This window comes from Vigna unguiculata, chromosome 2 (assembly GCF_004118075.2).
Source record: "Vigna unguiculata cultivar IT97K-499-35 chromosome 2, ASM411807v1, whole genome shotgun sequence".
NCBI lineage: Eukaryota > Viridiplantae > Streptophyta > Magnoliopsida > Fabales > Fabaceae > Vigna > Vigna unguiculata.
In genome coordinates, this window is record NC_040280.1 from 19716491 (window position 1) to 19783178 (window position 66688).

The window sequence follows — 66688 nt, forward strand, 5'->3', positions numbered from 1 at the left end:
ACCTGATAATTTCGCCTAGGCGAGTGACTCTCGCTTAAGCGAAAGTATCAGGAGGTCATCTCTGAGTGTTGCGCGAGGTCTCGCCTAGGCGAGCTGGGGTCGCCTGAGCGAGACATCTTCTCGTCTAGGCGAACCAGCCTAACCTGAGCGAGAACTTGCTCTGGTATTCGAGTTGCCACTGTAAAGGGTCTCGTCCAGGCGAGAGTAGTTCGCCTAAGCGAGACTACTTCCTAGCCCAGGCGAGATTCGCTAGCTTAGGCGAGTTCCACTGCAGGGTTATACTTTCTTTTCTGTTTTGAATGAATGATAGTTGTATTAATTGAAAAGAAATGATGTTTGCTTTCAGTATGTTGGATGACGATGAGGTGTAGTATATGTATATAATTGTATGAGGAAAATTGATAAAATGAGAATTGTGAAGAGATGAGATGAACTAGGATTTCATGGGAATTCCTAGGGAAAGTACTTAGTGTGTGTAAACATTTAAGGACTCAGTTTTGGTTAGCATCCTGACGCTCCAATAATCCATTGAGACTCATGTAGAGTGTGATGGGTCATGTCGTGAGGAGTAGCAGGAGGTCCTAGTCTATGGACCCGATCAGTCATAGACGCAAAGGAGACTTACCTTGGGAGTGGTTGGGTGATAACCCCTTGAGCCTAAACTCTGCAGAGTTTAGGAACCTTCACAGGTGCAAGCTACCAAGAGCTCCAATTTGTTTACATAATCCGGATATTAAGTTAGAGTTGGGTACTTGTGCGTCTTGAAATAGTGATTTGTTTTCATTTTATGATGTGCGTAAAATTGTTTGTATTTTATTTATGAAAATTCACCTCTTACTATATGAGTTGTTAGCTTACCCTTCTTGCCTGTCATGTTTTCCCTTGAACTTCTTCTTTTGCTATGATCACCTGTGACTTGGTGTGAGCAGAGAAGAATTTAGGTGACGGGACTCCTCCTTTGGACGGGACTTGATCTGTGGCTCTAGATGTTCTCTTACTTTCAATCTGTGTTGTTAGAGAAAGCATTTTGGAATGTGTAAAATTTATTCTCCTTAAGTTTGTTTTAGAGAACAGTACAATACAGTACAATAGTTAGAACAGGTTCTTTTGGGATGACTGTATTATACTCCTGGATGGGTTTTCTGACTATCTGCCTACTTTATAATTATATGACATTTTGTTTAATAGTTTAACGGACTATTAATTGGGATGTTATATATATATATATATATATATATATATATATATATATATATATATATATATATATATATATATATATATATATATTAATTTAAATATTTTAAAATTAATTTTAATTTAAATAATTTAAAATTAATTTTAATTTTAATTTTAATAATTTTAAATTATATTTAATTTAAACATTTTAAAATTAATTTTTTAAATATAGTTATATATATTGAAATATAAATGATAAATATAAATATTAATAAATTAATTAAAATATATAATAAAATAAGACCGAATTTTGTCGGTAACTACAAATATAATTTATATTTAAAAAATAAAACTATTCTAAAGAAAATAAATTTATTAAAAAAATTAAAAGGTTATCAATATATTAACAAATTATAAAAATATACTATATTATTATATATAAGTTAATTTTTTATTTATAAATTATATTTGTTATATTTTTTAAATGATAAATAACAATTGACTAATACAATATTTTTTTTTTCATTTAAATATTATAAAAGTATTAAAACAATTCTTACTAATTATACTCAAATGAAATGATTAATTATTTTTTTTAATTATTTATTATCTCTTACGCTGTTTCTTTCATATGTTAACTGATTGAAACAAAATAATTATTAATTAATTTATATTAATACAAATTTATTATATTTAAGGTATAATTTCTTTTATATGTTTATTTATTTTTAAATTTTTAAATATTAAATAAATTATTTACGATACATTATAAAGTAAAAGTAAATTGTATGTAAATATTTTATTTATAAAATATAAATATTTAACTTAATTTAATTATACACTTTAAAATAATCTAATATTTAATTAGTTTTAGTGGTAATTATTCAAATTGTTGTCTAAAATTTTCAGAAGCTTGTGAAATTTCTAAAAGCATTCAGAGAGAGGTGTGTGATACCGAATACTGGTAAGTTTTTCAAATTTTACAGCTTGTGAAGTTTTTTTGAAAGTTTTTCTTTCTCCCCTCTCTTCTTTCTCTACCTCTCTTATTTCTAAACCTTTAATTTAGGTCTCATAGAAACTCCCACTATATCTCAACCCCATCTCCATACATTGCATCGCACTAGACCTACACCGCATCGCTGGACTGTACTGCACCGTTGGAATTGCACCACTTTGCTCCGCTGCAACTGCACTACGTCGTGGCACTTGGAACTTCATCGTTAAGTCCAATCTTTGCGAAGGCAAGAACTTGATTTGGTTTGTTTCAATAAAAAAGTTAGGTTTGGATTTACTTTGATCATTGTATGATTGATTATCTACTTTTCTTTTTCAATGTATTGCAAATATTGGAGATGTTTTGACACTAGAGAATCATTCATTTTTTTTTTCAAATTTTTCTTTGTTTTGACACTCTAGGTTTATGGGCATGATTTATAATAGAGAGGAATAATTGTGAAGCAATTGCAATTAAGAAAATAATATTTCTAAAAGATTAATATAACTGCGACAAATTAGTTGCGGATTAGCAAGAATAAATTGTGACAAATTAGCTACAAATTAACTACAAATTAGCGAGAAAATAATTGCGACAAATTAGCTACGGATTAGTGAGAAAAAATTGCGACAAATTAGCTACAGATTAGCGAGAACATAATTGCAACAAATTAGCTACAAATTAGCGAAAACAAAATTGCGACAGACTAGCTACGGATTAGCGAAAACAAAATTGCGACAGACTAGCTACAGATTAGCGATAACAAAATTACGACAAATTAGCTACATATTAGCTAGAATAAAATTACAATAGATTAGCTACGAATTAGCTACAACAAAATTGTGACAAATTAGCTACGAATTAGCTAGAATAAAATTGCGACAGATTAGCTAGAACTTATAAAACTTTTTTACTTTAATTAGCGAGAGGATTAGCAGCTAATTAGCTACGGAATAGAGAGAGATTATATCCCTCTCTAATTAGCTACCTGGATTTAGCTAGGAAACATTCCTTAACAATTTAGTAGTTAATCTGTCGTAGAACATTTTAGCAACGGATTAGCTAGGAAATTTTCTATAGCTAATTTGTAACTTTTTTGTAGTGTTAGGCAGTCCCTGTTCCAAGATGGGGTTCACTGGGCAAGAAAGAAATTTGCTAAGCGAGTATGAGATGGTTGAACAATATGTTATGATAGAACTATAATATTTTATTGATGATTATGATGTTGATTGATTGTAGTATCGCTTAAATGTTGAATATAGTAATAAATGAAAGGTAGATGTTTTGTTTTAATGATGAATGTATATTACATAGAGAATGAGTTTTTGTGCAATACAATTGTTGTATTAAGTGTTTTATTTTGTGAATGGACATGTTGTATGAATAAGAGGGAAAAAATAATCTTCCAGTGGTGATGGTGATAAGGTCTTATTATCCTTTGAGATTGTGATTGGAAAGTATAGTTGTGGTTTCAAAAGGTTAAAAATATTAAAACAAGGAAATGATTGGTATGAGAATTTTGTGTCTTATGAATATTATATTAATATTGAATGGTAAAGACTCTATGTATTTGAATGTTTGTATTGGTGGGTGTTTCACTATATAACTTGTTAAAATTTCTCTAGCTTACCTTGTTGTCTCTTGTGTTATGGTTTTCCTCCTATGATGATCGTATGATATACGTGAACATAAGATAGTGCAAGTGAGAGAGATGTGTAAAGGTTAAACTGAAGAGAGCTTGTTTAGACTGTAGTTGTCGCTTAGGTATATAACTCTTGTATGGTACAAATTCTCTTAGTCAATCGAGTATTTTATATATTTTAAATGTTTAAAATGTTGATTTCTTATGAAGGATTGTAAATACATTTTATATACTAATAAGTTTGATTATGCTTAATACTTAGTTTATAATACTTTAATTAATAGGGTGATCCTACATAATTGGGGTGTTACATTTATGAGATTAGAGCAAGTTGAATCTTAGGTGTTTTATGGGAAGTAGAGTGTTGTGTTTATGTCGTGGTTGTTGTATGTTTACTTTAGCAAGAGTTGTTTGATAATTGAAATTTGGTTGTCTTTAGGATGATCTGAGGATTGTGGATTTTTGGTGCTCCTTTTGTATGTATAAGTGTTTAAGCGAGGGGACCTTGTCGCCTAAGCAAGACCTCTTAGCTTGAGTGAGAATGAGGAAGATTTGTTTCAACTATGTGATTTCACTTGTGGATTGATTTAATTACTCTTAAAAGCATGAACATGTGACTATGTATGTTTTATGTGATATTGATATGCTTGGTATGAAATGAATTATGAATTGGTTGGTGGGTTGTGCATTGGCATGAGATTATGATGTTTTGAGATAACATGTGGACTTGGTGTGGGAACATGGATATGGTATGAGCTAGACGTAATTCCATGAGTCTCTTGGTGAGATTTCATGGTGGTGTTGTAATGTATATAATCAGATAAGGATTCAAGCAAGGTTGCATCCTGAAACTCTAAAGAATCAATCAGTCTCACATAGAGCAAACTTATTCAAATGGCGAGAGCATGAGGAGGTTGTCTTTGGCAGGATAATGGCCCTAGATGATTATGGACTAACCTTGTGTGTAGTAAGGTGAAATCCATTGGCAATGGCTCTGCAGAGCAGTAGAGGCCACCATAAGTGCAAGCATCCAGTGAATCTAATCTTCTTATATTTATCCGGATAATTGAGTTTGAGGTTCTTACATTGTTTTCCTTCACATGCCTGGTGTACTTATTGAAATGCCGGTTTAAAAATCTGCTTATATACATATATGATGAAAATTATTTTTATCTCTTACTTACACTTTCTCTCTGTGTTTGTGTTTCTGTTTAATTTTTCTTTTTGTGATGATCACCAAACCCTTGGTGTGAGCAAACGTGGAGACTTTTGGTGATCGTGATGTTGGCGAAAATGTTGTTGTTTAGTTAGGCTCCCTGGATTCTTTGTTGCTCATTGTTGAACCTTTCTCCTTGTGAACTGTTATTTTAATTTCATTGCTCTGCGAGCAATCCTTTTGAGACAATTGTCTTATGTTTACTTTCTGCTCATGGCCAATGTTTTGTGCCTTAGCTCCTATTATTCAGTATATTATGGATATTTGTAAAATGTTAATTCTAATATACTTTATCGGTGCTCTATTTTTATATTATAAACATGCGACATTTTATTTATTAGAATTATTCTATTAAATTGGGACGTTACATGATTCGTGTTATATTATGCTCATAATCATACTTAGGGTTAAAAATGTTTTAGTCCCTAAACATGGACGAATTCCACTTGGACATGAAATTGGAATTCGTCCATGTTTGAAACTTTGATACATTTTTGTCTCAAACTTTAAAAATAAATGAATATAGTTCTTTTAACTCAAAAGTATTAACTTTTCTTTCCGTGTTAAGCAGCCTTGGAGACTTATATTTGAGTTAGAACGTGTCAAACAATGTAAACAACTTAAATGTCAATCCAAAACGTCAGTGAGATTACAAAGACTATATACATTCATTTATAAAGTTTGAAGACCAAATTGTGTCAAAATTTGGAACAAAGACGAATTTCAATTTTACATTAAAGTTTAATGGCTAAAAATATATTTAACCCTTATATTTATTATGGTATAATATTTATTACGAGAATAATATGTATATATTGTAAAATATTTTATATATATATATATATATATATATATATATATATATATATTATTTTTCGGTTCGGATGAATGGAAATTAACTTCGTGTTTATTTCGTTGTAATTTTCTCACAATATTTTCTATGTATCAATAAACTAACTTCTCTTTTTGAGCTTTTCAATAATAACTTTTTTTTTATTTCTTTTAAGTAATAACTCTTTTTATGATTTCGTGAATTCAAAACTCTATTTATCTCTTATTGCGTTATAATAGCCATTAGCTTAGTGTTTGCCTCAGTTAATAATCGCATACCTTTATATACGATAAATCAATCCTTATGTGTCTGTTTCACCAAATTTTAATCTCAAATCATTCAAATACCTCAATTCATTTCCTATTTGTCCTTCTGCCCTTAAACAAATGCATGGAATTAGGTTGAAACACACTTCAATATTTTGTTCTTGTCTTTGTTTTCAATCAAATCAATTGAGTATAATGCTACAATTTATGAAAAAGAGAAAGATAGATGCTTCAAATGAGTTATCCAAAAGGCTTGACAAAACCCTAAAAAAGTCATGAAACAGCTGGAGAGAACTATAAAATGATGTTGGGATCTGTGGTCTATCCACCATTTTTCTTCTCAATAATTGGAAACTTCGATCGGAATAAAAATGAATTGGTTTATGATAGTGCCATGGTCGGTGTTATTAGCCTTTTTGAGCTGGAAAATACAAATTTATTGACCCCACCATGTGTTTTCCCACATATTTTTATTATCACAAATTAGCTTCAAATTTACAATTCAGATATTATCATAACATTAATAACATGTCAAACATAAGGGTCAAAAGTGATTGGAAAAACCAATAATTAACTATGAATAAAAAAAAAAACTCATTTTCCCTAATGAAAGGCTACATAAAATATGTTTCTTTTGAATCGTCATACTTTATAGGAAAAAAATATAATGCGGCAAATTAACAACCCATAAATTTTATATTATAATTTTGATGACTTACTTATGTTTGATTAGAAATTATAAACTTATTATGAAAAATACGCACACATAAATTCTAAACATAACAAGGTTAAAAAATGATGAAAATGGTTTCAGAATATTTTTATCATAATTCTCAATTTTTTTATTGTAAATTTAGCAAAAATATATGAATTAAATATGTTATTGGTGATTGAAAATTGAAATTAACTTTTGTATTGTTTAAATTAAAAAAGAAAATGTACCTCTTATATAATTTTTAAAAGGAAAATTACCTCTTGACAAAGAAACTTTTGACAAATTTAACAAAGTTTCTAAAATAGAATTAAAACAGATTAAATTTTTATTTTTTAATTAAAATAAAATAATAAAATAATGTTTTTTTACTTGAATAGGAAATTTTGTCAAAAACTTTGTTAAAAAGTTTGTTAATCTATCATAACTCTTTTTAGAATGGTAACGTATGTATTGGTATGTATTGGAAACGTACATGTAACATGCTCGCAAGGTCAGTAACCGTTTAAGTTAATGTTGTTGTCTCTAGAAACTGAAAACGGATTTTTTTGAAAAAATATAGTGACTAAAATAACCTTTTATTTTTATTTGAGAGACTAAAATTAAATTATTCCGAATTTTAAATACTGAAAATATAATTAATTAAGTTAAATATTATATTACTAATTTTTTGTTTAATTGTGTTTTTATTTTATAAAATTTGGGATAAAAGCGATTTAATTTTGGTTTCTTAAAATTTTAAAAAGAAAACATTTTTTTTCTTTTAAATTTGAAAATAAGTTTTAAATACAAATTTGAAGAGTTAAAATTATTTTTAAAAATTAATTTAATTTTTAAAATAAATCTAAGAAAATAAAATTATATTTTAAATTTTTTTTTTTAAAATTTAGTAAAACTAAATTGATTCAAACTTTTATTTGAACATGTTCAACAAAATAAAATTTCTATTCATCCAGTTAAAAGTATAAGTTCTAATTAAATCAAAATACCATAATGCTTTTTTTTTCAAGTTAAGAAGAAACGTAATTCTCTTGGAAACATACGCTAGACTTAATTTGTGAAATTTTTCCGCAAATGACACTATTGTAAAAATAATCTAAATAGATTCAGTTTAACATTATTTTCTTAACTAAACATTCTTTCCTATTCAAGGCGGAAAGATGATTATTAGTAACTCGAATTTTTACTTCTATTAGAATGTTTCAGTGACAAAAACTCTACTGAAATTTAGTTTTTTAAAAATCAAGATTTGAAAAGTTTAAAAAGAAATTCGTTGTTAATAATGAAAAAGAGATTTTTTGTAGTTGTTCTAATATGAAAAATAAATTTCCAAAAAATCAAATTGAAATTCCTACTTACTGATCAGGTGACAAAAATGCTACCAAAATTCAGTTCCCCGACCAGCCAAACAGAAGTTGGAATTCAACTCTCAAAAAAGTGAATTCTCACTTGAAGAGGGAACTATGTTAATTAAGAAACAATGTTAAATTGGATCGATTTTGATTAATATTTTTTTAGAACAGTACCATTTGTGGAAAATTTTCTTAATTTGTTAAGCAATACAGATAATATAATATATATTTTTTTATTTTTAAATAAACTAAAAAAAAGAACAATTTGTACTTGAAAGAGATAGGTGGGAGCGTAACGCCGCTTTGAGCAGTGTGTTCATCAGCGTACTTTGTCGTATTACCCTTTGCCAGCTCAGCTTGTAATCTGATGCAAAGGTGAAACCTTTATCATCACTTGAGATACCCACTTTCACATACACACACACACACACTACCTTCCCCTCTTCCTTCCTTTGGGGTGTGTTGTGTGTTCCATCCAACTCCAACTAGTCACAGATTCTTCTCCTTGGATGCATTGCACCAGAAAGTGAAGGGAAGGGAAAAGAAGAGAGGCGTAAACAGTTATACACCCCAAAATGGAGAGGGCTCTCACTAAAGTTAGCAGCTTGAAGGTGGGGTTGGGGAACTCATGGATCACCAAGAAGGCCAAGGAGGAGTTCTCTAACATCTCTGGAGACATCTCTGTAAGTATTTTCTTTTTGGGTTTCTCTTGCATTGCATTGTTTTTTATTTTTCTTATTCAGTGTTGTTTGGTTCTAACGTTGTGACCTTTTGGTGTTTGAGAGATCTGAAATAGAAGCTTTGTCAATTGATGTTCTTTGTCTCCATTTTAGGGTTATAGATTCCCATGATGCTTGATTCTTCATTAAAAGTTGTACCTTTGGTTATGTCTGTATGATGGGTATGGTTTTCCTTTTTTACTTCATCTAGAGAAATTTTCTGGGTTTGGGAATGTGGAATTTCTTTTTGAACCTATTTCTTGTTTGCTTTGTTTGAAGAAAGGAAGGGGAAAAATGTGAAAGGGAGTGTATGTTGCAGATGAAGGAATGAATGATTTTTTTTTTAAACCTTTTACAGCGTTTTTAGTCCTTCATCATGATTCTCTTTGGTTTCAGATAGTGAAATGACATGGTTTGCTTTTATCGGAGGAACATATGTTTGCACAAAAGTTTAAAGATTTTGGTGCTTGATTTGTGTTTTAGCCTTGGGATTTACTGTGGATTTTGATGTCACTGCCTTGTTTTTGCTGAAGAAAAAATTGTGATCTTTTGCAGACCTTCTCAAATACGGTAGAAGAAAAGGCAAAGTGGATCTTCAACAAACTGAAAGGTATTAATGTGTTTTGACCCTTAATGTTCATGGATGTTCATGTATGCATACTAAGATTTACTTCACCCAGTTATTTTAGTCAATTTAAACATAAACCAGGAGAGACTGTATACCAGAATGCTTATGCTCACATTTCTAAATCTTGTATTTTCCTACATATAAATCTTCATTGTTTCAATAAGCACTTATACAGCACTATGATAAACTAGGAGGAATGTGTACCAAAACATTGAATCAATCGATTTATGAACAACTTTGATTCTAATAATCACTGATTTTCCTTCCCCTCCTTTTTTCCCAGGGAAGCCGCAAAAGGGCCTACCGGAACTGCTCCGAGAGTACAATTTGCCGGCAGGGCTATTTCCGCAGAACATAATCTGTTATGAGTTTGATGAAACGAAGGGTAAGCTGATAGTGTACTTGCCATCTGCAAGTGAGGTGAGTTTCAAGGACTCTTCTGTGGTGAGATACGCAACCAGAGTGAAAGGGGTGCTTACAAGGGGAAAGCTTTCAGCAATAGATGGAATGAAAACGAAGGTTCTTGTGTGGGTGAAGGTGACAAGTGTTGCAGTTGAAGGTTACAAGTCTGATAAGGTGTGGTTTACTGCTGGTGTAAAGAAGTCAAGGCCAAAAGATGCATATGATACGCCTCGTGATGCTGTCAGAGTAGCAGAATTCTGAGTTTACAAATGTTTGTTATTATTATTATGTCATTACTATTATTGGTATGGAATAGGTAGTCTATATATTCTTGGAAATGTTTACACTCTGTAGGTATACAAGTTAGGAACCTCTTCTCTGTTATTTTCTATTAATGATCTGGTCATTCATTGTCTCATTGAACGTGATTGGTTTTTGCTAGTTTCAATGGACCATACAAGTTCAAACATGTATTTCATGGGTACTGTTAATCTTGTGAAAGTTTGTTATTAAATCGGCGAGTCCGTCGTCTCTTAATTCAAATATTTTTGATGATGAATTTTTAAAAGAATTAACTTGGTAACGTTGAAACGTTGAAAAAGTACACTCAATTTTACAGACGTTCCTAGCGTTAAAACTAGTTCAAATAATTTATACCATAAAGATGGAGTATATGAACAAAAGTTCAATGGGTCTGCATCCTTTTTTTTTTATTAGTTTCCAATAAATATCATAATACAGTTCAATGGGTCTGGAATATTTGGAATTATTTACTAAATGCAAAGGCCAAAATTTTCATTGGTAAAAAATTGCAAGAATTGTTGTTACTACAAACTAATCTAGCTTCAGCTTCTTACTATTTGCTAAGAAACTGTATTTGTAGCTCGAAGAATCTCATACAAGGATAGAACATTTTCAATAGTCAATAAACCAATAATGCACCATTCCAAGAAATCTGATTTCCTGTTCTGCAGAACTTCTTGAAGAAAATGAATATTGTGCTGCAGACAACCAAATCGATGTAATTAGCTTTAATACGACAAACATCATTTGAACATAATAACTACCCTCAAATACTATGTTTAATATACAGGGGGAGATGGTGTTCATAATTTTAAGCACATTATTGTGATCCAACGGCCTCAGATTCTGAACATTTTCAAATGCATTGTTTAGATGAAATGACTAATACTTTATAGAGGGTCAAATGGATATATAATATAATGGGCAGAAATACCTCTACAAATTTCAATTTGAAATCCAGGTTTCCAAATCGTTGTGCAACTTCATACTCCTCCCTAAGATACTCATATATTTGAGCATACTTAGCATCCCTCCAAGCAATTTCGGATCTGATTAATCAAAATCCACAATAAAACATTAACCAAATCTTCTAACTGTTGACTACGATGAAATTAATCCAGAAACCAAATATTTGAAATCTTTTGGGATACTACAACAACAAAAGTCTTTTCCAACTAAGTGAGGTTGGCTAGGGCATACTATAATCAGAAATTTTCAATATATTATTACATCAGCATATACATATTTTTCTAAAGCCTAAAACAGGACGAAAATACCTCTCAAAGAGCCCAACTTTAAGAATCACATCGGCCAAATTTGAGTTAGCCTTCCCAACAAGCTGAAGTAGTTTCTTCTTATCCATAGTGAAGGTTCCAGTTTTCTCCATTCCACGGTTTATGCCGGCGAACTCTTCAACTAAACCATCAACCTGATAATAAGAGAGAACAAATGTCAAATATTCAATGGTGCCATTTTAAGGGTTGTCTTTTTTCTTCAGGGTTAACACATGACAAACAAAGTACAAGGAATAAGATGATGTTTGGCAAATATTAACCTGCGAGACAAAATAATCCAGAGCTATGCTTTGCCCCAGTACACTTCCAATTATACGGATACCATCAGTATCCAACGATTTCAGAACTATGTAATCTGGACCTCCTTGCATGTCCTCAACTAACAATGGCTTCTCCTTTATTGCATAATCTAATCACACAAAAACAAAAACATGTTAAATATATACACTACAGAATTCAAAAGAACTTCAAGTTGAAGAAACTTACCATCTTTTCTCATCTCTCTAAGTAAACCAGATGCATGCCTCTTAACTAATTCCAGGTAATCTTCCACTTCATGATCCTCAATATTGAACAAGACAGCTGACCCATACTGATATACAACCATGTATTGACAGTTGCTTGCTTTCACGTGAAATCCAGGTCCCTGAATCAAACGCCTAAAGTTGTTCAGAATTTGTTAAATCAGTCATGTATCTGTACAATTTAGTTACAGATATGGTTATTATGAACACTTGAATCTTCTTTTAACTAGGGAGCATTATTTTCCTTTATGATACAGTGAATTAATTCACTCATCATCAATAAACAAAATATCGTTACTTATGATGCAGCTCAAGCTACATAAATCAGAATATGTAGCTTGAATTTTCTCTTATCTTTCCCTTAACCTTCAAATGCACACATAATTTCAATGACACGAGTCTAATAAAAAATCTACCCTCACGGCTCATGATCCCAATCTAGTCTGGACATTCGACATGCACATGGAGCTCCACGAGGAACATCAACAAAGTATTATTATAATAAACCTAGTATCCTAAAAATGATGGACAAGTAAATACTCAATAAAGATATTTAAGAACTATTTAGTGACATGCTAATTTCTATAGAAACACAAAGGCTCTTCAGAAAAATAAAAATAGTAATAAACCTTACATTAGAACCCAAATTAAAGTCACAGAAGCGGAGAGCAACATAGTTTGAAGATGAGCGAGAAGAGGGAGGAACAATGTTTCTGTGATTATCAGCCTGGATGCCCTTCAAATTTATACTGCCAAAATGATGAATCTGAGACAGCCAAATCGTAGAGAACAAAAACAGGACAACAAAAAGACATGTGAGGGGAAAGGGTTTCAATTCAAACCCAGAAAACAAGGAAAAACGGAATGCATCAATGTAAAATAAAAAACAAAAAATTCTAAGAAAACCTGATAATCTTATAAATCATATACGAGCATTAAAGTTACTGCTTAAATAAAACAACCTAAAAAAGCACTCCAAAATCCCAATCTGATAAATAAATGCAACAAAACTACAGTCCCCGCACAAACGCACACGGAGTCTTCTAAATCTAACACTAAACAGAAGTATTACAGTAAAATATAGGCCAACTAGAAACATAAAAGCTATAAATTTTTAAATTCAAATAACAAAGTAAGCTGCAAATTGTACACATCAAAATGAATTAAAACAAAAACAATAATCATAAAACTCTAAAGCCAAATCAAAAATTAAAACTAAGAAGTACAAATTTCAACTCCCATACAACATGGTCTTCTCCTCTTGAATGGAACAGTAGCGGAAGTAATAAGTAACATCGCAGAAACGAGCGTCCGAGAACGACCCATTTTCACAAAACACAAGATAGCAAAAGGGGCCATCGAAAGTATCGAGCTTGAATAAGATAGGATACTGGGGTACCTGGTAGAGAGGAAATAAGCTTTGACGGGGATTTTGACGGTGGGGTCGATGTCCGGGGCACTTAACCCGATTGGATCCGGGTCGGGTATTTCGGAAGGTGCGGCGGCGAGAGAGATAGAACGGTTGAAGGAGAGAAAGTGGGATTTGGAAGAAGAGGAAGAAGAAGATGATGAAGAAGTGATTAAGCGTTTATAGAACAGTGAGAAGGTTTTCCATCTTCCACCCATTCGCTGAGAGGAAGAGGGTCTTCTTCCGATGATTTTCTGTTTTGTTTTTCGCTTTGCTTTTGCTTTGTGTGGTGACTCTTACTTTCTTTTCCTTTTGATGGCACTGTCGAATGAATAGGTGTAATTACGCAGGAATTTTTTCAACTTCCCTTTGTTTTGTTTTCTTTGATGTGGATTCAAATTTTCGATTCAATCTATAAGTTTGGATTCTCTTTTTCTTTAATTTAACGATTAAATTTTACTAAAGCTAATTATAATTAGATTTACTTATCGCTTAAGAAATAATAAAATTAAAACTTTTCTTACAAGAAATCTTAAATAATATGTTTTTAATTTATATAGCTATCTAAGAAAATAAACTACGGGATAAATTATTAAAGTTTTATTTCTATTATGATAGCATCGGGCTTTTTTCTCTTGGTTTTCTTGTTATTTTGATTAGTGTTTTCTCAAAATGGTCATAGCATAATGTTGAGAATTGTGCCTCTAGGTGATTTTCATTTTCCCCAAATATTCATCCAAGACTCGTTCAAGGATAAAATGAGTAAAGCATATATGCTTTAGGTATTCAATAAAAAAATATCAAAAAAAAACTTTTTATTGCTAATATTTTTGTATTAAATTAATTATAAAATGATATTTAAGAAAAAAGCATCAAAATTTTTTTTAGTATTAATATATATCTTTGAAATTAATTATAAAATTATGTTTAAGAAAAAAAGCCCAAAAAAATATTTTATTATTAATTTTAAACATATCCGTCAGGTATTCGTTATACGGGTACCCGCATAATTTTTTTATATCCACGAATATTCACGAGTATTCGCAGATATTTACAAAAAAATAAAAAAATATATTTAACAACATATTTTAATCCTAAATTAAAATACATAACATTCATAAATTTTAAACAAAGTACAAATAACCCATTTAAATAGTGTTGAATGACAATTTACAAAGAAATTATTTTTTTGTTAAAACTAATTGTTAAAAAATAACCCATTCAAAATCAATATGTTAATATTTTAATCATGTTATTTTTTTATTTTTTTTAATTTAAATTAGAGTATAGCGGGTATGTGTATCCACGGGTACAAATACTATGATACCCGTACCCGCTCCGTTAACATGCGGGTATTAAAAAAACACATACATGTTACTCGCGGGTATCCATTTACAATATTCATTTCCTACCCATTGCAGGTTATATCCGCAGATACCTGCGGGTACGGATTTTTTTGACATCCCTAATTACATCCCTTAAATCTCCTTATCTTGAATCTCATGTTGTCTATGTGTACCAATATCCTCATTTCTAGTTAGTAGGGATGGCAATGCGGCGAGACGAGGATGAGTTTCGTTATCACATACCCATCTCCATTCATCCTCATTTCCAAGCTCAATGGGTATCAAACTTTTATCTCATCTCCATCCCCATCGGGTAATGGGTATAATCTTGTACCCATACCCTTGTTTTTTTACTACTTCAATATTAATTTTAATTAATTTTTATAAAATAATAAAAAATTATGGTAAAGGAAACATAATATTATCAAATATTCAATATTAGGAGGATGGTTGTTTCTTCGATATCAAATACTTTGGAATAAATTATAATTATTTACATTTTATATTAGAATACCAAATAAAATTTCATGAGAACCAAAACATTTATTAAATTCACAAATATTAATGAAACCTAGTTGATAAAATTTAAAAATATTTTTAAAAAAATATAAAAAAAAAACAAATATTCAAATTAAAATATATTTTAAATGTTTGTTTACTTCAATTTTTTAAATTCTAATGAATCTCTTTGTTATACACATAATATATCACTTGATCAAAATGACGCAAAGAACAAATAATAGACATAATAATAAAATTTTGACATAGATCTTGTATTTTTTGAACTCCAATATATATTGGATGGTGATAAAAAAATATTCATGACAATTACATTAAATTTTTATATTTTAGTAATTAAAATTTATTTATACAATTATAGTGAAAAAATTACAATATGATTGATAATGAGTTAGAAAATAAAAAATACTTAGATAAAATATATTGAAATAGTATTTTACACAGTGAAAATAAATAACAAATAAAAATATTAAAAAATTAACAAATGTGTGTCTTAGAAACAATTTGAGAGACTATTGAAAAAAATCGCACAAAGAAAAACAAATGTATAATTAAGGGTATGATAAGATGAAAAATACCTTAGAGATCTAAGAAAACTTTTCAAATATCAACATATATACTTAATGATTGAGAAATAACAAAAATTATTTTAACGAATCAAAAAAGTTATTCAAATAAAATAAAAATTATTAATAATAAGTAAAGAATTTTTTTTATATTACCATCACCTCTGCCATCTCAAACAAACCTATCCTTCTCAACCAATCTATGTATTTTATACTAATACATAATTCTCAACTTGACTAATCCAGTTTCTCTGAATAAGGCCAGTATCTATACATATTTCAAAATCCTCCAAAACAAATTATCTAATTGAAGTGCTCAAACAAGGATATAACAAAAGTATGTAATAGACGAAAAGTTTATTAATGAATAACTTTTTTTTTTCTTTTTTTATGAATGACTATATCAACAATATCATAAAAACTAGTTTTGTATTTGTTTCTTCACTTCATCTCTTTGGTCAAATAAATTACCTGAATAGATATAAACTACTTTAAACGAACTAATAAATTTAACTAGATATAACTAAATATATGATTCAAAATGACTATTTGTAACTTAATAACTTAGTCAAAAATGTAATTAGATAATGACTCAGTTGAAATGATTGGTCTAATTAAATAATAACTTGGTAAAAATGACATATACAACTAGATAATAACTTGGTTGAAATGATTTATCAATCTAGATAATATATTAATAACTTAGCTGAAACTATTTGTTCGAGTAGATAATAACTTATCCAAAGCCAATTAGTGTGTGTTTGGTTTTTAGTTTGGAAGCTCAAATCTAAGTTCATTTTGTATTGAAAGTCATAAATGATGTTAAACAATTTTTTGTTATATTTCATTGAGATCCAATCGTGGGTTGCTTTCAAAACAAAATCATAAAGTTTTTTTTGTTGAATGAGATTTTCATTCAACCAAAGATATTTCTTCTAAGTACAATCTAAACACGCTTATTACTTAATAATTTCACTAAAATAATTTATCCTATTAAATAACTTTTTAAAGCTTTGACTGTGAAGCGATTGAAACACACGTGATAATTTTTTAATAGAAGAAATTGGGATACAAAGTTTAGTGCTATTAAAAGTATATATATATATATATATATATATATATATATATATATATATATATATATATATAATATAGGTAGATTGATAGAAAGTTGATGGATAAATAGTAGTTTGGTCCTAGTTTTCGTTCGATTTTTTCAATGTGGTCCTACTGTTTGATTTTTTTTTAAATTTGGTCATACTTTTGGTAAATTATTTTCAATTTGGTCCTTTTCGCTAACACCGTTAAAATAATTAACGGATGTGAACAGTAACCGTCACGTGTCATTTTGTAATTTTTTTGATTTTTTTTTTAATTTTTTTAATTTTTTTTTAATTTTAAAAAAATGTACACGTGTGAAGCCCATATCATGCCACGTGTCATTTTTGTGATTTTTAATTTTTTTTAATTAAAAAAATCCACGTGTCAAGCTAATATCATGTCATGTGTCATAATTAGATTTTTATATTCAATTTGGTCATAATATTCGTTATTTGTTTTCAATTTGGTCCTAATTTTTTTTTTTAATTTAGTATTTTTGTTCCTCTCCAAAGACAAAATATAATTTGTATATAAATGTTATATGGATATTCTTATTAAAATACATATTTTTATTAAATATTTTTAATTTAAAATTAGAGTTGGTTTAAAATTAAATATTTTTAACCTCTTAAAATTTTAAATTAATGGTGTTATTGCTTTTTTTCGTTTTAATTTTAAACTAACTCTAATTCTAAATTAAAAATATTTAACCAAAATATGCATTTTAATATATACAAATTAAATTTTGTCTCAATTTGGAAAGGAACAAAAAAATCAAAAAATGACACGTGGCAGTTATTGTTCACACTCGTTAACTATTTTAACGGTGTTAGCGAAAAGGACCAAATTGAAAAAAAATTACCAATATTAGGATCAAATTGAAAAAAACAAATCAACAGTAAAACCACATTGAAAAAACCAAACGAAAACTAGGACCAAACTACTATTTAAGCCTATATTTAATATTGAACCTAAGTCTTTGTATCATACCCAAAGGAGTAATAGTAGTTCCTAAATAATTTATTTGGTATAAGAAATTAAGAAGTTTGATTTTGAACAAAGTTTTAGAAGGTTTGTTTAATTTCTTCCGAATAATCTAAATGCAAGCACAAATAATAATATAGTTCTAACTAAAGTAAATAACATCAAATATATCAAACACTAAAAAAATCCGTAAATAACAATCAAATTTAAAAAAATAATTAATTATTATAATAACTAATTTAAATTATAATTTATAAATTAAAATAATTTTAAATTTAAAATAATTTTTATTATGAATAAAAAATTATAATTAATTTATAAATTAGACTCTAATTAAGATAAAAATCAAATGATAAAATCAAACAAAAGTACAACATTCTTTCAAATTGAAGATAAATAATAATTTTTAGGTTAAATTACCCTTTTGATCCCTCTATTTGTCATGAAATTTCATTTTGGTCCTCACGTTTTTCATAGTCTCAATTTGGTCCTCATTTTCTTAAAAATGACTCAATTTAGTCCTCACCGTTAACTTTGACCAGACGGTGTTAAAGTCAATGTCACGTGTCAATTTCTGATTTTTTTGAATTTTTTTAATATTTTTTGAATTTTTAATTTTTTTTTTGAATTTTTTTAATTTTTGACACGTGTCATTTCACCATTGTGCCACGTGTCAAAGTGACTCAATTTGGTCCCTATATTTGTTTTTAGTTTCAATTTAGTCCCAATTTTTGTAAAAATGAAGCAATATTGTCCAGCTTAGATTGAGACTCAATTTAATCTTTGTATACAACTTATGATAATATTCTTAATAAAATTGACATTTTTATTAAATATTTATAGAAATATTTTTAATTTTTTTTAATTTTATTATTAAACAAAGTTAAACCCCAAACTTAATTTCAAAAATAAACAATTTTGTCATCATATATAAAGGCATCAAGTGTATCATATTATACAAACTTGGTAAAGATTAAAAATCAAATAACTTGTCACACATAAATTTAGGAACTAAATTTCGAGTTCAAAACAAAATCAAAGTCTAATGTTTTGTGTAGAATTTAAAGTTAATTTAAAATATTTATAGAAATATTTAATAAAAACATTAATTTTAGTAAGAATATCACCATAAAATTTATAAGAAAGTAAATTTAGTGTCAATTTGAGGAAGGACAATATTGCTTCATTTTTACAAAAATTGGGACTAAATTGAAACTAAAAATAAATATAGGGAGTCACTTTGACACGTGGCAAAACTGTGAAGTGACATGTGTCAAAAAGAAAAAAAAATTCAAAAAAATAAAAAAAAAATTCAAAAAATATTAAAAAAATTCAAAAATACCAGAAATTGACACGCGGCGTTGACTTTAACACCGTCTGGTCAAAGTTAACGGTGAGAACCAAATTGAGTCATTTTTAAGAAAATGGGGACTAAATTGAGACAACGAAAAATGTGAGGACTAAAATGAAATTTCATGACAAATAGAGGGACCAAAATGAAATTTCATGACAAATAGAGGGACCAAAAGGGTAATTTAACCTAATTTTTATATAATAATATCAAGAAGATTTTAATATAATTCGGTTTAAATTATTTGAATTTGCTAAAAATATACTAATTTTAATAAATAGCGAGACTAATTATCATATTTAGGTTATGTGATGTATCTTACATTGTAACGTCCCATTTAATTTATAAACGTAATTAAAGAAACGCTACGCATAGATAGTATAACAACGCAGTCCTGGGGTCTTAATATCACCCCTACAAAACTAGGTACACCAAGATGCCAACAGGAAACAGTTGAAAGGTTCAACAGTTAAAGTAGAGTACTAAGCAGAAAATAAATACATGGGCCCAGGCCCTAAAGAAAACCCATCAAGAAATAAGATCCAGTCTACGCGTACGCAGCGAAACTATCACCACCCTGTTGCCCACGAGTGTTCCTCGCATCTGCTCACACTAACAAGTTGATGATCATCGCAAAGGGAGAGTACCACACCGCAAAACACACAACAGCAAAAGTAGGGTAAGCTAAAGCACAAAAGATTTCATCCATCAAATCAGATATTATTTCTCAGCATCATACACTCAATTCAACCAAGCATGTTATGACTCGTTAGGCAATACACTACGACTCGACTTGACTCATCCGGATATGTATAGCCTGGTCGGATTCAGCAGATGCTTGCACTTGTGGTGGAATACCTATGCTCACCCCCGAGCTATGTGTTACAAGTGTTACGATGAATCAATTTCCCTCACCACAAGGTTAGCCCTTAATGAATTTCATGCCTCCTGCTACTCTCACCACATGAGTCAGTCCGCTCTAAGTGAGACTAACTGGCTCCTTAGAGCGTCAGGATGCAATCCTTACCTTGAATCCTTACCTAGTTATACATATGGGGCACCACCATGGGCCACTAACATGGGTCATGGAATTACGTCCCGATCACTAACTGAAGCGCAACCCCGGAGGTCTCACCTAGAGACTCCAAGGAATTACACACTAACACAGACTAACTATCAAAAATCAACAATCAGAGAACAACCAATCATGATCACAAATTCCATACCAACCCCTGAAATAAGTACTCATTCATATTACATGTTGAATCCATACCACTAGTCATTACCACACCATGAGTATAGGGCCTCATCCCATATCAATACCATGCCTCGTTAATTCCAACCCACTCATTCATTTCACATGCCAAGTCCCCACAATATCCATCATGTACCACTCATGAATTACGTCATGCATACATAGCGATCCATCACACACACACACACACACACACACACATATATATATCTATATATATATCACATCATAACAAATCATACTCAACAAAAACCAATCATTCAAGAGAGATCAAACAACCAAACAACACCTTGCCTCGTCCAGCCCCTCGCTCAGGCTGAAAGGCCTTGCTCAGGCGAGCCCCCTTCGCCTAGGCGAAGGCTCGAGAAGGGAAACAGAAAATCAACGCGGGATCTCACTTAGGCGAGACCCCTCTCGCCTGGGCGAGATACTCGCTCGCTCAAAATAATTAGATGGTCGCCTGTGCGACCTTTCGCGCAATAGGGTTTGGGCGAGTCCCTGTTTGCCCCGCCTGGGCGAGACTGGCTCGCTTGGGTGAGATTAGCAGGTCTCGCCTCTGTTTTCCTGCAACAGTCCCTCACACCAGCCCAAACAAGAGATTTATGCGTTCAAAACCAACATAGCATCACATCAACCATACAAACTCGAAACAACAGCCAAACAGTGAGGAAAACGAAACATATGAGCAAGGTCTTAGGTTCCCTACTTGGAAAATAAGCTAGCGGAACGCTTCGACACACACACAGTGAGCAAAACTGTCCCTAGGATGGTCAACAAGCTGGAACGAACAGTAAAACAGAGAAAAGGGCGAGTCATCACCAAACCCTAACTATAAACAAGGAACATAGACCATGCAAAGAGGGAACACGGACTGAGGGCAACTTACGTGGAATAGGAGCTGGTGCGAGTTAGTTCGAAGGAGGTCTAAAACAAAACCCTAGCAGAGCTCTTTACGGCAGCGGAGCGAGACGGCAACAACTCTAGGTTTCTGAAAAATGAGTAGAAGTGTGAATTAGGGCAACACGAAATACTTTTATCCTATGAACCAGCCTTTAGACCCAACTGTTGTAGGGCAACCTTTAAAATAAGGGAGCAGAAATGAGTAAAGGGTTTTATTGGACCTTACATACATCATTACATCATGAGGAGATGCATGATTGTAAAAAAAACAAAAAAAGAAATGAAAATGAAGTGAGAAAACAATGTGTGAAAAAAATAACGATGAAACCTACTATATTATTGCAAAGTTAAAACAATATTTTTTCTTCTTATTCTTTTGCTCTTTCTTTGATTACATATTTAGCCTTTTAATTCATCTCTGCTATCTATTTTTTTGCCACAATTCTCATTTTCATACACTCAAATTCTCTTCTGAAAAGAAAAAAGGAATTATTGAAAAAGAAAAAGGAATATAGAAAAGAAAGGCGAACGAAACGACGACGTAATTGGGGCGTGATAATAACTGGCAAATTGAAGATTGTGACTGATAACATCGAAGTTCCGTTTCTCGGAGCACACTACGAAGCTCTCAACAATGGCGATTTCCGGCGATCTGCGAGTCTCTGCCACTCTTCCTCTCTATCGCTCCCACTCCCACTCACCTCCACTTCGAACCGCTTTCGTCCCTTCTCCTAAGGTTTCATTTTTTCATCTCTCTATTTCCCTCTTATCTTCTCACGAATGCTTCTCATTCTCTGTCACAACATGCATGCATTCTCATTCCAATTCCACTCATGCTGAATTCAACACTTAATTACCCGCAAACCGCACCGTTTGAGGGTTCCACAATCCGATTAGGGTTTTTATAAAATTGCGGTGTTTTATAATGTTGTACTCAGTGGAGTGTCAAACGTGAAGCATTCAAAACAGAAACAAAGAAAAATACGGTTACCATTTTACGATACAATAGCAGCCTTAAAGAAACTGATGTGACCCTTTTTCCGAGTACATCAATTTTGTTTTATGTATGCATTTAGTGTCATTTGGCAATTTGGCATGATATGATGGATGGTTTGGTGGCATGTCTGGTAGAAAATGAAAATCTTACTCTAGAGTGGTGATTGCTTAGGTGGTGTATGTCTAATTTCTGTTAAGTATGGGCTTAGGTTCGATTTTTGACCCTTGTAAAGATTCAGATCCTATGACTATTCAGCCTATTATGTGCTTGTTTCCGGTCGCTAGTGTGTGTGATCGGAGCAGGATTGACGGGATTGTTTGCGAAGTTGGCGAATTTTCTTGAGCTTCAAACCTGCAAACATTTATGTTAGGATCCATTTGCATGGAACGGAACATGTGTGCCATATCGGAATTATGGGACCGTGTTCTGGGGTTTGTAAGACCTCAAGTTCTCCAACTACAATCATGGACTTTTGTGGTATGGTTCTCCCAAGGTTGTTCACGTTGTGACACTCGGGTCTACCACTTTCTCTATTCTCTCCCTCTAGTGTTGGCAGCCTGTCTGGTGGCTTGACCTTCTTGAATCACACAATCTTCCTTTTAATCCCTAAATCCCCCTCTACTCAACCTCTTTGAATCACTCTATCTCTCCTCACTAAGACTCTCTACTGTTGTAGTATAACTTGGCTGAAGTATTTTGTTTTTTTTTTGTTTTTGGTTTTGAAACCCGTGGATTGGGCTTCTTTTGGCTTTTTTTTTGAAATACAACATCTCCTTCTTTTGGAATGGCTTTTCTGCGCTTCTGTATGCTGTTCTATGTTTTTTTCTACTGCCAAATAGAAATAAATTAAAATATTTATAGTACAATAACAATAAATAAATAAATAAATTTACTTTAATTTTAGTTGTAGTTTACATGTATCAATTAGTTACATTATCGTCCTTTTTATTTTATAGTTTATATTTATGTTTTTGGTATGGTCTTACAATTTGTGTTATGATCACTTGTTTTATGATCTTACACTCTGTTTCCAAACTTGAGGAAGATATCAGTTTTGACAACATTGAGCCTTGATTATATAATAATATCACTAGAATAATGTGCTATGTATGTTCTCTACCTACACAGGATTGTCTCCCGTAGAAGGTACTTGTGGTTCTAAACCAAATAATACTATAGGTGTTTTTCATATGATGGAAATCCATGGAAAGTGTTGGATTATATGCTATTTTGTCTCTCTGTGGTTAGTTGAATGCTATAAAAGATCTTATTAGGCTCTAAGTAGATATGGTAGCCTGCATTCTTAAGTTGCAACTCCATTTCATGGCCCTCTAGACCAAAGTATTAGAGGAAGCATCATTATGTTTGCATCATTTTTCATTGATTGAAAATATGTATAACATATTGTTGGTAATGGTAAGTTACTTGCGTTAGACATTGTAGAATATATTTTGCGACTCAGTTGGAGGGTTTCAGTATGATTAGAGATTCTGGTGGTGCATTTATGTTTTCTGAATTTTTTATTGTGTGGGGAAAGGTTCAACAAAAAGCTCTTTGATTTTCTATTTGATTAGATGTCTTTATTCAGATTTGAGGTGCTCGTATGTTGATAAATGCTCTTTGATTTTCTATTTTCTATTTTCTATTCTTGAATTTTGTATGTTGATAAATGCTCACATTAACCTTAATATTATATCAAGATTTTGAAAGCAATGAAAATGCCTTCTCGATAATGTTTCAAATTTTCTGTCTAATAGGTAGACTTTCATCGATTCTTGAATGGAGCATGCAACATCTCTGAATTCACCCCAAAATGCCCTTGCCTGACAATTGTACGATGCAATATTCGTGGGTCCTGCAAGCCAGTTGCTGCAATCCTTGGAGGTCCTAAATTCACCTCAAATTCAGTTAGTCAAGAAGCTGAAAATTTTCTCCTTGACGCTGTCAAAATGAACTTCTTTGAGCGATTAAATTTGGCTTGGAAGATAATTTTCCCATCGGCAACATCTAGAAAAAACTCTAATGCTAGAATTGCTAAGCAACGCTTGAAGATGATTTTGTTTTCTGATCGGTGTGCAGTAAGTGATGAGGCAAAGCGAAAAATTGTCAGCAATGTTGTGCGTGCTCTATCTGACTTTGTGGAAATAGAATCACAGGATAAAGTTCAGCTGAGTGTCTCTGCTGACACAGATCTTGGAACTATTTACTCTGTCACTGTGCCTGTACGGCGAGTTAAGCCAGAATATCAAGATATGGATGAATTTGGGACAATAACAAATGTTGAGTATAAGGACACTGGAGAGAGTTCCGGTTCTGTTGATGTTAGATTTGATTTCTATGTTCCAGACGAAACAACTGGATTTTGAGTTGAAAGATCTTGAATCTTCATTTCTATTAAAAGTAAGCGTTTGAAATGCTTACCACTGAGAGCAAATGTGGAGTGGTGTATATATTTTAAAATTGAAGCTTACATTAGGGTGACACTAGATTTTGATGAAAAATTTTGTTTTTGTACTACCTATATCAGTTATTTGGTTCATTGCATCACTGAACTATGATATGCTGTGATTTCTTACGTAGCATTCTATGATAAGCATTTGTTTGGGTATATGAATCGTCATTATTCATGAAATTGTTCTACATACGTGATTGTATGTAAATAACTAAGTGGTTTGTGAACATGCACATGAATACATTTTGGATGTATGTTATGTAGTTTTATGACTCCATTACCTTTTATTTTTATCCGTCCTATTTATTTATTCATTTATTTTATGTAATTTGATTTTTCTATTAATAAAAGTTTCAATCAAATTTTTCAATTTTAGAAATAGAATAATGTGATTATTAGAAGATTTAATTGACTCAATTTTGAAAATGTAACAATGCGATCTTTTATAGGCGGAAATATTATTAGTTTCATAAATTATTATACGTGAACTAAGCAAATTATTACTGTTAATTAAAATTATTAATATTTCATTATATTTATTATTAATATTTAATTATATTTATATTTAATGTTATATTATTTTTCTTCATTTATATGCAATGTTATAATGACTTAGTGACCGTTTTTAAATTATTGAATTTAGTGTTAAGTTTTGTTTTATTGAGTTGAGAAGAAATTGTAATTCAATAAGATATATTTATTTTGTAATATGGAATATAACTTTTTATGACAATGATCGAAGGCAATGGAAAAATTTAATTTATGAGCTTAATGAACAAGAAAGTAAGGTGGTGAAGTCTAATTCTGATAATATCTATTTTATATATTATTTTTTATTCGATCAACTTTTTTATTTCAAAGATAAAAAAACATTGTAGTGTTTTACTTTTGTTTTTTGTTAATTAATCTTACTTTATACTTTGTCATTTATTTTACGCCTAATAGTATAAATTTAATGTAGATCTTAGTATTACATTAAATCCATATGGATTTGACACTCTTAATTTTAAAATTATTGACGACAATGATGCATCGGCCAGAAACACTCATTCAAATATTGCAAATATTCAAACAATTTTTCGGAAAAGTATGACAAAAAGTAATATATGAGAAGAACCTTAGTTAGCTATGTGATATGACTACCACACATGTTTATATGAAGTTTTGTTGTGACTTGTTGAGTTTGCTTGTTGTTTTAAACATTAAAATAATGGAGACGAAAAATATCCAAACGTACAATTGGCTGTTTGAAATATTGAGTTAGTTTTCAATGATGCCACTGCTTTTATTGAATATGTTAATTATATACCTTAAGTTTAAATGGCATTTTTAGTATTTAAGTTAAATAGTGTCAAATGTCGAAACAATAATTAATACATAAAAAAAATATAATATTTATATTTACTTATTTTCTGAAATTTAAAAATTAAAATATATCGTAAAGATAAAGATGGATTATAATTTTATATTAAAATTTAAATATTAAAAACATATTTAACCTTAAATAATAAACTTAGACATTTGACAATAGACGGTTCAATTTCTAATATAAATATATTATTTTTTTAGTTGGCGTAAAATTTCTAATATTTGTAACTCAACATTGCAAAATCATATTGTAAAAATGATATTTACATTATGTACAGTAATTTCTTTTTATCTAAATATTCTTTCCTTTATTTACAGTTCAATGTATTCAACAATTTGAAACACAATCTAAAAAAATTGAATTATGGTTACAAAGTTGCCTTTAATGTTGCCCAAAAACATTTGCAGTCACAGTCTCATCTGCTTCAAATCACAACGCCATTGTGAGACACATTTCCGAGAGCATGCTTGGTAAGGTTAGGAAAAAGCAAAAGTTTGCTAAAATTAACTGTCTATGAGGTTCCATTCCCTTGCGTAGACATCTTTGCAACTGTGGCCTTTGAGTTCATACCCTTCACAACATTTGCTGCAGCACTTTATCTATGAATTGGTGAAATATGAAAAGTTTTGTACTGAGAAAAGAACAAAAATAAAACATTGACAAAAAAGGAGTTGGAAAAGGACTTTCTTCCTTCCTTTTAAATATTAAATGGATAGTCATTCCTAAAACCAGTTTTCTATTTCAAGTTTGACCAAAGCCAAGCTTCCAAAAGTAAGTATTTTTTTCATGTTCTAGATTAATATGCCAGTATACCATTTAATATTATTAAGGAATTAAAGATCAAGATCAACACTAATACAACTTTTAATACAATAACTTTTACTTTGTAAATCAAATGACAAAAGATAAAAACCATTTCAACTTAGAGGTAGACCATTTACTGTTCAAATTTTCATGTAAATTATGCTTTTCTTACCATGAAGTTTCCAACCCCTGGCTGTGGAAATTGCAGTGGTTTGCTAATGAAGTACTTTCCACCCTCAAGATGAACCTGAGCACCTCCAAGATCTTTGATGTCTTTCATTAAGAACCCTTCAGTTGACCTTTGGCTACATCTGCTATGGCTGCAAGAAGAGCTTCAGTGCTGTCTGAATTTCCTGTTGGATCTGCACCATCAGATGTCAGAGGGTACACATGTGGTTTCTTGAGATCCTTCATCAACCAAAAAAGAATTCCATCAAACATTTGATATTTTCCCACAGAAAATGCATGACCAAGTTCATGAGTGCCTTTCATCAAAGGGTTTCAAATTTCAATACTAACTAAAAAGGAAACAAAAGGGTATCTATTGATGATTGAATTACCCGTGGTGGAAGAGGAGAAGGAGTAGGAGAGGGTGAGTATGAAGGTGGTGTTGAAGTAATGGAGTGACGTCTTGTTATGGAAGCCTTGAATCCCTTAAGTCCAAGGATTGCTTCTTCATGAGTGAAACCAGAAAGAGTCCTTAGAGACATGTTCTCCACATAAGCATGAGCCACAAAGAAACAAGTTATCTCAAGAAGAATGAACCACATGGGAGACATTGTTGCCATTGTGGTTGCTATTGTGGTTTCTAGTGGTGAGTTTATTTTATAGAAAATCAGGTTAGTGAGAAGCAGTTACGAGAAGGGATTGGTTGAGAGTGGATATAAATAAGGGGGAAAAGGGAAGGGGTTAAGTAAGACTTCATGTGAAACCTTTCATAGTGGATCAGTGTCATATACAGCACGTTATTTGGATATGATGTTGGTGTTACTTTGAAGGTTTCTCTTTTAAAGTTTTCTTGTAAAATTTTCGTTTTGCATGATGTATCAAAAAAAGTAAGTAGTTAACTAATCTAGGGAGTTTTACAAATTTGAAAATGGTGTAGAAAATTAAAGTATATCGAAATGAAGTACTGAACTTATTTTGGAAGATATTTCTGACCATTATAACTACTGGTTGTTGCTCTGCCTTGGTCAGGAACCAGTAAAGTATATCGAAAGAAAATTTGAAACCAGATGACAGTGTGAAAGACTATAACTATTAAGTTCTAAGTACAAAGCAGCAAGGTTTGGAGAAAGTAAAGACATAGTAGCCAGTAAGTTATAAGATTAGCAATTATAAGATAATAGCAAGTATACCTCTCGCTGTTTATGAAGACACCTCTGAACATATAACTGCAACTGAAGTGCCTCCAAATTTGCAAGTCACTAACAATCAAGAAAAAATAATTCAGTTGGTTAGAGAACAACTAATGTCAATAATATGAAAATAACCATGAATGTAAACACTGAATATTCAGAAGTGGGTATTCATATTGTTAAGGAATATAATAAATAAGACGACGATATTGATAAGGAATATATCAAGCAGGTGTCAGACAAAAAGCAGGCACACTAAAGGAATGAATTTACATATAACAGCCTAAATTATATCTACTATATGTTTAAGAAATTTTTATTAGAAAGAACAAATGTGATCGCAAAATGTTAACAAAGGAAAACTTGTTTTATGTGGAAGAATCATTGTTAATAAAGTTCTGCTCTAAATATTGGTGTTCTATTCCTTTGAGAGAGATATGCATAAAAACTTGTTTTTATAAAGAAGAGTCGTCCTTAATGTGTTAAGAAAAATTATCCTTTTGATTCCAAAGTTCTGATTTCAATCCTGTAGCTTGGCAGTTTCCTTCCACACTTCTCAATGAATGAAATGAAGCACTCAATTTAATTTAAATACAAGAAAATGCAAAGAGACTTAGTAAAAATAATCCATCAATATAATACAAATTAAGAAAAGTTAATGCAATTTTGTAGCAAAATGGTCATAGTGAACCATATGCACTTACTGTGTTGTGCAAAAACTTACCTACGCTACTATACTACTACTGATAAGTGATGCAGAGTAATTGAGATTCAAATTAAAAGAGTTTCTTCATACATTAATTAGACGAGTTTAGTGAAAAACATTATACGGATCTAACAATACACAATAGATGAGTTTATCCATGCACTGATTAGACAAATATAGCAAAAATCATTAAATGGGTCATTCCATACATTGATTAGATGAGTATAAAAATACAGGTTAGGCGAGTATGTCCATGCACTGATTAGACAAGTCTTGCAACCAACATTATATAACTTTGTTTATACATGGATTACATGATTATAGCAGTATATATTAGACGAATATATTCATATACATATTATATGAGTTTATCAATACACATTAGACGACTCTATCTATTCTCTTATTAGACAGGTCTTGCAATATACAATAAATGAGTACATTTATATACTGATTAAATGAGTTTAGCAATACACATTACACGAATGTGTTCATATACTAATTAGACAAGTCTAACAACACATATTATACGAGTTTGTCAATACATTGATTAAAACGAGTCTAATAATACACACTAGACCAACATGTTCATACACTTATTTGTATTTTTATCGAGTTTATTCTACATATTTTTCCATGTCCTTTATATTTCTAGGAAACCTACTCTATATTTGTACACATGCACTATTCTTTATACTTTTACAAAATCTACTATTTATAATTTTACATGCATATTAATCTTTAAAAACCTATAAATCATTTTTCATAGATTATATTCAAAATTTAATTATAAACCTAAAATTATTTAAATTTTTTTTTCTCAATCTCAATCTTTGGTGATGAACACATAAACGAACACCGACCATTGCGTAAGCACGAATTTTGAAACTTTTTTTTAAGTTACATCATGACAAATATTTTTTGAAATTTATATGATAATCTTATGTAAAAAAGAAAACTTTTAATATTCAATTAAAAATATCTGTTAACAAAACTCTGTGTCTGCCTGCACCCTTTGTTTTTGACAGTATTCATTTCGGTGTTGATTTGTAGAAGAACGCACAGTGGTAACAGCCATTACATGGGTTCGTTGGGTCGGAGGAGCATGTCCACGGTGGCGAAAGCGGTGGCAGAAATCACAGGCACCGGCAACACCAAAATCCGTAAATCTTCTAGTGAACTCTGCACCTTCCTCGGCATCCCTCGCCATTCTCGTTCCGAAATTGCCCTCATTCTCTCCAAGTTCATCAAGCTCTACAATTTCAGGGTTCTCTCCCCTTGCCTCATTCATCCATCCCCAACACTATTCTGCACTTCATTACATAACTGTGGTTCCTAGTTCGTAAGGTTAAATTTAGGGTATTATTGATATGATATGTTCGATGTGCAGAGTCCTGGTATTAAGAAGGACAAGATGTGGGAGCAGAATTTGCAAACTTTATTGCGTGGAAGAAACACTGTTGGTTTTCCTGAGATTGCTAAGATACTGTCTCCAGAGTTCAGCCAGGGTGCCATTAATGTGAAGGACAATAACATGGATTCTTCAATGGATAGTACAAAGGGGAAAGGTTCTCAAAAGAAAGGGAAGCCTTCTAAGAAGTAGGTCTTCCACATGCTTATCTTTTTAAGGACCCAACTTTGATTTTTTTAAGTTGAAATTTTGTGTTCGCTCAATCTGCAATTCTGCGTGATAATGACATGAGTGAGTTTGAGTGGCAACCTGTTGTTGAAACGGGTTTGATTATTGTGTTGTTGTCCTTTGATATAATGTGATTTCTCTCCCTGTTACATTTTAGCAAGTTCATAACTTACATGATACACTTGTTCTTTGGTTCAAGGAACGGCAAAATCTGTTTTCATTTGCACTTTTTATTTGTGCTGTGTCAGATGAACATTTCCGGTATTATGCCCATCAATGAATGAAAAAAGATTGTTATCCTGTCAATTGTGCAGTGTTTGATTGTTTTCTTCAAACTTCCAAGCCATAACTTAGCAATTCATTGTGTGAACTACCGATATGAGGCATGAACAGTAATCCAAGATGTTGTAGAAGTTATCTGGTTGTATCTTTTTTATAGGTGAAGATGCAAGCTTTTACAAAAGATCTGATAATTTACGCTCGATTAGAAAGAGTAAATAAACAGTGTATTAGGGATTGAAAACGGTTATGAGCATTCAGCCTTAAACTTCTAGATGCTATCTTTGACCTTATGCTGATTAGAATGCATAGTGTTATTTCCCCTGCTTATCATTTGGCGCACATAAACACGTGTTTGTCATCATCTAATGATAAGAAAAGGCTTGTTTCTGTCAAATTAACACTTTCATGATTCATACTTTGTTGTTTAAGCATTTATCAATAAGGTCATTGTTCACGTTTTTTCTTAGACCTATTTCCTGTCAGTATAATGTAGTCTTGCATTGTATGAATAGTTGTGTGGAAAGGTATCCTAAGTTAGAAATGAGCAACATTTTTCATTCTCCAAATCATTAAAAAAATGTAGGTTATAATGACTAAATGAATCTCCTTGACAATACCTGCACTACACAGCAAACTCAAAATATCATGGTTAGACATGAATTAAAATCAGAAAAATCCCTTGAAGCCAAGTCCAAAAACTTATAGCAGTAGAACATAAAAAAAAACAGTATGAAAAAAGTTGTCTTCTTGCTTACACTACAGGTGTTGAACATAAAACAAAGGAAATTCCTTTGCATTGCATGGCTATATCAGAAGGGAGTCTATTAAGTAAGTTTCTAAAGAACCAGAGATTTAGTTGGAGGGATTATGCAACCAAATACTTACTCCAAGAACAAGGATAAAAATAAGCCCCAGTTAAAATCAGATGTTATAGATTCTCCACTCTCGGTACTTGTTGCAGAAAGGTAGGAATACAAAGGTGATCTCCATCCCTAGCATCCACAACCCTAACTTTGAGAAATTGTTTTGTGTTCATAAGGATAATGGAAATTTGAGCTATGTTGTCATGAGAAAACTAGTTGTGTTTCCAATAGTTTATATATGTCCCATTATCAGTTGTCCAATATGTTTTCCAAAATAAGAGCATAGTAATCTGAAACACCTGACCAAACCAATGGGGATCTATAGAATTTTTACATTCGAAGTGAAATTTCTAATTCATCCATGAAAATTCTTGATATTTCATTGCAGTTACTTGGGTTAAAAAATCCACAACAAAACTAATATTAGAAAAGTTGCACCAATAGTTACGATTGGAATTGAGGAGAGTTGTAAACAGAAAAATTTGAATATGATGAGTTCTGAGTCATCAAAAAGCTAAAGCTATAAGTAAATAGGTTCGTGGGTTTTTTTTTACATTTTATTCATCCTATTCATCAACGTGAGACTCTCAACTCCATATTCGAATTCCTCAAATGCTGGGAAGTTAGTAGGATTATGGCAACAGACAATAGAACTTCTATCATTATAGGTGGAGGTTAGAATATCGAGTAACACATGGCGCAGTGCGAATCTTAAAACATTTTCCCATTTGCTAAAAGAAGTACCATCATCTTAAAACGCAGAAGGTTTTGTATAAATGTCATTTACACATTTATACAAACTTATAATCCGGTAGTACTGGCATACAAAGGTACTTGTATGATTATATAGAACCAGGAAACGTGGTAATGAAGGCAAGCAATTTAAAGAAACTCAAACATTATAAGAAGCTTTTTGCTACTTGTTATGCTTTTTGGGCCGAGCAAGCTTGTGAAGTAGATCCAGGCTGAAAATGAAAAAGAATCAAAATCAATTGTCGTGCAGTTATGCACTAACTTGGTGTTCAAGAAAGAAAGACTGAAAATATCTTTACCACACAGGCATGGACATCATCACAACCACACAACAACTTCCCATTGAGTGAGTAAAAAAGTTCATGCTTCAGCAACAAAATTAGTAGTAAAGGAGAAAATGTGCCAAAGTTCTACCTTGTGATAGTCAACAGCAACATAATTAGTCCACCTGTTGCCACAACACCATGACAGGTTTTGAGCATGTCAATGAGACCTCCAGAGTTATCTTCACATGTGATTGGCTTAAGTGGAAAAGTGCGAAAATAGTTTATCAACGTTAAGGACTTGCTCTTGTCACACACCAAAATAGAAAACTAACAAAGGAATCAAAATGCCAGCGTGAAGAACAAGAAAGATTTAATGGTTGGTGATATCTTGCACTCATTTTCAACCATGTAATTCCACTGGTATGCAATGCCTTCACTTTGTTCTTTAGATTTTCTTGAAGTGAACACAAGTAGTCTTTGATTTTTAGCAACCATATCACTCACAAGAGGCCAGTCTCCTATTTTTGGTATTCTCGTCACAGGAAACCAAAACTTCACCAAACCAGCTTCGATAAAGACTCTTATCAATCCTTTGGGTGTTTTAACATAATAGTCCGGTATGAGTGTGATAATTAAAGTTAAAATTTGTGAAAATTTACGAGATATTTGATTGTGACTAATTAAAAAAAAATGAGAAAGTAAAATTATCAAATTGTCTTTGATGTTAAAAATAATATAAAATGATATTTAAATGAATTATAATTATTTTAAAAAATTCATTTTATGATGAATAAATTCTTAAAAATAATTATTATTTGAAATAAATTTGATATAAAAATTAAATATTTTCATCTTCAATAAGTTCAATAAAATTAAAGATTTGTTATCGCAAAATCAATAAAGTCAACTCAAATAACACAAATATTTGTTATCACACTCACTACTTTGAGACACACAAATATAGCATATATATATATATATAATTATTTTTTAAAATTAAAACTATTATTTTATCATTTTTACTTTTTAAACAATCGTTGGATTTTACTCTTTCATTTCTTTACTCTTTTTTTTTTGAATTAATATTTTTAAACAAAAATAAGTATTTTTAATAGAAAAAATTATCTACAAAATAAATAAAAAATATTTGTAATAAAATTTTAAAAATTATTTATATTTCCTTTTAAAATTAGAAGAAGTGAATGTGCATATGTATCTTTCATCTGTTCTATAATTATATATAAAGAAGATTTTTTATTTTGTGTTTACATTTTTTTTTTCACTTTTATCTTTAATTATTATTTTATAAATAGTTTACTCTTAATCTTTATTCTAAAAATCTCTTTTTCTTTAAGAATTATTTTAAAAACTTTTTTTATACATATTTTAGTTTTTTAATTTTACATTTAGCAAGTGTTTTAAAATTTGTTACATATTTCAAAAATAAATATTATTAATCTTAACTGAATTTTCTATAAAAATAAAAAATAAAAAACAAATAATATCCTCGATGACTTCGTTAATATTAATAGAAATGATTGGATTTTGTAAGGTCTTATAGCTGTTTTAATTTTATTCTTATCTATATCAATACATAAAGAAGATTGTCTACATTTCAAAATACAAATTTTACTCTTTAAAATATAATTATTTATTAAATTTTTGAAAATTAATAGTTATTTTTACAATTTTTTTTCTTCTATTTATCAAAAATTATTCTCTTATTTTTTTATATATTTTACTTTATTTTTAATAAATATAATTTTATCTTATATATTAACTTAATAATATTATATTATCATCACCTATTAATATAGTATTATGCATATTTAAAAAATATATACATGTGCGAGAATGCATGTGTATACTCTAATAAATGTAAATTGTCTATAGTTACCTATTAACAAGGAAGACTGATTTATGGCCGCTTCAAAACTATTTTTGGTACACATATATTTTTCTATTTTTACTATTATTAAATAACTAATTTTATAATATTTACTTTTTAAAATTTAATTAATTACCTATAATAAAATAACTACGTAAAATAAAAATTACATACAATAAAATCATAAAAAATATTTATTCTATATTTATGATAAAAATTAATGTTTTTTTAGTGTACATGCCCCATATGTCATGAGTTTCCACTACTGTACATAATATAATAATACCTGCCAAAGCTTTTGTGAGCGGGAAAATTCAAATCTAAGCAAGGAGCTTCAGTTTTGAAGCCAACGAAAAGAATGAATGGCGATTGGTTCGAATTGAGGTTGGAGAAGGGAATAGAGGACGCAATTTCTCGAACACGATTCGCGCCCCACTCCAACAACCTTCTCATATCTTCTTGGGATTCTGTAAGTTTCTTCTTCATCTTAACCTTTCCCTTTTCGTACTCGCTTTCGCCATTCGCTAAATCTCATTCCGAAGCAGACTCTTCGCCTCTACGACGTCGACGCATCGCTCCTCCGACTTCAAGCTCCTTCGCAGGCTCCTCTTCTCGATTGCTGCTTCCAAGACGACGTCGTTGCTTTCGCCGTCTCTTCAGATGGATTAATCCGAAGGTCTTCTTAATTTTCCTTCATAAAAATAAACTTTAAACTTATTCCTCTTTGTTTTCTTATATTTTAATCACTGTCAGATGGATAGACTAAAGTGTTGGAAGTCAAAATTTTGCCGCTAGAGAAGAAACTGAGTTGGTTCATTTTTATTTTATTTCTTAGCATCAAATTATTCATTGCTAGCTACACCTTTTATTATGCATATGAAATTACTGCGTCTTAAATATTCATTAAATTGATAAAATTTCGTGAGTATGTCCTAAAGTGATGAGCATCCGGAAATTTAATCCCTATGTTAATATTTTTTTTAAGGCATTATTTGAAGATTATTTTCAGTACTTGAGGGACTGTGTCTAATATTATAATGGCTATTTATATAATTTACTTAGTTTAAAGACTACACAGGAGAGGGTGATAGTTTGGGGATCAAATTAATGGTTTATTATGAAATTAAGTTATCCAAGTGTTTTTTTATTATTGCTTAATGGATTTTGAAAATAAAAAATACATGTACGATGACATTTTGTAATCATAGATGATTAATTATTAATAAAAGCATATTTACTGGAAATAAAATTGGAAAACAAGATCTTTTGGATTTCATTAGTTTCGGATATGATGATGAATATCTATAATGTTTCAAGGGTGTTGGTTTTTGACTCCTCTAGAGCTAAACTTTATAGGTATGACTTGCATTCAGGACTTGTTGATACAGTGGGTTGTCACGATGATATGGCAACATGTATTGGATATTCCAATGAAACTTGTAAGCTAAGCTACAGATACTATACCTCTACTCATTTCTTTTAATAGCATGAATAATTTGTTCTGTTTTTAATTATTTGTGTGGTATTGAAAGACCATATTAGCTTTTAATATGGAATCCTCACACTTCCTTCCTGCCGTTCCATTCTTACCCAACCTGAGAGGTGACCGTTGTTTTTTTACAGTTACATGAACAGAATACAAAAAGGATTGTGTCAGAGATAACTACTACTATCTAACATAAGCCTTAGACCATTTCTCAAGCCTTGATAAATCAATGAAGTGATCAATAAATTCTTGATGGGGGAGAATACAACATGAAATAAAAAGTAAAGTTGATTTAGAAGTATTAGATTTTTTTTCTCCCAAAATGTTTCACTTGCCAGCCATGCCTTACGTGTAATTTAATTTTGCTAGTGCTGAATTTTTTAGTTTTAATTACAAAATACGTATCTTTAATCTACATGATCTTTCATTCTATGTTTCATTGTTTTTCTTTAGAGTTCATAAAGATAAAGATGTTGAGATGCCAAGTTTAGGAAACTAAAAGTTGTATTATGGCCATGCTGTAATGTCTTTTAAAAAGTTCATATTATTCTTGGTCTTGGTTATTGCAGGTCAGTTGGTCACATCTGGATTTGACAAGAAGTTATTGTTATGGGACATGCATATGGAAAAGGCTTCTTCGTGGCTGAGAAGTCTAGAGGCAGAGGTGAACTCCATGTCTGTATATGGGTTTAATCTTGTTGTATCCATTGGAGCATCAGTGCATGTTTATGATTTACGTAACTTTGACAAACCAGTTTTGTCAAAGGAAGCGTTCAATGGAACACACTCAAGATGTGTCAGTTCAATTCCAAATGCAGAAGGTATGAACTATGTAGTCTTATTTTATCTAGTCAAATTAGGAAAATTGCAGCTCTTCTTTTTGATCCACGAAGAGCATTTTTCAAGTTTAATCATATTTTTAGTTATTGGTTTTTTTAGATGCCTTTAATATCTGAGATTTAAAATTGCGAACCACTTGTTCATAGGCAATAAATCAGAAATCAGAGTTTAGGCAGAGTTTAAATTAAATCTGATGCTCTTGCAGGGTTTGCAGTTGGGTCTGTAGATGGACGAGTATCGCTGCAGATTTCCTATCCATTCAGTTCAGATGACATTGGGTCAGTTTTAGAAGAGCATTTTACATTTCATATATGCATTTTTTTAAATTGATGATACATTATATTTAATTGTCGTCTTTTACCTTTCTCTGTCGTTGCGACAGTCTACTAGGACTCACTCGCTTGCTGAAAGACTAATAATAAAGAGACAGTTCACTTTATTTGTTTGAAGTTTATAAATTATTACTCACAAATACATTTCTTTTGTAATCTTGTAAGTGATACATTCGTGTTCAGGAAAAATTCAATAATGAATTAGAAACTAGAGTTATTTAAATGTGCATAATTTTGCTAACAGCCACATTTTTTATTTGCCAATTATTGGTTTGATATGATTTTGGATTGGAGTTGATGGTTTCCATGTCATGAAACACAGACACTTCAAAATAGTACTTGTATAGGCACTTCACACGCTTCTAGCTATATTTTACGTTTTTTATTTTGTTAACTTCTATACTTGTCTAATTATGGGAAAAAGGTTATTAGAGACACTAAAATACTCGTAGTCATATTTTACATTTTTTTTCACCATTATTTTAAATTTATATACCTATCCAATTGTAGCCAATGTAATTGACAATTTATTAAGACAAGAAAGATTATTGAATATTAACATGGGTTGCTTGAGAGGTCAACCTTGAAAACAACATACTTATTGTGATACTTAATGCAGAGATATTGGAGAAATCGGAAAGATTTTTATTTTGTCTTCATTCACATGGAAAAGTATATAATTAGGTATCAAGTGATGTTTTATGAAGGATCTTAGGAAAGAAAGGAAATTGTATTGCACATATTCGAGTGTTGAGTAGTCAAAGACGTTTACGAGGAGGTAACGAACGACTTAGGTGAGAATATAATATGGCATCACTGCAGTTTTTCTAATACCCACAAGAATGCACCAAGGGTTAATTCTGGACCCCTTTCTCTTTATTTATTGTCTTGGACGTCCGTACCAAGCAAATCTAAGAGCTGGTGCTGCTATGCGTGTTTTTTATACGCAATATAGATCTGGACTTTTGGTTGTAGGAGATAAATGAGAAATTTGAGATTTGGTCACAAGTTTTGAAAGATCATGACTTTTCTTAGGAGTAAGACATATATATCAAATGTAAGTTTAACAAGAGGTACAACGACCCAAGTGTAGAGTTAGTTATAACTTGGGGAGCATGCTTTAGCTCAATTCAAACAATTTAAATATCTAGTGCCCATCAAAGAGGACAAAGAGAAATAAAGAGAGGCAAATCATAGGGTTCAACTGAAATGAATAAAATGGGAGAGGAGAGGAATAGCACTGATGCTTAAAGGACAATTTTAGTGCACTGCTATAAACCCTACAATATTGGGGCAGTAAAAAGCCAACAAGAGAATAAACCCAATGTAGCAAAGATGAGGATGTTGCGTAAGGGACATACTAAACAAGATAGAATCAGAACTGAACGCATTTGAGAAAAAGTTCTGGGTAACATAACACTTGTTATAGAAAAATATAGAATCTCACGTTAGATAGTTTGGCCATGCGTGGACAAGATCTGTAGATGTCCCAATAAGAAGAGTAGATTAGAAGGCTAATCCAATTACAAGAGAAGGAGGAAGACCAAGAAAAACTGTACGGCAAAAATGCATGGATTTAGATGCCAATAATTTGTTTATATATATGACATGATTTATTTCAAAGTATTATGATGTCATTTAATCCATGTAGTCTACACAACCTAGTGAGAAAAAGTTGTTGTGATCGATGTCATAATAATTAGATAAATTATAGCATTTTATATGTTCGCTTTTATAACTTTGATTCTCTCTTTTCATTAGAGATTTGTGTTTATGCTAAATTTATACCAACAGGATATTTTCGTTTTGTTGTCCTATAATTTTTAAAACTTGTCATATCACTGTTTTTGTGTGGAATCGCATATTCATGACCATTGAACACATTAAGTAAAAATCTTGGGTGTTTGATTCGCATTTTGAGGTCACGGGGGAAGGTGTGGTGTTCACTGTCTAAGTGTTAGTGCAACACTGATAAAACTAACATTTGCAACTTGTTTCCATATTCTTTTTCTTTTACAGCTACATTTGACCAATTGCAAATTTCTTTAAAATTAGATACCTTCATAACATATATCTAAACTGTGCATCTACTTATCGTTTGATTTGGAGACTAGTGTTTTATGTTGGAAAACACGAGTTTGCAGATTGTTCTTAATGACAGCCACATTTTCTCACGATTTGCTTTACCAAATCCTCGCAGATATATATTCCGGTGTCATCCAAAATCAAAGGATGGACGGCATTACTTGGTATCAGTGAATGACATTGCATTCAGTCCACTGTATGTACCTTCTGATATATGTTGCATTATAAGTTACAAAACTCGAAATTTGATTATGTTCTGTTCAGTGTATGTGGTATTTTTGTTACTGGTGACAATGAAGGTTATGTTACCATGTGGGATGCTGGAAGTAAGAGAAGACTAATGGAGGTGCTTGCCCATTAATTTTCAAAATTGTTTGTAATCCTTTTGGTGTTGGTAAATTGTAATATGTTCAATGGTTTCCTTGCTGTACTAATTACTACCCATATTTATCAATATCAGCTGCCGAGGTGCTCAAATAGTGTTGCATCCTTGTCATACAATCACGTTGGAGAGCTTCTGGCTGTAGCATCAAGCTTTACTTACCAAGAAGCAAATGAAATGTGAGTAATTTTTATCTTCTTTTCACATTTCTTCTATATTGAATGTGAAACCTGATATTCAGTTCCAATGTTACCATTGACATTGAAATTTAGTATTTCGTGCTTCATAATGATCAAGGAGTCAGACAACGAGTTTCATATTATTTTACACATAAGTGTGTCTAAACATCCTTTGATCGCGTCATAGTATTAGCCAACGTGTAATAAGGGACTTAAAAGGCTTTTAGCTGCAAAATTTATTATTTTATTGAAAGAAAGTCTTTTAGCAGTTTAAAGAAAATGCCTTAGATGTATTATCGTGAGATTTGGTATTTCCATCACCTGAATCATTGATTAATTTTATGCTTTGGATTGTTGAAATTTCTATATCTGCAGGATATCCTAAAATATGAGAATGGGTTATCATTTATTTATTTTGTTTCTGGATCAAGTTTTACTTCCCACTGTTTTACTCACTAATGGGATATAGCTAGTCTTGCTATGACCTAGTAGTTTGTACATTGATTTTCAAAAATTAACTTTGTTTTTGTACATTTCATTTTCCTTGTAAATACGATAATACTTCATCTCTCTGCACTTAAACCAAGAAAGGCCTTGAACGCTGTAATATCATGTTGCATACTAAACTACTTAATTACTTCGTAAATAGCTAGGCAATAAACAAATCCAGGCTTTGCTTGTAGAAGCTAAACATGAAATATTATTTTGAGTCAAGCCTTTATTCTATTAATCTGATTGTTTCTTCTTTGCTACTGACAGAGAAAAACCACCTAGTATATTCATCCATAAAGTGGACAACATTGACATGGGATCGATTTCTGCTGGAAGGAAAAGTTAAGCATTTATGGCTATGCTTGCTAACGAAGGCAAGCGGTTATTCCTTTGCAATTTATTTTTGAAACTGGAATTTCTTAGGTTCTATGTTGGCGTTTTTTCTTTCACTCAGTCATTTGCCTGGTTTTCATACTTTTTCTAACGTGAGAAACCTCCTTTGACGGAATGATCATAAAATGATATTCCCATTGTAAAAAATGCTTCATCTGTACAAATTCTCAGAAGAAGTGAGATCGAAAAGGATAAGTAGTTTAGGCATGTTTTTCTTGTATGCTGTGTTCGTTTGGACGGATGCCACCGTTCTCACATGTTTACGAAGACAGATTGTATAAAATGCACGTATTCTCTTTAGGTGATTTGCGGCGAAAAGGGGAAGTGGATTGTAGGAGTTAACAATTATTTCATCCTTCTTGGGACTTAAAGATTTGTTGGTGATTATTTCGTTTTACCACTTTAACCCTAGCACATGTGATTTGTATTTTGCGTGTTTGTATGCTTGTTTGTGAAAAACTTCTAAAGGTTAGACACAGGATAATAGCAATGTAATATTGTGTTGTGTGGTTGAAGGTTGTGAGGGGTGTGGTGTTATTGTGTGCGAACGAGTGTTCATAGTGTGTGTGGAAGAGTGTCTTAAATAAGGTGGTGAGTGTATATGTGCATCGATTACATAACTGGTGCGGTGCTGTGTGAATGTGTATGCATTGGTTATGTAACCAATGCTGGTGCTGTGAGTGTATAACACGTTGGTTACGTAATTAGTGTTGTATGTGTGATTCATTTTTTTGGCTGATTTTAATTTTAAATTATTTTTTTCCATTAATACAAAATTGTAATTGTAAATTTTTTATAAATTTTATTGAATTCATATTATTTAATTTTAATTCTTTTATCACATCAAATTATAAAATCATTATATTTTTACTGTTAAGGGTTTTGTGGTAAAATTTAAATTCTATCTATTTTTATAATTTTTTAATGGCTTAATTACTCGTAACATATCCGGTTTGGTTCCAAAATTTCAATCGTACTCACTTTTAAGTTTGTTTCAATTTAGTACCCAAATTCGAAATTGTGCATCAATGTAATACATTTCGTTAATTTTTCGCAAATGTCGTTAACAGTGTATCATGTGTCAGTTTGATTTTTTTTATTTTTTTTTAATTTTTTTAAAAAGAAAAATTGACACGTGTTAAATCTTTGGTGTGATACGTGACATTATTAGTGACACTTGGTAAGGTACCGTCACGTGGCAAGTACCTGTCAAGTGTTATTATCTTGATTTCAACTTAGTTCCCATATATGTCTATTTGTTTCAATTTAGTATTTATATATGTTTATTTGTTTCAATTTAGTCTTCGTTCTATTTGTTTCAATTTTGTCTGAATATTTTTTTACAAAATAAAGAAATATTGTGTTTGCCTTAAGACCAATATTATTTATATAAATGTTATATTTATATTTGTTATTAAAAATGATTTATAAAATTAAGTATTAAAATTTATATTAAAGTTTAGTGATAAAAGTCATGAATAACAAATTTGTCAAAACTGTTATTCATGAATATAACAAATATCAATATAACAACATAAATCTGTTATTCATGACTTTTACCATTAACTTTAGGGTTAAGTATGTTTTTAGTCCCTGAATTTTGATCCAAAATTGAAATTCGTCCATGTCCGAAACTTTAATATATTTTGGTCCCTAAACTTTTAAAATAAATGAATATAGTCTTTTTAACCAAATTATGTTAATTTTTTTGACGTGTCGAACGTTTTTCATATTAGTATTGGAGTTTTTTTACACTGTTTAACACATTATTGGTTCAATATCTACTGAGAAATATGTTCCACACTTCAAAAAAAGTTAACATAATTGAGTTAAAAGGACTATATTCATTCATTTTTAAAGTTTAGGGACTAAAATATATTGAAGTTTCGGACATGATGAATTCCAATTTTGGATCAAAGTTCAGGAACTAAAAACATACTTAACCCTTAACTTTAATATAAATTTCAATACTTAATTTTATAAGTCATTTTTAGTAACAAATATCAATATAACATTTATATAAATAATAAATTTTGTCTTAAAAGAGAACAATATTTCTCTATTTTGAAAAAAAAAAATATTTGAACAAAATTCAAACAATTAGGGTGGGGACTAAATTGAAATAAATAAACATATGTGGGTACTAAATTGAAACAAATAGACACACGTAGAGACTAAATTGAAATCAAGATAATGACATTTGGTAGGTACCTTGCCACGTGGCGGTACCTTGGTACATGTTACTGACAATATCACACCAAGGATGACACGTGTCATTTTTTCAAAAAAAATTAAAAAAACCAGAGGCTGACATGTGACATGCCGTTATCGACATTTGCGAAAAATTAACGGAGTGTACTACATTTATGCACAATTTCGAATTTGGGTATTAAATTGAAACAAGCTTAAAAGTGGGTACCATTTTGGAACCAAACTGAGTATGTTCCGAGTAATTAAGCCTCTTTTAATCTACCACATCATTCAATAAATCTCATAAAATTTATTCACTTTACTCTCTAAATCTATTAAAAAACACATTCATCTTTTTAAATTTACACAAATTTATCTTATCGTATGACAAGAAGTAAATTAACAGATTTGTGTAGATGGCTTGAGGCAAGTGGAGCACCGATGAAGAAAATAGCTTACAAAGTTTTGAATTCTGTAGAAAAGGATAAAGTCAAGAAAAACATTGGAGGAGAGTATTGAGAGAGATCGGCAATAAATAACTATTAAAATTTTGCTTTCTTATTGGTGTTTTAATAACTTTAAATTCATGCAACCGACTTTATCTAGTTTGATAGTGCTGCTCTTGATGCAAAATGTATCATGACTTTAGAAAAGTTAATTATTATTATATTCTGTTTTGAAGGGAATGGCATCAAATCTGGAAAATGACAAACATTCATTACAATCGAAGATCTTCACATTTTGCGCCCCTTCACACTCAGCAATGAAGAAAAGAAAACCTTTTAAATGTGTTGAATATGTCATTAATTTGAGCTTTTATTTTTTACAAATATTCTACTCATACACCTTTTGTTTTCTTTTTTTCTTAATTAATTTTATTAATGTTAAATGTCTTTAGTCGATCATTTATGTGCTAAACTGTTTGTAAAACATCATTCAAAGTACTATTAATTGTTCTGTTAATATTTTATGACCTTTAAAACTTTGATTTTTTTTATGCATCTTTTGGGTGGTAGGATGATCGAATATAAATCTTCATGTATTTATCGTGATTCTCCAATTAGCACAACGATTTAGTAATTTACATTTTTTAATTTATTACCGGCTAGTGAAAAGAAATTTGTTACGCGGACTTATGATAATGTAGAAAATATATTTTTAGCAATGATAATGTTTTTTTTAAACAGTGACACTTAATTATTATATTAATAAAATTTGTTAATGTAAATAATTTTTTAATAAATGAATTTCTTTTATGAATTAATGATCGCTCATTTATATATTTTTTATTAGATTAAATATGTTTTAATTTTTTAATTTTTAGTTAAATTTAAAATTAATAATTTTTCAAAATTTTTGTCCAATTTAATCCTTTAACTTTAGACATACTTGGATTTAATTATTTTAACTAAATTTTATTAAGTTTATTTGACGTTTCAAATGTTTTTCATGATAGCATTTGAGTTGTTTACACTGTTGAACACATTTATGTTACAATGTTAGCTGAGAAACATGTTTGAAATGTAAAATAAACTTAACAAAATTTGGTTAAAATCACTAAATCCATGCATTTCTAAAGACGGGACTAAATTGATCCAAAGTTTTGAAAATGGACCAATTCCAAATTTCACTTAAAGTTAAGAGAATAAAAACAAAATTAACCCTTTTGTATATATAAATAAGAATATTGCTCACCACTTTCTTTTCTTCAATTTTCTTCTTTATATTATTAGCTTTATTTTATAACTTGCTATCAAGCACAATGCTCTAACCAAGTGAGGGCTGTAAGGCCCGTTAAAATTCTTATTCTTTTCTGCCCTAAATTAAAAGGGCTGCCCCATGTGAGTTGGGCCTAAGGGCTGCCCAAAGGGGAACCAGACCCCTAAGTTTGCCCTAACATATCACTCCTTTCTCATTTCAGAAAAACAACCGCTTTGCCCTTCTTTCCCTAACACAGAACCTCTGCTAGGGTTCCGCTCTTTGGGCTCTTCAGGTGAAGTCCAACCAGATCTCCACTTCACGTAAGTCTGTTCCAACTTATACCTTATTTCCATTTAGTTCCTTCTTTGTGGTTCCAACTAGGGTAAGTCATGGTGAGCTTGTTTTGAACTGGTTTCACTGTTTCCAGCTCGCTAATCTACTCTAGGAGCTGCTGTGTTCCCCTGTTCGTACCCAAGGACCCAGCTGCTAGCTTGTTTTCCAGGTAAGGGAAGCTAGAACCCTCCTGTTTGGTGCGATGGTTGTTGCCTTGCTTGTGTTTCGTGATTTTCGTGCTTATATGTTGCTATGGATGTATGGTATGGTTGGCATTATTGCTTGGGTGTGAAAATGTGTTTGTGGCAGGGAGGAACAGTGGCGAGGTCTGATACACTCGCCCAAGCGATCCTGTCTCGCCTAGGCGAGACTTGCAGGAACAGGTCAAGGTTGCACTCGAGCTCTCGCTCAGGCGAAAGCTTTTGTTTTGAGCGAGGCACCATTTCGCTCAGGCGAGAGACGCTCGCCTAAGCGAGCACACGTGAGAGCCTTGGCATGTTGCTCCTGTTTTAGCCCAGGCGAGGAACCTCACCTTTGGGCGAGAGGTTGTCTCGCTCAGGTGAGAAGGGCTCGCCTAAGCGAGCCATGCGAGAGCCTCCCAGCGTCCCTGTCACGATCTCACCTAAGCGAGAGTCCACCGCCTAAGCGAGGGCACTCCTCTCACCTGAGCGAGGGCTCCTAGCTTGAGCGAGATTCGCTGCGGGTTGCGCTATTTTTCTTAGTTTGGCTAAATGAAATGTTTGGTTTATGTTGTACTCTATATAAGGAATGAGGCTTGCGAAATGAGATGCATGAGATAAGTTGTGGCTACAAACTTGATTGTTGTGATTGTGTGATCTTGGCATGAGGAACAAATGAGATGGTTGGTATTAAAGTGGCATGGTATTGACATGAGATGGAATTCACAACTATGGCTTGAGAATGATGGATGGGTATGGATTTATCGGGCAAATGAAAGAGGTGAAATTATAAAGAGCTGGTATAATATATTAATGTATATGCATGTTAATTCCTTTTTTATTTATTGAGTATGATTGGTCCGTGTCAGTGCGTAATTCCTTGGGATCTCTAGGTGAGATCCTCAGGGTCGTGCTTTAGTGGTCGAGACGTAATTCCATGGCCCCTGTTAGTAGGTGTCCATGGTGGTGCCCCATCTATATAACTTGGTAAGGATTCAAGGTAAGGATTGCATCGTAACACTTTAAGGAGTCAGTTAGTCTCACTTAGAGCGGACTGACTCCTGTGGTGAGAGTAGCAAGAGGCCTGAAACTCATTAAGGGCTAACCTTGTGTGTGAGGGAATTGATTCATTGTAACACTTGTAACACATAGCTCGGGGTGAGCAGCTCGGGGGTGAGGAGAGGTATCCACCACAAGTTCAAGCATCCGCTGAATCCGACCAGGTTATATGTATCCGGATGAGTCGAGTCGAGTCTTAGTGTATTGATTTGGAAGGTCATAACATGCTTGGGTGATGTATGTACATTGGACTGTGGAAGTATATCTGATTGCATTGATGAAATCTTTACGACTCTAGCTTACCCTGTTTGCTTGTTTGATTGTCTTGTATGTTATTCTTCTACTTTTGCGATGATCATCAACTTGTTGATGTGAGCAGATGCAAGAAGCACTCGAGGTCAACCAGGAAGAAATGATTTCGCTGCATAGTCCGCATGGGTTGGACATCATGTTTTGTTTGGGCTTTTTGTTAGGGCTATGGCCCATGTATTGCTTTACCCTTTTATACTATATCTTCTTCTGCTAGCCTTTGTGTCTTATATTTGGTATGTTTTGGCATCGTGGTGTGCCTTGAATTCTGTAAGGAGTAAGGTTTAAGCTCCTGGACTGCGTTTATACTTATTCTGTGCGACGCTTCCTTTAATTATTTTGATTAATTAAATGGGACGTTACAAGGGCTAGTGAGAGCTTTGTCTCTATAAGGACAATGCTCTACGTGCCTCAATCTAGGCTCTTTCTAATTCTTTCTTCATTTACAATTTTATCTTATATTTTTTTATTTATTTTTGTGATAAGATTTGTTTGACTTTATCAATTTTCATCTCTGTCTTATTATCATTATTATGATTATTTTATTATTTTATGTACTAGTTATAAACATGTTAAATCTTACAAAATTTGACAAAATTTGAATTTTTGACCCTTGATATTACAAGGAAGAATTACTTATATTGCATATTAAATGTTGAAATACATTTAGATACAATGGGCCTTGGTGATGCCATTAAATAAAGAAATAAAGCATCTGAACAACTAATATGCTCCGACAACAATATTGTGAAAAAAGATTTCACAAATATTCTGAATTTATTTCATGCCTTTTTGTGGCTGAACAAAACAATGAGGTTTTTAATGAAAAATCACGAGACCCGCCAAACTGGTTTTGTTCCATTTCCATAAGTGAATGCAACAATATCTCTTATTCATATTTTCATGGTAATAGTTATGACCTTGGTCGTGGTCATGCTAGTGAGTGGTTGTGGACATAGTCATAAATTTTTTTTAAAGAGATAATTTATCACCAAAAGTAGAACAATAATATGAAAAAGGAAAAAGAAAAAAAGGTGAAAATAATAGAAAATAAGATGAAAATATAAGTTAGTATTGTAGTGGTAAAGATCATTTGAGTTGTATTGTACTTGTTGTACACCAAAGCATCTTAAAAGTGAGGAAAAGAACATAAAAACACACTTTACTTATGAAGATGGTGATTTTGATTATGACCATATGGATGTCACTCATCTTGATATTGTTATTTTCTTTGATAAACCAGATGAAAACATTGATCATCTCATTGGTGATAAATAATTTTTCACATATTATGTTAGCAAGCAATATATTACAGATGGATATCAATATTGTACATTATACATATTATGACGCGAAAAATAGTTGAAAAACTCATGTGGACACCCACTTAAGAGTAAAAAAATTTCTCAGTCCAATGATTTTTCATGTACTCCATGTTCACAAAGAAAAGTTGATAATAAGATAATCACTAGAAAAATTAGAAATGAGTCAATCTCATTTTTAAAATGAATACATGGTAGTATTTGTGGTCCAATACACTTATCACGTGGATCATTTAGATATTTCATGATTTTAATTAATGCATCAACTAGATGGTCACATATTTATTTATTATCAACTCGCAATCAGACATTTGCAAAATATTAGCACAATTAAGAGTTCACTTTCCATATTATCCAATTAAGAAAATCCATCTTGATAATGCTGATGAATTTACATCTCATGTTTTTCATGATTATTGTTTATCAATTGGAATTGAAGTTGAACATCTAGTAGCACATGTTCATACTCAAAATGGACTTGAAGAATCATTAATAAAACATCTAAATTTGGTTGCATGACCATTACTTGAGGATATGCAATTTGGCATGTTGTAGTATTGATTCGCATCAAGGCAACAAGTTATCACAAATACTCTATTATGCAATTGGTTTTTTGTCAGTAACCTAATATTTCTCATTTTTAGATGTATTGTATATGTTCCAATTTCCCCACCAAAAGGGATTATGATGATCCTCAGAGACGGTTTAGAATATATGTTGGATATGATTCTCTATCAATAATAAAATATCTTGAACTATCAATGAAAGACTTATTTACAATTTGATTTATCGACTATCATTTTGATGAATAAGTTTTTCCAACATTATGTGGGAGAAAGAAGATAATTGGAAAAGATATTGGTTGGAATGAATGTGAAATGAAAGTTCAAAGGATAATTCATTTGCAAATTTAGTCAATCAGTTACCATATGTTTTTATTGACATAAAAAGGGTAAATAAATCATATATACTAGCTACTAATGCTCCAAATAAAATTGATATTACTTCATAACATGCCTGAAACGTGGTAGGCTTGTTGGTTGCAAAGACAAGCTTGAAGCGTGGTAAGCCTATTGGTTACAAAGATAAAACTCTCGAATGAGAAAAATAGCTAAAGTGCAAGATGACCTAATTGAAAAAGTGGAAATCCCAAAATATTTATTTGACATAATTAATAATTTTTTTAGAAGAATCTCAAGTACCCAAGATTGTTGAAAATGATGAGATCTCAATAAATTATGTCATGAATAAGATAATATGGAACCAAAATAAAGTCAACATTGACGAGACTTTTGCATATAATATAATGATGAATGTTATGAGTGACAATGAAGATTAAGAATAAATTATCATTGAAGATTGTTAATAAAGAAATGATTGACCAAAATGAAAAAAAATACGATAGAAACATAATTAGATTTGCTTGTGCTTATGAGAGTCATGTATTTGATTTTTGCCATGTACATTTGATGTTTTTTTAATATCTGAGCCTGTTTGACCCGTCCCGAATTATCATCCCTAGCCTAATTATATAGTTTTCTCTACTTTTTTGTGAATATCAAATATATGATGTTTTATTTAGTAGTAATATACTATTAAATGAGATGTTACAATGTGTTTATTTTTTTAACGAAAATGTAATAATTATAAAATAATTTTTATTAAAAATAATTATAAAATAAATAATTTATATAAATTTCATTACTAATTTTCTTTTTATTATAAATAATTATTTAAATTTAAAAAACAATAAAAAATATATAACAATAAAATAGTTATTTTAATTTATAAAATAATTAAATTCAAGTTAAAAATTATTTATAAAATAAAAATATAATTAATTTAATTTAAAATAACTTTACTTAAAATAAAATTGAAAAGAGAAATATATACACGAAAAAGAAACGAATTCCTTTTATGTGTAGACAAAGATAAAGTAGTGTTTGAATTTACGTTTTTTTTACATGTTAATAAATTCCTGCAACGTACAAAATGCTTATAAGTCTTTTAGTAAAATATATAGTCTTATCAGTTTTAATGTAAAGTCTAACGTTAACCAGTAAAAGTATTTATTGAATAATCTGTCATTCTACAAATGTTTGTACATTATAATATATTATTTTATTTGTGATTATAGGATATTTTATGAAATAACAAGTTGGGAATTGTACTGTTTCAAAAGATATTTTTATACAAAAAATTTAATAATATTTAATATGTTTTACAAACATTAAAATTTTTTATGATATTTAGTTAGAGGATAACGGTAATATTTAATTATGATTTTAAACATTAAAAAATAATTTATTGTTCAAAATTATATTATTTTACTTTATTGGATCTGTATGAGTCTTCTGTTACGTTTTATTTATAGGTATAATTCTCATTTTTTTTCTAACTTTTATTAAAGTTATCAATATTGTTTATTGTATTTATTACTATTATCATTATTAGTATATGTGATTGATAATAAATAAAAACAGTTTTTTATTTGACTTGTATAAATAATATTGTTTTTTCAGTTTATCGGTTTCTTAAATATTTTTCTTTAATTATGGGATTGATCTTTTTTTCAACATGGTCTATACTTTGTTTACAGTTAATAAATTTTAAAATATTACTATTAAGAATGACAAAACAAAATGAAAAATAAGAAGATGATTGAGTTATGTTTTAACAAAATTCTAAATAATATTTTTTTTCAAAAACAGATAAATTGTCTTTTTTTTTTCAAAAATAGAGTCAAAACGAAATTCAATATTTGATAGAAAAAACAAATTTGTAAAATTTATTAATAATCACAATTTAAAATTTTTTGTTTCCTAAAAACACAATTTAGTGCCACTTGAGTAGATTAAAATGAGAAAAAGAAAAGAAAAAGATACAAAGATATTTATATTGGTTTTTAGATAATGTTTAGTTCTCCTATTATAGCATAAATGCTTTTAACGAAAAAAAAGAAAAGAAAGAAGAGAGTATTATTTAGAAACTTCTATAATTTTTTTCAAAATCAGCATTCTTTAATACGATAATGATTCTTAACTTCACTCGTAATAATAATAATGTTAAAGGTTGAATTTTAGTACAAAGGGTTTAAGTTAAGACTTATAATGTTCTACCAGTGACGAATTTTTATCAAAATTTTTGGGAGTTAAAATAATATATTTAAAATTTATATATTTAATATTATTATGATTAATTCAATAAAAATGAATACATAATTTAGTATATTTATAATTATCAAATATATCTAAAGGAATGTTTATATTTTTTCATATTTTTGAATTCACGATAATTGAATTATAATTAAATTTTTCAGTTAACTTTTTTCAATATAAAAAAATCATATTATCTGTAAAATATTCATCTTTCATTTTATTAACGTGCATTTGATTCAAAACATATTCACAAACTTTCATTTCATTGTTATGCGATAAACAACCATATTATCATGTTTTCATCTTCACCAATAGTTTCTCTATCAATTTTAAAAAATAAATTTATTCTTTTATTTTTCAATAATATACCTATTTAAAAAATAAGTTTAAGACTAAAAAATAATTTATCATAATCTAATCAAAAGTTGATAGACATAATTACTAAAAAAAACTATGATAATCAAGTTATAAAAAAAATCAACTATGAAAAATCACATAGTATATTGTTTCTTCTTCTATATTAATAAAAAATGAATATATAAAAAGGTCATGAGATAAAAAATAATGCTAAATGTTAAACAAATAATTCACTATCTAGTGAGACAAGAGGAAGTTACCTTATTTATTTATTTAATAATTGAAGAGAAAATATGGAAAAATGAGGATAGAAATAGTGAGTTTACGTATAATTTTTTTTTGTAACAAAAGAAAATAAATAAGCATGAGAGAAAAATAGAACATATAAAAAACTCAAAAGACAATGAGAGAGAAAATAAAAAATATCTTAAAATTTTCTTTCTTTATATATTTGATTTTATATTTTATTATTTGTTATTGTACTTTATAAAATAAATAAAAAAATACTTAATTTATTTTTTATTAATTTTGAATACAATATTATTTAATTTAAAAAATACAAAAAGTGCAAAAAATTTAAAAATTTATATAATTTATAATAAAGTAAATATAAAATAATGAAAAAAAATTAAAAAAATTGGGGGAAGGGGCCATGGTCCCCTGCCCCTTCCAACCTCCACGACTAGTATCAGGGAATAAAATATTAAGCTCATTTTTTTAGTTTAGCTATGAAACTTTATATAGTTAGTACTCTATTTCTCTGTGTTTAATTCCAACAATAATATGTGATATAATCATCATCCAAGATCAAAAGTTAAGTTTTATACTACTCTCGATCATTCATTTTATGTCATCTCATTTTAAATATTTTAAACTTGAAAATGATACGAAGTATGATTGATTTATATCTAGATACACTTAGAAGTGGGGTGTTACATAAGAAGTCATCACTACAAAGTTAGTCAGTTGTGCCAGACCTTGTGCCTTGCCCAAAGGTGAAAAGAAACCACACCCTATCATGTAAAGCTCTTTCATGCTCTATAAATGTTGTCAAAGAAGCCACGCATATTCAATGCTTAGTCAAGAACATTCAATGTGTCTTGAGGCCTCAAAGTTTTTCAAATGCAAGAAGAAACAATAGCATAAGATAACCCTCACAATGACTACAAAATATGTGTTGGCAAAAAGAAGGAAGTCAAGTGATTTTGAATGATGATCAAGATGAAGACAAAGTGTTCAATTATGCAAATGTTATCTTGTAAAATAAAATAAGTGTATTGTAGAATAGTTTAATTAAACTTAGAATCAGCAGCATGACATTCGTCTTTCTAGAAGGTTTCTTATTTTTAGATAAACTACAGTGATAATCGATTATCACTATTGATAATCGATTATCTGTGCAGAACTTGTATTTTTCGAAAACCTACTGGAATAATCGATTATCTCCTGAAATAATCGATTATCCTGTTCAAAATTTACTTTTCAGGAAACCTATTGGAATAATCGATTATCCTCAGTGATAATCGATTATCCTTGGCAGTTGAAACATAAAGATTCAGTTTTTAACTTAAATTTCGAAAACCTACTGGAATAATCGATTATCCTTAGTGATAATCGATTATCCTTGGCAGTTGGAACATAACGGCTCTATTCTTAAACCTAAATTTCGAGAACTCTATTTAAGGAACTGCAGTTCAACTTCAAAAACACCTTTTTAAGATTCAGAGTTCTTTGGCTGTGACTGCAAAGTGTGGCTCTGTGAGATTCTTAAAGAAAGCTTGAAAAACCTAGTGTGAGTGAGCGATAACTTTTTCTAAGTGTGTTCTTAGAAGATTGAGTGCTGTGTTGTTGCTAGGAAAGCTGGTCATCCTCTGTGAGATTCAGGGGGAGTTTTGTTCATCTCTTGTGGTTGTTCAAGAGAGGTGTTTTCTAATCTTTTCTCTCATATAATCTGTTGTAATTTTGATTATTATAGTGATTGAGTTAATCTCCTTGTTTAAGAGATTAACAACTGGACGTAGGGTCTTTTGATCCGAACCAGTATAAATATCAGTGTGCTCCTCTTCCCTTAAACTCCTTATTTATCTGCACTTGCATTTAAAGTAACTTTTACTTTAAGTTAATTAATTTTTGAGAAAAATTTTAAAAACTGTTAAGATTTTTTAAAAATCCAATTCACCCCCCTCTTGATTTTTGACCATTGTTTAGTCATTCCGCTGCGCGATACCAACAATTGGTATCAGAGCTTGCTTTGATAGTCATTCAAATTTTTCGAAAATGGTAGGGTCAAATCAAACTTTTGCTGAAGGTGCGTCTATCAATAGACCTCCACTTTTCACAGGTGAAAACTATCCTTTTTGGAAAGTCAGAATGCAAATATTTTTAGAATCAGTTGATAGGGGTATTTGGGATGCTGTTTTGAATGGACCATTTGTGCCTGTTAACGTTGTTAATGAAGTGCAGGAACCAAAGCCTTTTGCTCAATGGACTGCTGATGAAAACAGGCGAGCTCAATATGACGTTAAAGCCAGAAACATTATATCATCTGCTCTAACTCTTGATGAGTTCTACAGAATTTCTGTTTGCACCACTGCACGCGAGATGTGGGAAATCCTTCGAGTGACTCATGAAGGAATTGACGATGTTAAACGAGCTAGAAAGAACTCCTTGATACAAGAATATGAGATGTTTCGAATGCAGCAGGGAGAAACCATCTACGATGTGCAGAAGCGGTTCACACACATTGTCAACCATCTCAATGGGCTAGGTAAAACATTTGATACTGATGAACTTAACATAAAAATTCTTAAATCTTTGAATAGGACTTGGCAGCCAAAGGTGACAGCTATCACGGAGTCACAGAATCTTGCAACAATGACCATGGCGGCTCTGTTTGGAAAACTGAGAGAGCACGAGCTTGAGCTGGGAAGATTGAATGATGAAGAAGATCAAGGAAGAAAGAAAAATATTGCATTCAAAACCGAGGTTGTCAAAGGCAAAAAGAAAAAAGAGGAAGAAGATTCTGATGATGATGAGAATCTCAGTCTAATGATAAAGAAATTCACAAAGTTCATGAAGTCTAAAGGAAGAAATCAATTCAAGAGTAATAAGAAGGAGAATCAAGGAAGCTCCTCAAACTTTAAATGCTATGGATGTGGAGAAACTGGTCATGTAAAAGCAGACTGCCCAAATTCAAAAAGGAGTGATGAAAAGAAAAGCAAGAAATTTTTTAAGAAAAAGGCATACATAGCGTGGGAAGATAATGCCTCAAGTTCATCCAACTCTGAAGGATCCGATGAGGAAGAGGCAAACTTTTGCTTAATGGCCAATGATGATCACTCTGACAGTGAGGTAAGCTCTTCTGACAATGAAAATGATTATGACTCTCTTTATGATGCTTTTCAAGAATTGCTTGCTAAATCCAGTAAATTAGATATTGCTCACAAAAAATTGAAAAAGGATTTTAAAGAATTACAAGACAATCTTGAAAAATCTCTAGAAGAAGAAAATGTTTTGAAAAATAAAATCTTAAGTTTAGAAAATAGAGAAATTGAGGCAGTTGAATGTGAATCTTGCAAAAGCTATATGTTTGAGTTAATGATTTTAGAAAAACAACTTAAAGATGCTTTAGAAAATAAATCTTTTGAAAAACATGCTTTTGAGAAGAAGAATCTAAGTAGAAATAAATATGTTCCTAAAAATAAAAAGACTCGCAGAGTGTGGGTAGAAAAAGGAACTGCTCACTATAGAAATACTTGTTTAGCTACTTGTTTTTATTGCATGAAAAAGGGGCATACATCAAATAAATGTAATATTAAACACTATGATGTTCCAAATGGAAAGTATACTTGGATGCCTATTGCTAGATAATTCTTATATCTCTCTAACCCCAAGGACCCAATAAAGTTAATGGGGACCTAAAGAAATTATCTTTTTATTTTGTAGTTAACTTCCAAAGCTAGAAAATCATTGTGGTACCTTGACAGTGGATGCTCAAGACACATGACGGGTGATAAAAGGAAGATCAAGAATCTCAAAAGAAAGGATCAAGGATTTGTTACATATGGAGATAACAACAAAGGGAAAATAATTGGAATTGGAGATGTTGGTGGAGGAGATACCCTGGAGATCAAGGATGTGCTACTTGTAGAAGGACTGAAGCACAATCTTCTCAGTATTAGTCAACTATGCGACAAAGGTCTCAAAGTTATCTTTGAAAGTGATTACTGCACTATCCACCAAAAGGATTCTAATGAAATTGCTTTGAAAGGTATGAGACACAACAATATCTATTTAATTGATCTTGATTGTGCATCATCTAGTGATATAACATGTCTAGTTGCAAAGGAAGAAAATCCTTGGTTGTGGCATAAAAGGGCTGCTCATATTCACATGAAACAGTTGAATAAGTTGATGTCTAAGGAGTTAGTGATCGGTTTACCAAAAATAAAATTTGAAAAAGATAAAATATGTGCTGCTTGTCAAAAAGGAAAACAAGTAAAATCATCTTTTCATTCAAAAAATATTTTATCTACTTCAAAGCCTTTAGAGCTATTGCATATGGATTTATTTGGTCCCTCTAGGATTAAGAGTTATGGAGGAAATTATTATGCTCTTGTTATTGTGGATGACTACTCTAGGTTTACTTGGACCTTCTTTCTTACCTTAAAATGTGAAGCCTTTAAAGCTTTTAAAAAATTTGCAAAATTAGTTCAAAATGAAAAAGATTTGAAAATTAAGATTATAAGAAGTGATCATGGTGGGGAATTTCAAAATGAGTCATTTGAAAAATTTTGTGATAAAAATGGAATTTTGCATAATTTCTCTGCACCTAGGACACCTCAACAGAATGGAGTTGTAGAGAGGAAAAATAGATCCTTAGAGGAACTAGCTAGAACAATGCTAAATGAATATAATGTTCCTAAATACTTTTGGGCTGATGCTGTGAGTACTGCATGTTATGTTTTAAATAGAATGCTTATTAGGCCTATTTTAAAAATTACTCCTTATGAATTATTTAAAGGTAGAAAGCCAAATATTGCTCATCTTAAAATTTTTGGATGCACGTGCTTTGTTTTAAATAATGGAAAAGAAAATTTAGGAAAATTTGATTCTAAAGCTGATGAAGCAATATTCCTAGGATATTCTCTTACTAGTAAAGCATATAGAGTCTTTAATCGAAGAACTTTGAATGTTGAAGAATCCATGCATGTTGTCTTTGATGAAGTTGTGGACCTTGAGGTGAACCCTCTTGAGTCAAATAAGCAAATTACAGGTGATGAAGAATATATTCAGGAAGCCCTTGATGAGATGTATTTAAATGAGAATCCACCTTATCAATCTGAAGATCTTGAAAAATGCTGGAAGTCACCAAGAGGACTATCTCTAGACAACATCATTGGTGATATTTCAAAAGGGGTAATCACTAGAAATATGAACAATTTTTGTATGAATGTTGCTTTTGTCTCGCAGATTGAACCAAAGATTGTTCAAGAAGCTCTTCAAGATGATCAATGGTGCATTGCAATGCAAGAAGAGCTCAATCAATTTGAAAGAAATAAAGTATGGGAATTGATTCCAAGAGATGAATCACTTCAAGTGATTGGAACAAGATGGGTTTTCAGAAATAAGATGGATGAAGATGGAAATATTACTAAGAACAAAGCTAGACTTGTGGCAAAGGGATATCGACAAGAAGAAGGTATAGATTATGATGAAACATACGCCCCTGTTGCGAGGTTAGAAGCTATACGCTTACTTCTTGCTTATGCCTCTATTATGAAATTTAAATTATATCAAATGGATGTCAAAAGTGCTTTCCTAAATGGTTTTATCAAAGAAGATGTGTACGTTGAACAACCACCTGGTTTTGAGGATTACAAATTTCCAAATCATATTTATAAATTGAAAAAGGCACTTTACGGTTTGAAACAAGCACCTAGATCTTGGTATGAACGCTTAAGCACATTTTTGCTCGGAAATGATTTTGAAAGAGGTAAAATAGACTCAACTTTGTTTATTAAAAGAGTAGATAAACACATTTTATTAGTTCAAGTGTATGTTGACGATATAATTTTTGGATCAACTGATAAATCTCTATGTGAAGGTTTTGCAAGCATAATGCAGGGTGAGTTTGAAATGTCAATGATGGGAGAATTAAACTTCTTCCTTGGTTTACAAATTAAACAAATGGATGAAGGGACATTCATATCTCAATCTAAATATTGTAAGGAATTACTTAAAAAATTTGAAATGATAGCGCTAAAGCAGCAAGTACTCCTATGGCAACTTCCTGCTATTTGGATAAAGATGAATCAGGTATTGAGGTAAATCAAACCATGTTTAGAGGTATGATAGGATCTCTCTTATATCTTACTGCAAGTAGACCTGATATTATGCAATCTGTATGCGTTTGTGCTAGATATCAAGCTAATCCTAAGGAATCACATCTTATAGCAGTAAAAAGAATTTTAAAATATCTTAAAGGAACTATATCTTTTGGACTTTGGTATCCTTCTGGGGCATCACTTAGTTTAATAGGGTACTCTGATGCTGATTATGGTGGCTGTAAAATAGATAGAAAAAGTACCAGTGGTACTTGTCATCTCCAAAAAACAAGCCTGTGTGGCTTTGTCAACTACAGAGGCTGAATACATTGCTGCTGGCAATTGTTGTGCTCAAATCCTATGGATGAAGCAACAATTAGAGGATTACAGTATCTATCTAAATCATATACCTCTAAAATGCGACAATACTAGTGCCATAAACTTAACTAAGAATCCAATAATGCATTCTAGGACAAAACACATAGAAATTAGACACCACTTCTTAAGGGATCACATAAGTAAAGGAAATTGTGTGATAGACTTTGTGGACACCAAGCATCAATTGGCAGACATCTTCACAAAGCCTTTAGCCAAAGATAGATTTTATGAGCTTAGGAGAGATTTAGGGATATTAGAAGTCTCTTGAAAGAGCTTAGGAGAGATTTTTTCGTAAATCAACACTCAATAATCGATTATCACTCATGATAATCGATTATCTTCTCCCAAAATAAGTTCTAAATTCTTGGAATAATCGATTATCAAGCAGAATAATCGATTATCATGACCCTGATCAAAATACTCAAAATCGTTCTGGAATAATCGATTATTACTTACAATAATCGATTATCTGCTCATACCAATCACTTCTGGAATTCATATTATGAAACAATAATCGATTATCACTCAGGATAATCGATTATTGCACGACGTTATGTCAAAATTTTCGAAAAAAAATAGCCGTTGTAACGGCTAGATTTGCTTTGATTTTTGCATTTTAGCCGTTGGGAGCCTTCTCTTTATAAATTATGAGTCCAATTTTCAACTATTCACGCAGAAACGAACTCCTCTCATCATTTACCCCCTTTCTCTTCTAACAAAACCCTAAAACGTGTCATCCTTTGCTCTTGCAATCAGCATCATGGCAGAATCATCTCGCAGAAAGATCCCTACACGTAGACGAACTGCTCCACGTCCAACTCAACCTTCCATCAGATCAGCATCCATAGAAGGTTGGATCTCGGATGAAGATCGAAGAGATGAATTCGTTCAGATTTGGAAAAACAAAGCACTCATCTCTCCAAAGTACATTACTCTTCGAAAATTCACAACTGCAGGTTTTGAGTTTCCTGCTCTCTTTAATTTTCAAGGCATCAGACCATTTGTGGAAATGCATGGAACCTACTATCCTGATCTTGTACGAGTGTTCTACTATAATCTCAAGATCAGAGATGAAGTTGCTCTATCAAAGGTGAAGGGAGTGGACATCATCATCGACAATGATATTTGGGAAAATGTGGCCAAATTTCCCATCAATGATGCTGCAGAATCAATTCTCCATGGGATTGCTGGCTTCAATCGAATCTTGGCCTATCAATCCTTCTTACGCAACCCAGCACAGGATGTTGGGAGACAATTATTGGCTGGAGGACTAAAAATGGATGAAAGACTCATCCATTACTTAATTGTCTGGATTTTGTGTCCTAGAGGAACCAACCATGCTCAGTGCTCAGAGGCTGACCTTCTCATCATGTATGCGATTCTAAATCGCGTTCCGATAAAATGGTCTAGTTTAATCCTAGACACTATGCTCAAAGCAAAGAGGTATCCACAATATCCTCTCCCATATTCCCTTTTAATCTCCAGGATTTGCGAATACAAAGGAGTTGATGTCACCGGGGAGCTTTGTTCAAGTACCTTACGTGCCAATGAAATTGCTGAAAGCTCTCTCAAACAGCTAAAACTTGTTCCTCTTGGCGATACTTATGTCCATCGTGATGATATGCCCAACTATGACGCTGAAGATGAAGAACTTCCTCCTACTGATCCCATACCTCCTGCTACTCAAAATGTTGGCTCTTCAAGTGGTGCTGGCTCATCTTTCTCTATAGAAGACAACATAGCCAACATGAACAAAAGACTAGAAGAATTATTTCTTCTGTCTACCTCTCGTCATGAAGAAGTTGTCGGACTCATTAGGGGGATTGATACTAGAATTTCCAACTTAGAAAATAGGTTTGACGAGGAATTCACTCATGATGATGACATGAGTGCAGAATTTTAGGGGGAGAATTCTCTAACATATGTTTTACCACTGTTTGTAATCTCTTTTTCTTTTCTGAATCAATAAATGATTAAGTATTTTATTTCCTGCTGTGTGCCCTCAAGCATTATTTCATTTAAGGGGAAGCTCTACCCTTTTCTCATATGATCAAAAAAGGGGGAGAATAAGTTTAAAATGCTCAATACACAATATTTTATTTTAACCATTCTCTTTGTAAGTCTCTAAATTGCAGGTTGCAACAAGTCCTTAAACATATTTTTGATCATCATCAAAAAGGGGGAGATTGTTGGCAAAAAGAAGGAAGTCAAGTGATTTTGAATGATGATCAAGATGAAGACAAAGTGTTCAATTATGCAAATGTTATCTTGTAAAATAAAATAAGTGTATTGTAGAATAGTTTAATTAAACTTAGAATCAGCAGCATGGCATTCGTCTTTCTAGAAGGTTTCTTATTTTTAGATAAACTACAGTGATAATCGATTATCACTATTGATAATCGATTATCTGTGCAGAACTTGTATTTTTCGAAAACCTACTGGAATAATCGATTATCTCCTGAAATAATCGATTATCCTGTTCAAAATATACTTTTCAGGAAACCTACTGGAATAATCGATTATCCTCAGTGATAATCGATTATCCTTGGCAGTTGAAACATAAAGATTCAGTTTTTAACTTAAATTTCGAAAACCTACTGGAATAATCGATTATCCTTAGTGATAATCGATTATCCTTGGCAGTTGGAACATAACGGCTCTATTCTTAAACCTAAATTTCGAGAACTCTATTTAAGGAACTGCAGTTCAACTTCAAAAACACCTTTTTAAGATTCAGAGTTCTTTGGCTGTGACTGCAAAGTGTGGCTCTGTGAGATTCTTAAAGAAAGCTTGAAAAACCTAGTGTGAGTGAGCGATAACTTTTTCTAAGTGTGTTCTTAGAAGATTGAGTGCTGTGCTGTTGCTAGGAAAGTTGGTCATCCTCTGTGAGATTCAGGGGGAGTTTTGTTCATCTCTTGTGGTTGTTCAAGAGAGGTGTTTTCTAATCTTTTCTCTCATATAATCTGTTGTAATTTTGATTATTATAGTGATTGAGTTAATCTCCTTGTTTAAGAGATTAACAACTGGACGTAGGGTCTTTTGATCCAAACCAGTATAAATATCAGTGTGCTCCTCTTCCCTTAAACTCCTTATTTATCTGCACTTGCATTTAAAGTAACTTTTACTTTAAGTTAATTAATTTTTGAGAAAAATTTTAAAAACTGTTAAGATTTTTAAAAATCCAATTCACCCCCCCTCTTGATTTTTGACCATTGTTTAGTCATTCCGCTGCGCGATACCAACAATATGTGCAACAAACTTTTTCTTCCAACCTCTTTATATAGAAGATCTTGTAGAAGAAAATGAGGATTGTCAACCTTAAGAGGGCAACACTTGTAAGACAACAAAACTCTCAATACAAGAACGTGCACAAGATTTAAAGCGTAACATCTTTGTTATGATAAAAAACACATTTTTGCTTGTTTAGGAAACTACAAGAGAGAATCTAAATCTTACAAACGTCCAAAGATGACATTCCTTTCTAGTGAGAAAACCTTGTGATTTGTTGATCACATCTAAGACAATATTTGTTTTATGTAGGAGGTATCATTTATGAATACACACACACACACACACATACACACACACTATTATGGGTTATGTAGGAGTGATTACATTCTAAAGTAATACTAAGGTTTAATCAGAAGTGGCTTAGTGTTGAAAAAATTACTCAATGGGTAAGCTACATTTCAAAATAATACTCATGAATTAATTATAAGTGGTTTTGAACCAAAATAATACTTGTTTTGTATCTTACAATGATAGTATACATTATAGAACTCAATTGGTTCATTAAGAACTGGATGTAGTTTGTGTTGTAGAAGAGTTGCGCCTTGATTGTTTGGACTATAAGACAAACTAGTATAAAAACATATGTTATAATGCATGCTAGTATATCTACACTAATATAAGAAAAAGTTTTCAAACTAAGTTTTTAAAAGTCTTTATCATATTATATTGTTTATGAAGTTAATATTATCCTTTGACTACATATAACCATCAAACGATATATGCGAAAAACTGCAAAATGTTTCTTTTTTTAAATTAAGCCTTCGTTATTGTCTTTTACCTATTTTTCACGGGTTAGTTGTGAATCAATAATATGCAGTTTAAAGTTATCATAGTAGAGAAAGATTTACGATTGATATTTTTTTATTGGTTCATCTATAAACAAATAGTACACCTAATTTTCGATCAACTTGATCAAGTTTAACTAAGCAAAATAACACTGAAAATATAAATCAAGCTCTTGGTTAAAATTGAGTATTGTTTGAATCACCACTCTTGACTAAAACTAAGTATTCTTTGGAACCTAGTAACTTGTGACTAAGAACAAGTATTGTTTGAAATCTAGTCACTCTTTGACTAAGATTAAGTATTTTTGGAATGAAGTTACTCTTGGCTAAGACTGAGTATTATTCTAAACACATTAACTCATGGCTAATATATTGTATTCTTTAAAACATAGTTACTCCTAGCTAAACAACTATTTCAAAGAAAGTGATATAAAAGATCACATGTTCCTTAACGGACAGAGGGATGATGTCTTAAGACTAATACAAATTAAGTTCACTCTTTTAGATAGCTAAATGACACAAATCATAATTTATTGACACGTAACACGTTAGGTTTGCAGAGTTATGATTTTAACTTCATAAACAGATCACAAGTTCATAAGAGTGATCATCATTCATATATATATATATATATATATGTATACATATATGTATATATATATATATATATATATATACAAATATAAATATATATATATATATATATATGTATATACATATATATGTATATACATATGTATATATATGTACATATATATACATATGTATATACAAATATATGTATACATATGTATATACATATATATATATGTATATACATATGTATATATATGTACATATATATATACATATATATATATATATATATATATATATATATATATATATATATATATATAAAATAAAAGTATTTATCTACAAGTGGTGACTACCTTCAAATAGGTATAATCCACGTAATTGCAGAAATTTGAAAAATGAAAGAATTCCAAAAAAAATTATAAGTATACGAAAAAAAAGAACATTTTTTTTGGAATTCCTATGATGCAATTGGAGTTTATCAATAGAAAAGAATAACCTTCGATAGTCCTTTGTGACTTCGGTGGCGACTAGATCTATGCATTATTTCGTCAAGAGAAATTCTTATCGAAGTTCATTATGAATCTTTAGGCACCTATCATGCAAGTGAGGGGATCAATCAAGGTTTTTTAGGTTTCATAGAATGAATTTCATTTTCGATTGAATCTAAAACACAAAGAAAATTAGCTTACAGCATAGAAGAAACCTATGTATATGTAATATGATATTATAGATGAACTAGTTTTATATGAACTAACCATATATCTGAAATAACTAATCTTTTCTATATAAAAAAGGTCTCGCTATTACTGTCAATTTCTATAGGGATAGAAAAGCAAAGTCCTTGCGTTTCAACTCTAATTGTGAATTGAAAATTAAAAAACTAAAGAAATTGTATAAAAAAAATGAAGAATTCAAAGAATGATTCCAAAATTAAGGTAAGAGAAGAACAAAGATTATACAGATTCACCCCCAAAACTATGTAGTTCGAGACGAAAAAAGAAATCTCGAAGTAATTCGTTTAATAACTATTATTTTCAATTTGTAATTTTTATTTTTATTAATAACTTTAACTGAAAAAGTCTTGGCAATTGAAAAATGAAGTTAGAATTTATTAGTCAATTATATCATTAACTATTTCTTTCTTTTATATGTAGGTTACGAGGAAATTCTCATGAATCCAATTATTTATGCCGCTTCTGCTATTGTTGCTGGATTGGTCGTAGGGCTTGCTTCTATTGGACCTGGGGTTGGTCAAGGCACTGCCGCAGGGCAAGCTGTAGAGGGGATTGCACGACAACTAGAGGCAGAGGGAAAAATACAAGGTACTTTATTACTTAGTCTGGCTTTTATGGAAGCTTTAACAATTTATGAGCTGGTTGTAGCATTAGCACTTTTATTTGCTAATCCTTTTGTTTAATCCTAAAAAGATAAAAATACATATGTGGACTTCCTTTTTCGAATTATATTAATAGTTCACTCCTACAATTCTTTATCTGTTCGGATAAGAACACAAGAGAAGGACTAATTGAAAGGTATTCACATACTTATTCACCCTCTTTCTTCTTTTTGTTTAGTCCAATGAACCCCTCTTTTATTTCTTTTAAGATAATTTTTTGAAAGTGTTCAAACTAGATAGATTTTGCAATTGATAAAAGAACTAGTATCTAATTCTAAGAAGTATCATTCTTTTAGGGAATCTTCCAATTGATTGACCAATCCAAATTATATCAAATTCTATAATTATATATTCCAATTAGATTATTATATTATCTATCTAATAGGAATATTAGAAAGATAATTAGTTTATTCATAAGAGGAGATGGGATCATATGAAAAATATAACCGATTCTTTCCTTTGTTTGGGCTCTTGGCCATCCGCCAGAAGTTTCGTGTTTAATACCGATATTTTAGCAACAAATCCAATAAATCTTAGTGTAGTGTTAGGTCTACTGTTTTTTTTAGAAAGGGAGTGTGTGCGAGTTGTTTATTTCAAAGAATAAATTGGATTTAACCAAACTGCACTTTTTAGTTTAGTTAGAATTAAGAAAATGTGCAAAATCTCGCGAATTACTTCTGAATTCATTTTCTTTTTTGAATAAATTAAGAAAAATCTTAAAGAACCATATCATTTCGCGCTTTATTGGTAATCCACTTTGATTCTCTATTTACCAAAAATTTTGGACTATTACCATGGATAAAAAGAGTTTGAAGTCTATACGCAATGTAATACTCTTTCTATGGCTATATTAGTACAGAAAGGAAACGGTTTCAAAAAAATTATTTGATTTTTTTTTATATAAAACACTCATGTCGATAAAAAAAATGGCTTGAATCCTATTTATGGTGAGAAATAAAAAATGGGTGAATTTAAACCTCCCCTTTGTACGATGCGTAATCGATGGATGACCTATGTATAAATTCAAAAGAAGTCTTTGGATTTGAATAAAAAAACAACTTTGTTGACATATATTTGTTTGGTCAAAAGAGTCCTCCGAATATTCTGGTCTTATATTGGTAATTGTTTTCACTTTGAATAGAGAAGAGAGGATAGGCTCATTACATAAAAAATTGGTAAATTTCCGATAAGTAATTGAGTGTGAGAGCCAAATGAATTGAAAGATTCATGTTTGGTTCGGGAAGAGATCATAGACATTTTGAAATGGATGCAAAGAGAGTCTACTTTCATTACGTGATTTCTTAGATAATCGAAAACAAAAAATCTGGAGAACTATTCGAAACTCAGAAGAATTACAGGAAAACGCCATTGAACAGCTCAAAAAAGCCCAGGCCCGCTTAAGGAAAGTTGAAACAAAAGCATATCTGTTTTGGGTGAATGGCTATTCTGAGATCAAATGAGAAAAATTGAATTTAATTAATTCAATTTAGACTTTGGAACAATTAGAAAATTACAAAAACGAAGCTATTGATTTTGAACAACAAAGAGTTATTAATTAAGTTCGACAGCGAGTTTTACAACAAGCCTTACAGGGAGCTCTAGGAACACTAAATAGTTGCTTGAACAACGAGTTACATTTACGTACTGTTAGTGCTAATATTGGCATGTTTGAGACGATGAAATAAAAAAATAAATGATTAGGCTTTCTATTATAAAATAGAGTATAAGCATCATTTTTTTCTTATAAAAAATAAATTTAAGATATTTTCATGGTAACCATTCGTGCAGATGAAATTAGTAAAATTATCCGTGAACGCATTGAGCAATATAATACAGAAGTAAAAATTGTAAATACTGATACCGTACTTCAAGTAGGCGATGGTATTGCTCGTATTTATGGTCTTGATGAAGTAATGGCGAGTGAATTGGTGGAATTTGAAGAAGGTACTATAGGCATTGCTTTGAATTTGGAATCAAAAAATGTTGGTGTTGTATTAATGGGTGATGGTTTACTGATACAAGAGGGAAGTTTAGTAAAAGCAATAAGAAGATTTGCTCAGATACCTATAAGTGAAGCTTATTTGAGTCGTGTTATAAATGCCCTGGCTAAACCAATTGACGGTCGAGGAGAAATTTCAGCTTCGGAATCTCGATTAATAGAATCTCCCGTTCTCGGTATTATTTCAAGACGTTCGGTATATGAGCCTCTCCAAACAGGACTTATTGCTATTGATTCGATGATCCCCATAGGACGGGGCCAGCGAG

General features: G+C 31.0%; 6 protein-coding genes across 7 annotated transcripts; 4 read left to right on the forward strand and 2 right to left on the reverse strand.

Annotated features, from left to right (window-relative positions):
- The first annotated feature begins 8594 nt into the window (after positions 1 to 8594).
- On the forward strand, positions 8595 to 10479 carry LOC114169111 (uncharacterized protein At5g01610). Its single transcript, XM_028054136.1, has 3 exons — positions 8595 to 8876; positions 9468 to 9522; positions 9824 to 10479. Exons 1-3 carry the CDS (start codon positions 8769 to 8771, stop codon positions 10201 to 10203), a joined length of 543 nt encoding a protein of 180 aa, XP_027909937.1. The 5' UTR covers positions 8595 to 8768; the 3' UTR covers positions 10204 to 10479.
- A 232-nt stretch (positions 10480 to 10711) lies between these two features.
- LOC114170256 lies at positions 10712 to 13814 on the reverse strand. The gene is made up of 7 exons (XM_028055744.1): positions 13464 to 13814; positions 12699 to 12813; positions 12027 to 12186; positions 11801 to 11949; positions 11523 to 11674; positions 11180 to 11294; positions 10712 to 10943 (listed from the first exon to the last, which is right to left on the reverse strand). The coding sequence occupies exons 1-7, from the start codon at positions 13688 to 13690 to the stop codon at positions 10806 to 10808; spliced, it is 1056 nt and encodes a 351-aa protein (XP_027911545.1). The 5' UTR covers positions 13691 to 13814; the 3' UTR covers positions 10712 to 10805.
- Positions 13815 to 22031: 8217 nt separating this feature from the next.
- LOC114167067 (cell division topological specificity factor homolog, chloroplastic) lies at positions 22032 to 25099 on the forward strand. Its single transcript, XM_028051997.1, has 2 exons — positions 22032 to 22230; positions 24249 to 25099. Exons 1-2 carry the CDS (start codon positions 22129 to 22131, stop codon positions 24855 to 24857), a joined length of 711 nt encoding a protein of 236 aa, XP_027907798.1. The 5' UTR covers positions 22032 to 22128; the 3' UTR covers positions 24858 to 25099.
- Positions 25100 to 26595: 1496 nt separating this feature from the next.
- LOC114174730 (polygalacturonase QRT3-like) lies at positions 26596 to 27968 on the reverse strand. Of its 2 annotated transcripts, XR_003602702.1 has the most exons (3): positions 27677 to 27968; positions 27289 to 27524; positions 26596 to 26911 (listed from the first exon to the last, which is right to left on the reverse strand). XR_003602702.1 is itself a non-coding variant. In XM_028059575.1 (2 exons), exons 1-2 carry the CDS (start codon positions 27902 to 27904, stop codon positions 27396 to 27398), a joined length of 357 nt encoding a protein of 118 aa, XP_027915376.1. In that variant the 5' UTR covers positions 27905 to 27968; the 3' UTR covers positions 26596 to 27395. The 2 variants fall into 2 exon arrangements, 1 of the variants encoding a protein (XP_027915376.1); XM_028059575.1 differs by having other exon boundaries at positions 26596 to 27524.
- A 2174-nt stretch (positions 27969 to 30142) lies between these two features.
- On the forward strand, positions 30143 to 31125 carry LOC114173027. The gene is made up of 2 exons (XM_028057220.1): positions 30143 to 30447; positions 30571 to 31125. Exons 1-2 carry the CDS (start codon positions 30262 to 30264, stop codon positions 30781 to 30783), a joined length of 399 nt encoding a protein of 132 aa, XP_027913021.1. The 5' UTR covers positions 30143 to 30261; the 3' UTR covers positions 30784 to 31125.
- Positions 31126 to 35185: 4060 nt separating this feature from the next.
- Positions 35186 to 41460, forward strand: LOC114173871 (mitotic checkpoint protein BUB3.3). Its single transcript, XM_028058526.1, has 9 exons — positions 35186 to 35340; positions 35417 to 35547; positions 36228 to 36310; positions 36927 to 37178; positions 37403 to 37475; positions 39730 to 39810; positions 39879 to 39960; positions 40075 to 40175; positions 40935 to 41460. The coding sequence occupies exons 1-9, from the start codon at positions 35230 to 35232 to the stop codon at positions 41011 to 41013; spliced, it is 993 nt and encodes a 330-aa protein (XP_027914327.1). The 5' UTR covers positions 35186 to 35229; the 3' UTR covers positions 41014 to 41460.
- Positions 41461 to 66688: the final 25228 nt, after the last annotated feature.

What these genes read in the sequence shown, in the direction of transcription:
- LOC114173027 (XM_028057220.1), top strand. Translation starts at nt 30,262, where the DNA reads ATGGGTTCGTTGGGTCGGAGGAGCATGTCCACGGTGGCGAAAGCGGTG. An exon ending in TCAAGCTCTACAATTTCAGG is followed by an intron (nt 30,448 to 30,570) that starts GTTCTCTCCCCT and finishes TTCGATGTGCAG; the next exon opens with AGTCCTGGTATTAAGAAGGA.
- LOC114169111 (XM_028054136.1), top strand. Translation starts at nt 8,769, where the DNA reads ATGGAGAGGGCTCTCACTAAAGTTAGCAGCTTGAAGGTGGGGTTGGGG. An exon ending in ACATCTCTGGAGACATCTCT is followed by an intron (nt 8,877 to 9,467) that starts GTAAGTATTTTC and finishes GATCTTTTGCAG; the next exon opens with ACCTTCTCAAATACGGTAGA. An exon ending in GATCTTCAACAAACTGAAAG is followed by an intron (nt 9,523 to 9,823) that starts GTATTAATGTGT and finishes CTTTTTTCCCAG; the next exon opens with GGAAGCCGCAAAAGGGCCTA.
- LOC114167067 (XM_028051997.1), top strand. Translation starts at nt 22,129, where the DNA reads ATGGCGATTTCCGGCGATCTGCGAGTCTCTGCCACTCTTCCTCTCTAT. An exon ending in CTTTCGTCCCTTCTCCTAAG is followed by an intron (nt 22,231 to 24,248) that starts GTTTCATTTTTT and finishes TCTGTCTAATAG; the next exon opens with GTAGACTTTCATCGATTCTT.
- LOC114170256 (XM_028055744.1), bottom strand. Translation starts at nt 13,690, where the DNA reads ATGGGTGGAAGATGGAAAACCTTCTCACTGTTCTATAAACGCTTAATC. An exon ending in ACTTTAATTTGGGTTCTAAT is followed by an intron (nt 12,187 to 12,698) that starts GTAAGGTTTATT and finishes CGTTTGATTCAG; the next exon opens with GGACCTGGATTTCACGTGAA. An exon ending in TGGATTATTTTGTCTCGCAG is followed by an intron (nt 11,675 to 11,800) that starts GTTAATATTTGC and finishes TCTTATTATCAG; the next exon opens with GTTGATGGTTTAGTTGAAGA.
- LOC114173871 (XM_028058526.1), top strand. Translation starts at nt 35,230, where the DNA reads ATGAATGGCGATTGGTTCGAATTGAGGTTGGAGAAGGGAATAGAGGAC. An exon ending in GTAAGAGAAGACTAATGGAG is followed by an intron (nt 39,961 to 40,074) that starts GTGCTTGCCCAT and finishes TATCAATATCAG; the next exon opens with CTGCCGAGGTGCTCAAATAG. An exon ending in TACCAAGAAGCAAATGAAAT is followed by an intron (nt 40,176 to 40,934) that starts GTGAGTAATTTT and finishes TGCTACTGACAG; the next exon opens with AGAAAAACCACCTAGTATAT.
- LOC114174730 (XM_028059575.1), bottom strand. Translation starts at nt 27,904, where the DNA reads ATGGCAACAATGTCTCCCATGTGGTTCATTCTTCTTGAGATAACTTGT. An exon ending in CTTCTCCTCTTCCACCACGG is followed by an intron (nt 27,525 to 27,676) that starts GTAATTCAATCA and finishes TGGTTGATGAAG; the next exon opens with GATCTCAAGAAACCACATGT.